This window comes from Oncorhynchus kisutch, linkage group LG13 (assembly GCF_002021735.2).
Source record: "Oncorhynchus kisutch isolate 150728-3 linkage group LG13, Okis_V2, whole genome shotgun sequence".
Classification (NCBI taxonomy): Eukaryota; Metazoa; Chordata; class Actinopteri; order Salmoniformes; family Salmonidae; genus Oncorhynchus; species Oncorhynchus kisutch.
Genome location: NC_034186.2, coordinates 75692198 through 75764286, shown reverse-complemented (window position 1 = coordinate 75764286; position 72089 = coordinate 75692198). Strand labels below are relative to the sequence as shown.

Here is a 72089-nt window from a genome sequence, read left to right as displayed (position 1 = left end):
TCTGCGTCTCTGTTAACTACTCTCTGTCTCGTTTAACTACTCTCTGTTTCTGTTAACTACTCTCTGTCTCTGCGTCTCTGTTAACTACTCTCTGTCTCTGCGTCTCTGTTAACTACTCTCTGTCTCTTAACTACTCTCTGTCTCTGCGTCTCTGTTAACTACTCTCTGTCTCTGCGTCTCTAACTACTCTCGGTCTCTGCGTCTCTGTTAACTACTCTCTGTCTCTGCGTCTCTCCCTCTCCTTCCCTTCCTCCACCTCTCTCTCTGCGTCTCTGTTAACTACTCTCTGTCTCTGCGTCTCTCCCTCTGTTAACTACTCTCTGTCTCTGCGTCTCTGTTAACTACTCTGCGTCTCTGTTAACTACTCTCTGTCTCTGCGTCTCTGTTAACTACTCTCTGTCTCTGCGTCTCTGTTAACTACTCTCTGTCTCTGCGTCTCTCCCTCTGTTAACTACTCTCTGTCTCTGCGTCTCTGTTAACTACTCTGCGTCTCTGTTAACTACTCTCTGTCTCTGCGTCTCTGTTAACTACTCTCTGTCTCTGTTAACTACTCTCTGTCTCTGCGTCTCTCCCTCTGTTAACTACTCTCTGTCTCTGCGTCTCTGTTAACTACTCTGCGTCTCTGTTAACTACTCTCTGTCTCTGCGTCTCTGTTAACTACTCTGCGTCTCTGTTAACTACTCTGCGTCTCTGTTAACTACTCTCTGTCTCTGTTAACTACTCTCTGTCTCTGTTAACTATCTCTGTCTCTGCGTCTCTCCCTCTGTTAACTACTCTCTCCCTCTGCGTCTCTGTTAACTACTCTCTGTCTCTGCATCTCTCCCTCTCCTTCCCTTCCCCCAACCTCTCCCTCTGCGTCCCTGTTAACTACTCTCTCCCTCTGCGTCCCTGTTAACTACTCTCTCCCTCTGCATCCCTGTTAACTACTCTCTGTCTCTGCATCTCTGTTAACTACTCTCTCCCTCTCCTTCCCTTCCTCCACCTCTCCCTCTGCGTCTCTGTTAACTACTCTCTCCCTCTCCTTCCCTTCCTCCACCTCTCCCTCTGCGTCTCTGTTAACTACTCTCTCCCTCTGCATCCCTGTTAACTACTCTCTGTCTCTGCATCTCTCCGTCTCCTTCCCTTCCTCCACCTCTCCCTCTGCGTCTCTGTTAACTACTCTCTGTCTCTGTTAACTACTCTCTGTCTCTGCGTCTCTCCCTCTGTTAACTACTCTCTGTCTCTGCGTCTCTGTTAACTACTCTCTGTCTCTGCGTATCTGTTAACTACTTTCTGTCTCTGCGTCTCTGTTAACTACTCTCTGTCTCTGCGTCTCTGTTAACTACTCTCTGTCTCTGCGTCTCTGTTAACTACTCTCTGTCTCTGCGTCCCTCCCTCTGTTAACTACTCTCTGTCTCTGCGTCTCTGTTAACTACTCTCTGTCTCTGCGTCCCTCCCTCTGTTAACTACTCTCTGTCTCTGCGTCTCTGCTAACTACTCTCTGTCTCTGCGTCCCTCCCTCTGTTAACTACTCTCTGTCTCTGCGTCTCTGTTAACTACTCTCTGTCTCTGCGTCTCTGTTAACTACTCTCTGTCTCTGCGTCTCTGTTAACTACTCTCTCCCTCTGCATCCCTGTTAACTACTCTCTTGTCTCTGCATCTCTCCGTCTCCTTCCCTTCCTCCACCTCTCCCTCTGCGTCTCTGTTAACTACTCTCTGTCTCTGTTAACTACTCTCTGTCTCTGCGTCTCTCCCTCTGTTAACTACTCTCTGTCTCTGCGTCTCTGTTAACTACTCTCTGTCTCTGCGTCCCTCCCTCTGTTAACTACTCTCTGTCTCTGCGTCTATGTTAACTACTCTCTGTCTCTGCGTCTCTCCCTCTTAACTACTTTCTGTCTCTGCGTCTCTGTTAACTACTCTCTGTCTCTGCGTCTCTGTTAACTACTCTCTGTCTCTGCGTCTCTCCCTCTGTTAACTACTCTCTGTCTCTGCGTCTCTGTTAATTACTCTCTGTCTCTGCGTCTCTGTTAATTACTCTCTGTCTCTGCGTCTCTGTTAACTACTCTCTATCACTGCGTCTCTGTTAACTACTCTCTGTCTCTGCGTCTCTGTTAATTAACTACTCTCTGTCTCTGCGTCTCTCCCTCTGTTAACTACTCTCTGTCTCTGCGTCTCTGTTAACTACTCTCTGTCTTCTGCGTCTCTGTTAACTACTCTCTGTCTCTGCGTCTCTGTTAATTACTCTCTGTCTCTGCGTCTCTGTTAATTACTCTCTGTCTCTGCGTCTCTGTTAACTACTCTCTGTCTCTCCCTCTGTTAACTACTCTCTGTCTCTGCGTCTCTGTTAAATACTCTGCGTCTCTGTTAACTACTCTCTGTCTCTGTTAACTACTCTCTGTCTCTGTTAACTACTCTCTGTCTCTGTTAACTACTCTCTGTCTCTGTTAACTACTCTCTGTCTCTGTTAACTACTCTGTCTCTGCGTCTCTGTTAACTACTCTCTGTCTCTGCGTCTCTCCCTCTGTTAACTACTCTCTGTCTCTGCGTCTCTGTTAACTACTCTCTGTCTCTGCGTCTCTCCCTCTCCTTCCCTTCCTCCACCTCTCCCTCTGCGTCTCTGTTAACTACTCTCTGTCTCTGCGTCTCTCCCTCTGTTAACTACTCTCTGTCTCTGCGTCTCTGTTAACTACTCTCTGTCTCGTTTAACTACTCTCTGTTTCTGTTAACTACTCTCTGTCTCTGCGTCTCTGTTAACTACTCTCTGTCTCTGCGTCTCTGTTAACTACTCTCTGTCTCTGTTAACTACTCTCTGTCTCTGTGAACTACTCTCTGTCTCTGTTAACTACTCTCTGTCTCTGCGTCTCTGTTAACTACTCTCTGTCTCTGTTAACTACTCTCTGTCTCTGCGTCTCTGTTAACTACTCTCTGTCTCTGCGTCTCTCCCTCTGTTAACTACTCTCTGTCTCTAACTTCTCTGCGTCTCTGTTAACTACTCTCTGTCTCTGCGTCTCTGTTAACTACTCTCTGTCTCTGCGTCTCTGTTAACTACTCTCTGTCTCTGCGTCTCTCCCTCTGTTAACTACTCTCTGTCTCTGCGTCTCTGTTAACTACTCTGCGTCTCTTAACTACTCTCTGTCTCTGCGTATCTGTTAACTACTCTCTGTCTCTGCGTCTCTCCCTCTTAACTACTTTCTGTCTCTGCGTCTCTGTTAACTACTCTCTGTCTCTGCGTCTCTGTTAACTACTCTCTGTCTCTGCGTCTCTGTTAACTACTCTCTGTCTCTGCGTCTCTGTTAACTACTCTGCGTCTCTGTTAACTACTCTGCATCTCTGTTAACTACTCTCTGTCTCTGCGTCTCTGTTAACTACTCTCTGTCTCTGTGTCTCTGTTAACTACTCTCTGTCTCTGCGTCTCTGTTAACTACTCTCTGTCTCTGCGTCTCTGTTAATTACTCTCTGTCTCTGCGTCTCTCCCTCTGTTAACTACTCTCTGTCTCTGTTAACTACTCTCTGTCTCTGCGTCTCTGTTAACTACTCTCTGTCTCTGCGTCTCTGTTAATTACTCTCTGTCTCTGCGTCTCTCCCTCTGTTAACTACTCTCTGTCTCTGCGTCTCTGTTAATTACTCTCTGTCTCTGCGTCTCTCCCTCTGTTAACTACTCTCTGTCTCTGCGTCTCTGTTAACTACTCTCTGTCTCTGCGTCTCTGTTAATTACTCTCTGTCTCTGTGTCTCTGTTAACTACTCTCTGTCTCTGCGTCTCTGTTAACTACTCTGCGTCTCTGTTAACTACTCTCTGTCTCTGCGTCTCTGTTAATTACTCTCTGTCTCTGCGTGTCTCCCTCTGTTAACTACTCTCTGTCTCTGCGTCTCTGTTAACTACTCTCTGTCTCTGCGTCTCTGTTAATTACTCTGTCTCTGCGTCTCTCCCTCTGTTAACTACTCTATGTCTCTGCGTCTCTGTTAACTACTCTCTGTCTCTGCGTCTCTGTTAATTACTCTCTGTCTCTGCGTCTCTCCCTCTGTTAACTACTCTCTGTCTCTGTTAACTACTCTCTGTCTCTGTTAACTACTCTCTGTCTCTGTTAACTACTCTCTGTCTCTGTTAACTACTCTCTGTCTCTGCGTCTCTGTTAACTACTCTCTGTCTCTGCGTCTCTCCCTCTCCTTCCCTTCCTCCACCTCTCCCTCTGCGTCTCTGTTAACTACTCTCTGTCTCTGCGTCTCTCCCTCTGTTAACTACTCTCTGTCTCTGCGTCTCTGTTAACTACTCTCTGTCTCGTTTAACTACTCTCTGTTTCTGTTAACTACTCTCTGTCTCTGCGTCTCTGTTAACTACTCTCTGTCTCTGCGTCTCTGTTAACTACTCTCTGTCTCTGTTAACTACTCTCTGTCCTCTGTGAACTACTCTCTGTCTCTGTTAACTACTCTCTGTCTCTGCGTCTCTGTTAACTACTCTCTGTCTCTGCGTCTCTGTTAACTACTCTCTGTCTCTGCGTCTCTCCCTCTGTTAACTACTCTCTGTCTCTGCGTCTCTGTTAACTACTCTGCGTCTCTTAACTACTCTCTGTCTCTGCGTATCTGTTAACTACTCTCTGTCTCTGCGTCTCTCCCTCTTAACTACTTTCTGTCTCTGCGTCTCTGTTAACTACTCTCTGTCTCTGCGTCTCTGTTAACTACTCTCTGTCTCTGCGTCTCTGTTAACTACTCTCTGTCTCTGCGTCTCTGTTAACTACTCTGCGTCTCTGTTAACTACTCTGCATCTCTGTTAACTACTCTCTGTCTCTGCGTCTCTGTTAACTACTCTCTGTCTCTGTGTCTCTGTTAACTACTCTCTGTCTCTGCGTCTCTGTTAACTACTCTCTGTCTCTGCGTCTCTGTTAACTACTCTCCCTCTGCGTCTCTGTTAACTACTCTCTGTCTATGCGTCTCTCCCTCTGTTAACTACTCTCTGTCCTCTGCGTCTCTGTTAACTACTCTCTGTCTCGTTTAACTACTCTCTGTTTCTGTTAACTACTCTCTGTCTCTGCGTCTCTGTTAACTACTCTCTGTCTCTGCGTCTCTGTTAACTACTCTCTGTCTCTGTTAACTACTCTCTGTCTCTGTTAACTACTCTCTGTCTCTGTTAACTACTCTCTGTCTCTGCGTCTCTGTTAACTACTCTCTGTCTCTGCGTCTCTCCCTCTGTTAACTACTCTCTGTCTCTAACTTCTCTGCGTCTCTGTTAACTACTCTCTGTCTCTGCGTCTCTGTTAACTACTCTCTGTCTCTGCGTCTCTGTTAACTACTCTCTGTCTCTGCGTCTCTCCCTCTGTTAACTACTCTCTGTCTCTGCGTCTCTGTTAACTACTCTGCGTCTCTTAACTACTCTCTGTCTCTGCGTATCTGTTAACTACTCTCTGTCTCTGCGTCTCTCCCTCTTAACTACTTTCTGTCTCTGCGTCTCTGTTAACTACTCTCTGTCTCTGCGTCTCTGTTAACTACTCTCTGTCTCTGCGTCTCTGTTAACTACTCTGCGTCTCTGTTAACTACTCTGCATCTCTGTTAACTACTCTCTGTCTCTGCGTCTCTGTTAACTACTCTCTGTCTCTGTGTCTCTGTTAACTACTCTCTGTCTCTGCGTCTCTGTTAACTACTCTCTGTCTCTGCGTCTCTGTTAATTACTCTCTGTCTCTGCGTCTCTCCCTCTGTTAACTACTCTCTGTCTCTGTTAACTACTCTCTGTCTCTGCGTCTCTGTTAACTACTCTCTGTCTCTGCGTCTCTCCCTCTGTTAACTACTCTCTGTCTCTGCGTCTCTGTTAATTACTCTCTGTCTCTGCGTCTCTCCCTCTGTTAACTACTCTCTGTCTCTGCGTCTCTGTTAACTACTCTCTGTCTCTGCGTCTCTGTTAATTACTCTCTGTCTCTGTGTCTCTATTAACTACTCTCTGTCTCTGCGTCTCTGTTAACTACTCTGCGTCTCTGTTAACTACTCTCTGTCTCTGCCGTCTCTGTTAATTACTCTCTGTCTCTGCGTGTCTCCCTCTGTTAACTACTCTCTGTCTCTGCGTCTCTGTTAACTACTCTCTGTCTCTGCGTCTCTGTTAATTACTCTGTCTCTGCGTCTCTCCCTCTGTTAACTACTCTATGTCTCTGCGTCTCTGTTAACTACTCTCTGTCTCTGCGTCTCTGTTAATTACTCTCTGTCTCTGCGTCTCTCCCTCTGTTAACTACTCTCTGTCTCTGTTAACTACTCTCTGTCTCTGTTAACTACTCTCTGTCTCTGTTAACTACTCTCTGTCTCTGCGTCTATGTTAACTACTCTCTGTCTCTGCGTCTCTCCCTCTGTTAACTACTCTCTGTCTCTGCGTCTCTGTTAACTACTCTCTGTCTCTGCGTCTCTCCCTCTCCTTCCCTTCCTCCACCTCTCCCTCTGCGTCTCTGTTAACTACTCTCTGTCTCTGCGTCTCTCCCTCTGTTAACTACTCTCTGTCTCTGCGTCTCTGTTAACTACTCTCTGTCTCGTTTAACTACTCTCTGTTTCTGTTAACTACTCTCTGTCTCTGCGTCTCTGTTAACTACTCTCTGTCTCTGCGTCTCTGTTAACTACTCTCTGTCTCTGTTAACTACTCTCTGTCTCTGTGAACTACTCTCTGTCTCTGTTAACTACTCTCTGTCTCTGCGTCTCTGTTAACTACTCTCTGTCTCTGTTAACTACTCTCTGTCTCTGCGTCTCTGTTAACTACTCTCTGTCTCTGCGTCTCTCCCTCTGTTAACTACTCTCTGTCTCTAACTTCTCTGCGTCTCTGTTAACTACTCTCTGTCTCTGCGTCTCTGTTAACTACTCTCTGTCTCTGCGTCTCTGTTAACTACTCTCTGTCTCTGCGTCTCTCCCTCTGTTAACTACTCTCTGTCTCTGCGTCTCTGTTAACTACTCTGCGTCTCTTAACTACTCTCTGTCTCTGCGTATCTGTTAACTACTCTCTGTCTCTGCGTCTCTCCCTCTTAACTACTTTCTGTCTCTGTTAACTACTCTCTGTCTCTGCGTCTCTGTTAACTACTCTCTGTCTCTGCGTCTCTGTTAACTACTCTCTGTCTCTGCGTCTCTGTTAACTACTCTGCGTCTCTGTTAACTACTCTGCATCTCTGTTAACTACTCTCTGTCTCTGCGTCTCTGTTAACTACTCTCTGTCTCTGTGTCTCTGTTAACTACTCTCTGTCTCTGCGTCTCTGTTAACTACTCTCTGTCTCTGCGTCTCTGTTAATTACTCTCTGTCTCTGCGTCTCTCCCTCTGTTAACTACTCTCTGTCTCTGTTAACTACTCTCTGTCTCTGCGTCTCTGTTAACTACTCTGTCTCTGCGTCTCTGTTAATTACTCTCTGTCTCTGCGTCTCTCCCTCTGTTAACTACTCTCTGTCTCTGCGTCTCTGTTAATTACTCTCTGTCTCTGCGTCTCTCCCTCTGTTAACTACTCTCTGTCTCTGCGTCTCTGTTAACTACTCTCTGTCTCTGCGTCTCTGTTAATTACTCTCTGTCTCTGTGTCTCTGTTAACTACTCTCTGTCTCTGCGTCTCTGTTAACTACTCTGCGTCTCTGTTAACTACTCTCTGTCTCTGCGTCTCTGTTAATTACTCTCTGTCTCTGCGTGTCTCCCTCTGTTAACTACTCTCTGTCTCTGCGTCTCTGTTAACTACTCTCTGTCTCTGCGTCTCTGTTAATTACTCTGTCTCTGCGTCTCTCCCTCTGTTAACTACTCTATGTCTCTGCGTCTCTGTTAACTACTCTCTGTCTCTGCGTCTCTGTTAATTACTCTCTGTCTCTGCGTCTCTCCCTCTGTTAACTACTCTCTGTCTCTGTTAACTACTCTCTGTCTCTGTTAACTACTCTTTGTCTCTGTTAACTACTCTCTGTCTCTGCGTCTATGTTAACTACTCTCTGTCTCTGTTAACTACTCTCTGTCTCTGCGTCTCTGTTAACTACTCTCTGTCTCTGTTAACTACTCTCTGTCTCTGTTAACTACTCTCTGTCTCTGCGTCTTCGATCGGAGGGAGACTGTCCAGAAAAGACATAGAAAAGTAGAAAATAAGATTATTTATTTTGAGATGCAAAACGTAGACTGACACCTATTGTAGTTCCTCCAGACAGTCTCTCAACAACCAGTTATGTTTTATTTATTAAAAGTATTATTTGAAAGTGACAGTGAGCGAGAGAGAGAGAACAGAGAAAGTTTCTCTTGCCAGAATCAGGTGCCAAAATCAACATGTTTTTTTGTGAATAATTCACACGTTTGTGAGTGGGTCTTTTGGCTGCAGCAGTGCTGAGCTGAGGCCTGCCCAGTTTGAGCTCGGATCACTCTGTCCAATTCCCACCATCATATCACATTTATTAACACATGGCCAAAGGACAATAACATCATCATCAGTGAAGGATTGGACACATAACTCCCTACATTAGCCAAACTGGGCATGAAGACCCAGAAGACAGAAGAATTGCACAGTAAGCACTTTGAATTTGGGCAGGCCACATATCTGATTTATACTGACGTTTTAATCATTAAGGTGACACTCTTATCCATAGCCACAAAGTTCAGATGAACAGCAGTATTTAAAACAGTTCCACCATGTAGAATCACAAGTTCACTTTTTGTAACATGATGAGGTGACAAGAAACTCAAGTGACTGTCCAGTTTCCACATGGTAAGTCTGTACAGCCATAGTCCATTAAGATAGCAACGGTCCTCTCCTCCCTCCTCTTCCCCCTCCCTCCTCCTCCCGCTCTCTCTTCTTCCCCTTCTCTCCTCTTCCCCTTCTCTCCTCTTCCCCCTCTCTCCTCCTCCCCCTCTCTCTTCTTCCCCTTCTCTCCTCTTCCCCCTCCCTCCTCTTCCCCCTCTCTCCTCTTCCCCCTCTCTCCTCCTCTTCCCCTCTCTCTTCTTCCCCTTCTCTCCTCTTCCCCTTCTCTCCTCTTCCCCTCTCTCCTCTTCCCCCTCTCTTCTCTTCCCCTTCTCTCCTCTTCCCCCTCTCTCCTCTTCCCCCTCTCTCCTCTTCCCCCTCTCTCTTCTTCCCCCTCTCTCTTCTTCCCCTTCTCTCCTCTTCCCCTTCTCTCCTCTTCCCCTTCTCTCCTCTTCCCCCTCTCTACTCTTCCCCCTCTCTCCTCTTCCCCTTCTCTCCTCTTCCCCCTCTCTCCTCTTCCCCCTCTCTCCTCTTCCCCTCTCTCCTCTTCCCCTCTCTCTTCTTCCCCCTCTCTCTTCTTCCCCTTCTCTCCTCTTCCCCATCTATCCTCTCCCCCTTTCTCCTCGTCCCCCTCTCTCCTCCTCCCCCTCTCTCCTCCCCCTCTTTCCTCTTCCCCTTCTCCCCCTCTCCTCTTCCCTCTCTCCCCCTCTCCTCCTCCCCCTCTCTCTTCTTCCCCTTCTCTCCTCTTCCCCCTCCCTCCTCTTCCCCCTCTCTCCTCCTCTTCCCCCTCTCTCCTCTTCCCCTTCTCTCCTCTTCCCCTTCTCTCCTCTTCCCCCTCTCTCCTCTTCCCCCTCTCTCCTCCTCTCCCTCTCTCTTCTTCCCCCTCTCTCTTCTTCCCCTTCTCTCCTCTTCCCCCTCTATCCTCCCCCTCTCTCTTCCCCCTCTATACTCTTCCCCATCTATCCTCTCCCCCCTTTCTCCTCTTCCCCTCTCCCCCCCTCTCCTCCTCCCCCTCTCTCCTTCTCAGAAGAAGTCCTTGGAGGCGGCCTCCACAAAGTTGGGTGCGGCCATGAGGATGGTGATGGTACAAATGATGTTGAACACACTGAACCCCACCAGACACAGACGGTCGATGACCGCCGCTGCAAACTGCCACTTCTCCGCCACGCTCACCCTGCGGTCCTGCTCACGGAAACGATTGGCCAGGAACTGCACTTCCTCCAGCAGAGCCTGGAGCTGGGCCTCCACTAACCCAGCCTGGAACACCCTGGCCTGGGCATGGCAAGTACCCGCTTCGACTGCTCCAGCCCCAGCCTCCACACAGCTGGAGCCTGAGGGGTCAGGGTCCAGAGATGTGGGGGGTTGTGGAGGGGGGCTACCAAACATTGTGGAGGAGGGTGGGTGGTGGTGGAGGATTGGGGTGTCAGAACCCCTTCCTCCTCCTCCTCTCCAGGTGACAGCAGGGTCTGGTTCAATAGGATTCTGGAAGCCAATGTAGGGCCGGTGTCCATTTGGCTGAGGGTGGGGGTGAGGGTGGGGGTGGGGGTGGGGGTGGGGGGTGGAGGGGAGATTTGGGGTAGGGTGGATATTAGGCTGGAGGTTTGGGTTATGGTTGGGATAGGACTGGAGGGTTGGGTTGGACGGTGGGTGTGGTAGGGGCTGACTGAGCTGGCTTAGACTGGCCTGCAGAGAGGTGAGGCTCTGGGGGAGGGTGGAGGGGGCTGGGGTGGTGGTGGTGGTGGTGGTGGTGGTGGTGGTGGTGGTAGGGGGAAAGAAGCAGGTCTTGGTCTGGGGGTTGGAGGGGCTGTGGTGGGGTGTGAGCTCACCCCACTCTCCTGGACGCTTCATCCTCAGAAACCAGGGAACCCACTGGAGTAGAACCAACTCAACCTGAGAGACACACACAGAGAGAGAGTAGGCAAGAGGATCCAGAGACCCATTGTGGCAGAAGAAACAGAGATAGGGAGAGGACACACACACATAGATAAGAGGAACCAGGGAATGTACTGCAGCAGAACAAACTGCACCTGATAGAAAAGGACAGGACACACACAAGGTCCAGACATTCACATATATGAGATGAACACACACACAGACAGTCACAGACACACGTCATAATCAGTAGACAGACAGAGAGCCTCACCCATTGAGGCATGTCTCCACTGTTGGGGTCGTGGTGATGGTACTGAAGTACAACTACAGTCGCCACCACTGACATCCCTACGGTAACCATGGTACTCACAAAATACTGACCTAGGATGGAGACACAGTATTATACACACTGTAATGGAATAGGTTCCGTAGATTAGGTCTTAGGAGCATGATTAGGCACTACCACTTCCACACTCCATCCCCAGGGGGAAGCACCAACAGGGTCAGGGCTGCGCTCTGCCAGGAAGCCTTCATAAGTCCACAGGTGCGAGCAATTAGGAGTGGCTTTAGGGCAAGTCTCTGAATGTCCTTGAGTGGCCCAGCCAGAGCCCGGACTTGATCCCGATCGAACATCTCTGGAGAGACCTGGAAATAGCTGTGCAACAACGCTCCCCATCCAACCTGACAGAGCTTGAGATGATCTGCAGAGAAGAATGGGAGAAACTCCCCAAATACAGCTGTGCCAAGCTCGTAGTGTCATACCCAAGACTCAATGTAGAATCGCTGCCAAAGGTGCTTCAACAAAGTACTGAGTAAAGGGTCTGAATACTTATGTAAATTTGATATTTATAAATTAGCAAACATTTCTAAAAACCTGTTTTAGCTTTGTCATTGTGTGTAAATTGATGAGTGGAAAAAACTATTTCATACTTTCGTGGAAAAATTCAAGGGGTCTGAATACTTTCCGAAGTCACTGTATATATTAGCAGGCTAGTTAAATGCGTAAGCACACCAGGCATGCGCACACACTTGCATACACACACACAGTTACTTACCTATCAGTGGTATGGAGTCTGAGGTAGCTGGCATAATCTCAGCCACCAGCAACATGAAGACAGTCAGAGAGAGAAGAACTGTAATGCCTGAAGAGAGAGATGGGGAAAATGATATTATTACACTGGGAAATACAGCAATACTTGTCGGTTGTCAACTTCCGGCGCCGACAGAGATGGTGTTATTTCTTACATTAGTACCCCAGGTCATCTTAGGTTTCATTACATACAGTCGAGAATAACTACTGAATATAAGAGCAGCGTCAACTCACCATCAGTACGACCAAGAATATGACTTTCGCGAAGCGGATCCTGTGTACTGCCTTTCACCCAGGACAACGGAATGGATCCCAGCCGGCGACCCAAAAAAACGACTTCGTAAAAGGGGGAAACGGAGCGGTCTTCTGGTCCGACTCCGGAGACGGGCACATCGTGCACCACTCCCTAGCATTCTTCTCGCCAATGTCCAGTCTATTGACAACAAGGTTGATGAAATCCGAGCAAGGGTAGCATTCCAGAGGGACATCAGAGACTGTAACGTTCTTTGCTTCACGGAAACATGGCTCACTGGAGAGACGCTATCGGAATCGGTGCAGCCAGCGGGTTTCTCCACGCATCGCGCCGACAGAAACAAACATCTTTCTGGTAAGAAGAGGGGCGGGGGCGTATGCTTTATGGTTAACGTGACGTGGTGTGATCATAACAACATACAGGTACTCAAGTCCTTCTGTTCACCTGATTTAGAATTCCTCACAATCAAATGTCGACCACATTATCTTCCAAGGGAATTCTCTTCGATTATAATCACAGCCGTATATATTCCCCCCCCCCCCCCCCCCCCCCCCCCCAAGCAGACACATCGATGGCTCTGAACGAACTTTATTTGACTCTTTGCAAACTGGAATCCATTTATCCGGAGGCTGCATTCATTGTAGCTGGGGATTTTAACAAGGCTAATCTGAAAACAAGACTCCCTAAATTTTATCACCATATCGATTGTGCAACCAGGGCTGGAAAAACCTTGGATCACTGCTATTCTAACTTCCGCGATGCATATAAGGCCCTGCCCCGCCCTCCTTTCGGAAAAGCTGACCACGACTCCATTTTGTTGATCCCTGCCTACAGATAGAAACTAAAACAAGAAGCTCCCGCGCTGAGGTCTGTTCAACGCTGGTCCGACCAATCTGATTCCACACTCCAAGACTGCTTCCATCACGTGGACTGGGATATGTTTCGTATTGCGTCAGACAACAACATTGACGAATACGCTGATTCGGTGAGAGAGTTCATTAGAACGTGCGTTGAAGATGGCATTCCCATAGCAACGATTAAAACATTCCCAAACCAGAAACCGTGGATTGATGGCAGCATTCGCTTGAAACTGAAAGCCCGAACCACTGCTTTTAATCAGGGCAAGGTGACCGGAAACATGACCGAATACAAACTATTCCCTCCGCAAGGCAATCAAACAAGCTAAGCGTCAGTATAGAGACAAAGTAGAATCTCAATTCAACGGCTCAGACACAAGAGGTATGTGGCAGGGTCTACAGTCAATCACGGATTACAAAAAGAAAACCAGCCCAGTCACGGACCAGGATGTCTTGCTCCCAGGCAGACTAAATCACTTTTTTGCCCGCTTTGAGGACAATACAGTGCCACTGACACGGCCCGCAACTAAAACATGCGGACTCTCCTTCACTGCAGCCGACGTGAGGAAAATATTTAAACTGTCAACCACGGCATCCCCAGCCGCGCCCTCAGAGCATGCGCAGACCAGCTGGCTGGTGTGTTTACGGACATATTCAATCAATCCCTATCCCAGTCTGTTGTTCCCACATGCTTCAAGAGGGCCACCATTGTTCCTGTTCCCAAGAAAGCTAAGGTAACTGAGTAGCACTCACTTCCATCATCATGAAGTGCTTTGAGAGACTAGTCAAGGACCATATCACCTCCACCCTACCTGACACCCTAGACCCACTCCAATTTGCTTACCGCCCAAATAGGTCCATAGACGATGCAATCTCAACCACACTGCACACTGCCCTAACCCATCTGGACAAGAGGAATACCTATGTGAGAATGCTGTTCATCGACTACAGCTCGGCATTTAACACCATAGTGCCCTCCAAGCTCGTCATCAAGCTCGAGACCCTGGGTCTCGACCCCGCCCTGTGCAACTGGGTACTGGACTTCCTGACGGGTCGCCCCCAGGTGGTGAGGGTAGGCAACAACATCTCCACCCCGCTGATCCTCAACACTGGGGCCCCACAAGGGTGCGTTCTGAGCCCTCTCCTGTAGTCCCTGTTCACCCACGACTGCGTGGCCACGCACGCCTCCAACTCAATCATCAAGTTTGCGGACGACACAACAGTGGTAGGCTTGATTACCAACAACGACGAGACGGCCTACAGGGAGGAGGTGAGGGCCCTCGGAGTGGGGTGTCAGGAAAATAACCTCACACGCAACGTCAACAAAACTAAGGAGATGATTGTGGACTTCAGGAAACAGCAGAGGGAACACCCCCCTATCCACATTGATGGGACAGTAGTGGAGAGGGTAGTAAGTTTTAAGTTCCTCGGCGTACACATCACAGACAAACTGAATTGGTCCACCCACACAGACAGCATTGTGAAGAAGGCGCAGCAGCGCCTCTTCAACCTCAGGAGGCTGAAGAAATTCGGCTTGTCACCAAAAGCACTCACAAACTTCTACAGATGCACAATCGAGAGCATCCTGTCGGGCTGTATCACCGCCTGGTACGGCAACTGCTCCGCCCACAACCGTAAGGCTCTCCAGAGGGTAGTGAGGTCTGCACAACGCATCACCGGGGGCAAACTACCTGCCCTCCAGGACACCTACACCACCCGATGTCACAGGAAGGCCATAAAGATCATCAAGGACAACAACCACCCGAGCCACTGCCTGTTCACCCCGCTATCATCCAGAAGACGAGGTCAGTACAGGTGCATCAAAGCTGGGACCGAGAGACTGAAAAACAGCTTCTATCTCAAGGCCATCAGACTGTTAAACAGCCACCACTAACATGGAGTGGCTGCTGCCAACACACTGACTCAACTCCAGCCACTTTAATAATGGGAATTGATGGGAAATTATGTAAAATATATCACTAGCCACTTTAAACAATGCTACCTAATATAATGTTTACATACCCTACATTATTCATCTCATATGTATATGTATATACTGTACTCTATATCATCTACTGCATGTATCACTAGCCACTAACTATGCCACTTTGTTGACATACTCATCTCATATGTATATACTGCACTCAATACCATCTACTGTATCTTGCCTGTGCCGCTCTGTACCATCACTCACTCATATATCTTTATGTACATATTCTTATCCCCTTACACTTGTGTCTATAAGGTAGTAGTTTTGGAATTGTTAGCTAGATTACTTGTTGGTTATTACTGCATTGTCGGAACTAGAAGCACAAGCATTTCGCTACACTCGCATTAACATCTGCTAACCATGTGTATGTGACAAAGAAAATGTGATTTGATTTGATTTAGTACAATTCTCCATCTCTCTGCCAACTCACCCCACCCATCCATCTCTCCCCCATCTCTGTCCTTCCCCTCCACACTCTCCTTCTCTCTCCCTCTATCACTGTCCTCCATCTCCCCACCCTCTTCTCTCCCTCTATCACTGTCCCTCAGATCCCCGCCCCTTCTCTCCCTCTATCACTGTCCCTCAGATCCCCGCCCCTTCTTTCCCTCTATCACTGTCCTCCATCTCCCCACCCCTCTACTTTCCCTCTATCACTGTCCCTCCCCTACCCATACCCCTTCTCTCCCTCTCACTGTCCCTCACCTCCCCACCCCTTCTCTCCCTCTATCTCTGTCCCTCCCCTACCCACACCCGTTCTCTCCCTCCATCTCTGTCCCTCCCCTACCCACACCCCTTCTCTCCCTCCATCTCTGTCCCTCCCCTACCCACACCCCTTCTCTCCCTCCATCTCTGTCCCTCCCCTACCCACACCCCTTCTCTCCCTCCATCTCTGTCCCTCCCCTACCCACACCCCTTCTCTCCCTCTATCTCTGTCCCTCCCCTACCCACACCCCTTCTCTCCCTCTATCACGGTCCCTCCCCTACCCACACCCATTCTCTCCCTCTATCACTGTCCCTCCCCTCCCCTACCCACACCCCTTCTTTCCCTCTATCACTGTCCCTCCCCTACCCACACCCGTTCTCTCCCTCTATCACTGTCCCTCACCTCCCTGCCCCCTTCTCTCCCTCTATCACTGTGCCTCCCCTACCCATACCCCTTCTCTCCCTCTCACTGTCCCTCACCTCCCCACCCCTTCTCTCCCTCCATCTCTGTCCCTCCCCTACACATACCCCTTCTCTCCCTCTCACTGTCCCTCACCTCCCCACCCCTTCTCTCCGTCTATCACTGTCCCTCCCCTACCCATACCCCTTCTCTCCCTCTCACTGTCCCTCACCTCCCCACCCCTTCTCTCCCTCTATCTCTGTCCCTCCCCTACCCACACCTGTTCTCTCCCTCCATCTCTGTCCCTCCCCTACCCACACCCCTTCTCTCCCTCCATCTCTGTCCCTCCCCTACCCACACCCCTTCTCTCCCTCCATCTCTGTCCCTCCCCTACCCACACCCCTTCTCTCCCTCCATCTCTGTCCCTCCCCTACCCACACCCCTTCTCTCCCTCCATCTCTGTCCCTCCCCTACCCACACCCCTTCTCTCCCTCCATCTCTGTCCCTCCCCTACCCACACCCCTTCTCTCCCTCTATCTCTGTCCCTCCCCTACCCACACCCCTTCTCTCCCTCTATCACGGTCCCTCCCCTACCCACACCCATTCTCTCCCTCTATCACTGTCCCTCCCCTCCCCTACCCACACCCCTTCTTTCCCTCTATCACTGTCCCTCCCCTACCCACACCCGTTCTCTCCCTCTATCACTGTCCCTCACCTCCCTGCCCCCTTCTCTCCCTCTATCACTGTGCCTCCCCTACCCATACCCCTTCTCTCCCTCTCACTGTCCCTCACCTCCCCACCCCTTCTCTCCCTCCATCTCTGTCCCTCCCCTACACATACCCCTTCTCTCCCTCTCACTGTCCCTCACCTCCCCACCCCTTCTCTCCGTCTATCACTGTCCCTCCCCTACCCATACCCCTTCTCTCCCTCTCACTGTCCCTCACCTCCCCACCCCTTCTCTCCCTCTATCTCTGTCCCTCCCCTACCCACACCTGTTCTCTCCCTCCATCTCTGTCCCTCCCCTACCCACACCCCTTCTCTCCCTCCATCTCTGTCCCTCCCCTACCCACACCCCTTCTCTCCCTCCATCTCTGTCCCTCCCCTACCCACACCCCTTCTCTCCCTCCATCTCTGTCCCTCCCCTACCCACACCCCTTCTCTCCCTCTATCTCTGTCCCTCCCCTACCCACACCCCTTCTCTCCCTCTATCACGGTCCCTCCCCTACCCACACCCATTCTCTCCCTCTATCACTGTCCCTCCCCTCCCCTACCCACACCCCTTCTTTCCCTCTATCACTGTCCCTCCCCTACCCACACCCGTTCTCTCCCTCTATCACTGTCCCTCACCTCCCTGCCCCTTCTCTCCCTCTATCACTGTGCCTCCCCTACCCATACCCCTTCTCTCCCTCTCACTGTCCCTCACCTCCCCACCCCTTCTCTCCCTCCATCTCTGTCCCTCCCCTACACATACCCCTTCTCTCCCTCTCACTGTCCCTCACCTCCCCACCCCTTCTCTCCGTCTATCACTGTCCCTCCCCTACCCACACCCGTTCTCTCCCTCCATCTCTGTCCCTCCCCTACCCACACCCGTTCTCTCCCTCCATCTCTGTCCCTCCCCTACCCACACCCCTTCTCTCCCTCCATCTCTGTCCCTCCCCTACCCACACCCCTTCTCTCCCTCCATCTCTGTCCCTCCCCTACCCACACCCCTTCTCTCCCTCCATCTCTGTCCCTCCCCTACCCACACCCCTTCTCTCCCTCTATCTCTGTCCCTCCCCTACCCACACCCCTTCTCTCCCTCTATCACGGTCCCTCCCCTACCCACACCCATTCTCTCCCTCTATCACGGTCCCTCCCCTACCCACACCCATTCTCTCCCTCTATCACTGTCCCTCCCCTCCCCTACCCACACCCCTTCTTTCCCTCTATCACTGTCCCTCCCCTACCCACACCCGTTCTCTCCCTCTATCACGGTCCCTCCCCTACCCACACCCATTCTCTCCCTCTATCACGGTCCCTCCCCTACCCACACCCATTCTCTCCCTCTATCACTGTCCCTCCCCTCCCCTACCCACACCCCTTCTTTCCCTCTATCACTGTCCCTCCCCTACCCACACCCATTCTCTCCCTCTATCACGGTCCCTCCCCTACCCACACCCATTCTCTCCCTCTATCACTGTCCCTCCCCTCCCCTACCCACACCCCTTCTTTCCCTCTATCACTGTCCCTCCCCTACCCACACCCGTTCTCTCCCTCTATCACTGTCCCTCACCTCCCTGCCCCCTTCTCTCCCTCTATCACTGTCCCTCACCTCCCTGCCCCCTTCTCTCCCTCTATCACTGTCCCTCACCTCCCTGCCCCCTTCTCTCCATCTATCACTGTCCCTCATCTCCCTGCCCCCTTTTCTCCCTCTATCACTGTCCCTCACCTCCCTGCCCCCTTCTCTCCCTCTATCACTGTCCCTCACCTCCCCACCCCTCTACTTTCCCTCTATCGCTGTCCCTCACCTCCCTGCCCCCTTTTCTCCCTCTATCACTGTCCCTCACCTCCCTGCCCCCTTCTCTCCCTCTATCACTGTCCCTCACCTCCTTGCCCCCCTTCTCTCCCTCTATCACTGTCCCTCACCTCCCTGCCCCCCTTCTCTCCCTCTATCACTGTCCCTCACCTCCCTGCCCCCTTCTCTCCCTCTATCACTGTCCCTCACCTCCTTGCCCCCCTTCTCTCCCTCTATCACTGTCCCTCACCTCCCTGCCCCCCTTCTCTCCCTCTATCACTGTCCCTCAGATCCCACCCCTCTTCTCTCCCTCTATCACTGTCCCTCAGATCCCACCCCTCTTCTCTCCCTCTATCACTGTCCCTCACGTCCCCACCCCTCTTCTTTCCCTCCATCTCTGTCGCTCCCCTCTACTCTCTGTCTTTCTGATTGTAGACATTTAATAGAGTTTTTCTTGGAACACTGCAGAATTACTGACACAGAAACAGTAAAAGAGAGAGGTCAGGTACGGAGACAAGAGCGGAAAGGAGAGAGTAGAGAAAGAGAGGGAGAGAGCGCCTCAGCCCTCCCCTTTTCACCGCCACATCTCTCCTGTCTCCATCCCTGCTCCCTTATACCCCCCCCCTGTCCTCCATCTCCCCTCTTATCCTCCTCCCCCTTTCCTCACCCAGACCGATCTTCTCCCCCGATCGGGCTGGCAGTATGAACAACAGCAGTGTCAAGGAGGAGATGAGAACACAGGGGACGAGGAGGTTGAGAGCGTAGAACAGAGTTCTCCGTCGTAGGGTCACAACAAAGGTCACGTCAGAGTAGGGCTCTGTACAGCACTCATAAAATATCTCATGACGATCACCTGGTACACCTACAAGAGGGGGTAGGAAAGAGGGAGTGAGAGATTAGAAAGTAATATGGAGGAGAGAGAGATACAAGAGGGTCATGGGCAGACAGAACTCTCTCACCCAGCAGGTCCCACTCTCCATTGGACATGTATCCTGACAGGTCAGCCTCCTGCATCTGGAGGTCCAGCAGCCAGCCGTCAAACGTCCACGAGCCAAACTTCAGCTCACACCGTTGGATGTCAAATGGAAACCAACGCACGTCCACATTACACGCACTGCTGAAAATACCTGGGACAGAGAGGGGGAAGGTGAGAGAGTAGGAGAGAGGGAGTGAGAGAAGGGAGAAGATGAAACAGACATTGAGAGAGAAGTGCATTACTGGTATGTCTATGTGAAACTATGAATATCCCTAAAATGAGAGAGGGGAAGGTTGATCTATAGACTTACCTGGAGGTAGGTACTCACAGAATCCACTGGAGTTGACCAGCACATAGCTCTTAAAGGTGGCATCAAACTTATCATGAGCACTGAGAAGGACAAAAAAGAAAGATCAGCAGGTATACAGTGGGGAGAATAAGTATTTGAAACACTGCCGATTTTGCAGGTTTTCCTACTTACAAAGCATGTAGAGGTCTGTAATTTTTATCATAGGTACACTTCAACTGTGAGAGACGGAATCTAAAACAAAAATCCAGAAAATCACATTGTATGATTTTTAAGTAATTAATTAGCATTTTATTGCTAGTTGAAGTGTACCTATGATAAAAATTACAGACCTCTACATGCTTTGTAAGTAGGAAAACCTGCAAAATCGGCAATGTATCAAATACTTGTTCTCCCCACTGTGTGTGTGTGTGTGTGTGTGTGTGTGTGTGTGTGTGTGTGTGTGTGTGTGTGTGTGTGTGTGTGTGTGTGTGTGTGTGTGTGTGTGTCCTACACACCTGTTGTACAGTAGTATATCAGGTATCCAGACCTGGTCAGTAGTGAAGCGAAGGGTTTTCACTCCAGGGTACTCTGACTGGTTCCACTGAAGGTAGTGGTCAAACCATTGCTATACAAATCCAGTCAATAAATTATTAAGGTTACAGGGGCTGGTTAGACAAGGAGAAACACAAATGCGAGCGCACACACATAAACATGGACACACACATAAACATGGACACACACATAAACATGGACACACACATAAACATGGACACACACATAAACATGGACACACACACACACACACACAAACATGGACACACAAACATGGACACACAGACATGGACACACACAAACATGGACACACACAAACATGGACACACATAAACATGGACACACAGACATGGACACACACATAAACATGGACACACAGACATGGACACACAGACATGGACACACACATAAACATGGACACACAGACATGGACACACAGACATGGACACACACAAACATGGACACACATAAACATGGACACACAGACATGGACACACACATAAACATGGACACACAGACATGGACACACAGACATGGACACACACATAAACATGGACACACAGACATGGACACACACATAAACATGGACACACAGACATGGACACACAGACATGGACATACACATAAACATGGACACACAGACATGCAGGGTCATCCTCACCATCTGAAGCCAGGCATTAGTGGTGAGGATCTGGTTTTTCTCATCCTGGAATAAGATGAAGACAGTTCAATTAGTGTGTGTGTGTGTGTGTGTGTGTGTGTGTGTGTGTGTGTGTGTGTGTGTGTGTGTGTGTGTGTGTGTGTGTGTGTGTGTGTGTGTGTGTGTGTGTGTGTGTGTGTGTGCGTGTGTGTTTATATGAATGTATAAGAGAACATGGTAGCGTACCACATTCATGACTTGTAAGAGAGTGTAGGAGAATCGGACAGTGAGTGGTAGAGAGTCGTTGGCAACAGGTCTCTCCATACGGTTATAGTCCCTCAGTAGCTCCCTCAATAGATTACGCTGGTGGGGACCCTGCTCAGATACTGAGAGAGGGGGAGTTGGAGAGAGGGGGATAAGGAGTAGAAAGGAGGGAAAAGGATGAGGAGTAGGGAGGGGAGAGAGAGGGGGGGATAAGGAGTAGAAAGGAGGGAAAAGGATGAGGAGGGAGGGGAGAGAGAGAGGGGGGGATAAGGAGTAGAAAGGAGGGAAAAGGAGGAGGAGGAGGAGGAGGGAGGGGAGAGAGGGGGGGGATAAGGATGAGGAGGGAGGGGAGAGAGAGGGGGGGGGATAAGGAGTAGAAAGGAGGGAAAAGGATGAGGAGGGAGGGGAGAGAGGGGGGGGATAAGGATGAGGAGGGAGGGGAGAGAGAGGGGGGGGGATAAGGAGTAGAAAGGAGGGAAAAGGATGAGGAGGGAGGGGAGAGAGGGGGGGGATAAGGATGAGGAGGGAGGGGAGAGAGAGGGGGGGGGATAAGGAGTAGAAAGGAGGGAAAAGGATGAGGAGGGAGGGGAGAGAGGGGGGGGATAAGGAGTAGAAAGGAGGGAAAAGGATGAGGAGGGAGGGGAGAGAGAGAGGGCAATGGGGGGGTTGGAAGACAGTGGAACAGAGGAGAGAAAACTGACAGTTACAAAGAGACAGATACATTCCAGAAGACAGAAGGAAAATGAGAGAGAAATATATAGAAAAGGAGGAGAGTGGGAGATGTGAATGCACTGATAGATGAAGAATATGTAAAACAGGGGGAAGAGAGGAGCTGTAGGAGAAGAAAAGATGAATACAGAAGCGAGTGAGAGATGAAACATGATTAAAACAAATGCATCAAAAAAAGAAGAGCATCTGAATGGAACAATTTCAAATAGTTTTGAACAAAGCTGCTTTGAAAACGAGTACAGAGATTTATAGATGACTGGAAGGCAGGGAGCGGGACATGAAGAGAGGGTGAAAGAGGAGAATCAAGAGGAGAGAGTGAAGAGAGGGAGAAAGAGGAGAATCAAGAGGAGAGAGTGAAGAGAGGGTGAAAGAGGAGAATCGAGAGTGAAGAGAGGGAGAAAGAGGAGAATCAAGAGGAGAGAGTGAAGAGAGGGTGAAAGAGGAGAATCAAGAGGAGAGAGTGAAGAGAGGGAGAAAGAGGAGAATCAAGAGGAGAGAGGGAAAAAGAGGAGAATCAAGAGGAGAGAGTGAAGAGAGGGAGAAAGAGGAGAATCAAGAGGAGAGAGTGAAGAGAGGGAGAAAAATGAGGCGAGAGAAGAAGAATGAGGAGAATCAAGAAGAGAGAGACTGAAGAGAGGGAGAAAAATGAGGCGAGAGAAGAAGAATGAGGAGAATCAAGAGCAGAGAGTGAAGAGAGGGAGAAAAATGAGGCGAGAGAAGAAGAATGAGGAGAATCAAGAGGAGAGAGTGAAGAGAGGGAGAAAGAGGAGAATCAAGAGGAGAGAGACTGAAGAGAGGGAGAAAGAGAGGGAGAAATAGGAGAATTAAGTGGAGAGAGTGAAGAGAGGGAGAAAGTATCCAGACAGGCCAGTTAATTGTTAAGTGACTCGATCAGTAACAGACAAGAGTCTTTTCTGTGGCCGTTAAAACGTCTGCTCGAGTCCTTCAAATAGAGACACATTAAACACTAACACACTCCACACAGACAGGAGGACAGACAGGAGGACGGACAGGAGGACAGACAGACAGACAGACAGACAGACAGACAGACAGACAGACAGACAGACAGACAGACAGACAGACAGACAGACAGACAGACAGACAGACAGACAGACAGACAGACAGACAGACAGACAGACAGACAGACAGACAGACAGACGGACAGACGGACGGACAGACGGACAGACGGACAGGAGGACAGACAGGAGGACAGACAGACGGACAGGAGGACGGACGGACGGACAGACAGACAGACAGGAGGATAGAGAGGAGGACAGACAGGAGGACAGACAGGAGGACAGACAGATGGACAGGAGGACTAGGAACCTCACTTCTAGCAGCTCCATCGTGGACTGACTTCACTCACTCCTGTTTCACAACTGTATCAGACTTAATGTATCTGTGCAGTTGATTCAATTCTGTAGCAATGTCTAACAAGGTTATTGTAGGCCGACATACAGTACAGTATACAGTGCATTCGGGAAGTATTCAGACCCCTTGACTTTTTCCATATTTTGTTATGTTACAGCCTTATTCTAAAATGTATTAAATTATTTTTCCCCCTCATCAATCTATACACAACTCCCAATAATGACAAAGCAAAAACATAAGCTTTCAGACCCTTTACTCAGCACTTAGTTGGAGAACCTTTGGCAGCGATTACAGCCTCTATTCTTCTTGGGTATGATGGTACAAGTTTGGCACACCTCTATTTGGGGAGTTTCTGCAGAGCCTCTCAAGCGGTGTCAGGTTGGATGGGGAGTGTCGCAGCAGAGATATTTTCAGGTCTCTCCAGAGATGTTCGATCGGGTTCAAGTCCAGGCTCTGGCTGGGCCACTCAAGGACATTCAGAGACTTGTCCTGTAGCCACTCCTGCATTGTCTTGGCTCTGTGCTGCAATCTGAGGTCCTGAGCACTCTGGAGTAGGTTTTCATCAAGGATATCTCTGTACTTTGCTCTGTTCATCTTTCTCTCCATTCTGACTAGTCTCTCAGTCCCTGCCACTGAAAAACATCCCCACAGCATGATGCTGCCACCACCATGCTTCACCGTAGGGATGGTGCCAGGTTTCCTCCAGACATGACGCTTGGCATTCAGGCCAAACAATTCAATCTTGGTTTCATCAGACCAGATAATCTTGTTTCTCATGGTCTGAGAGTCCTTTAGGTGCCTTTTGGCAAACTCCAAGTGGGCTGTCATGTGCCTTTTACTGAGGAATGGCTTCAGTCTGGCCACTCTACTGTAAAGGAATGATTGGTGGAGTATTGCAGAGATGGTTGTCCTTCTGGAAAGTTCTCCCATCTCCACATAGGGACTAAGGCCCTTCTCCCCTAAGGACTAAGGCCCTTCTCCCCCAAATGCTCGGTTTGGCCAAGTGGCCAACTCTAGGAAGAGTCTTGGTGATTCCAAACTTCTTCCATTTAAGAATGATGGAGGCCACTGTGCTCTTGGGGACCTTCAATGCTGCAGAAATGTTTTGGTACCCTTCCCCAGATCTGTGCCTCAACACAATCCTGTCTCAGAGCTCTATGGACAATAACTTTGACCTCATGGCTTGGTTTTTGCTCTGACATGCACTGTCAACTGTGGGACATTATATAGACAGGTGTGTGCCTTTACAAATCAGGTCCAACTAATTGAATTTACCACAGGTGGATTCCAATCAAGTTGTTGAAACATCTCAAGGATGGAAACAGGATCAATGGAAACAGGATGCACCTGAGCTCACCTGAGTCTCATAGGAAAGGGTCTGAATACTTATGGAAATGTTTTATACATTTGAAAACCTGTTTTTGCTTTGTCATTATGGGGTATTGTGTGCAGATTGTTGAGGATTTTTATTTATTTAATCCATTTTCTAATAAGCCTGTAACGTAACAAAATGTGGAAATAGCCAAGGGGTCTGAATACTTTCTGAAGGCACTGTATGTTCTTAACTTCTCAAAAATATTGACTATTAGCTTTTGATGTGCTCTCCATCATGAGCTTTACATGGGGCATGGAGATGCCCATATCAGTATACAGTTAGTCATCTAAGATACTGCTGCTGGTGCAGAGAGGAACACATCAACCAACAATGGATTAAAACAGACAGGAGAGTTGGATTTTACAACTGTGATGAACAACATCCTAACCTGTAAGCTCTGTGATCATTCCTCTCCCTTGTCTCTCTTTATTCCTTCTCGTCTTCTCTCCTCCCTCTCTGTTCATTTCCCTCTCCTCTCTTCTCTCTCTGCTATACAGCTGGAACTGTACGGTTGAGTTATCTCATATATCAATGGCCGTGCACCCAGACATACAAACTGTGTGTCCCTGTCTATAGAAAGTTGTGTAAATTCACTGTCACTGCAGTGACACTATGCATACAGTGATCTCTCTCTCACACACACATACACACAGCAAACACACACACACACACACACATTCACACACTGTACATTCACGGACAGACACATACCTGCAGACACAGACACACAAACACACACAACAAATACATACACACACATACAGAGAGAGAGAGGGAATGAAAGTCACTCACCGTGGAGCAGAGCTGAGAGTCCAAACAGACAGATAGCCACAGACTGCCTCATGTTGCACCACTGAACATAGAGAGCAGAGAACGAGATGGGGAACAACAGAGGGAAGAGAGAGAGAGGCAGGGTAGAGTGGAATAGAGAGGGAGGGAGGACAAGTCAGGAGCAAGTCGGGCAGCAACAGACGGAGGGAGGGGATGAGGAGGAGGAGGGGGAGAGGGGGGAGAGGGGAGAGAGAGAGAGAAACAAGGAGAGTGGGGCAGGGAGGGAGGTTGGGGTGGTAGAGAGGAAGAGAAGCTGGCAGCAACAGAGGGAGAGAGGTAAAAAGAGGGGAAGAGGCAGCAGAGTGGTAGCCTGGCAGTGGAAACAGAGGGAGAGGGGAAGAGAGGGGAAGAGGCAGCAGAGGGAGAGGGGAAGAGAGGGGAAGAGGCAGCAGAGGGAGAAGGGAAGAGAGGGGAAGAGGCAGCAGAGTGGTAGCCAGGCAGTGGCAGAAACAGAGGGAGAGGGGAAGAGAGGGGAAGAGGCAGCAGAGTGGTAGCCCGGCAGTGGCAGAAACAGAGGGAGAGGGGAAGAGGCAGCAGAGTGGTAGCCCGGCAGTGGCAGAAACAGAGGGAGAGGGGAAGAGGCAGCAGAGTGGTAGCCCGGCAGTGGCAGAAACAAGGGGGGGGGGAAGAGGCAGCAGGGTGGTAGCCCGGCAGTGGCAGAAACAGAGGGAGAGGGGAAGAGGCAGCAGAGTGGTAGCCCGGCAGTGGCAGAAACAGAGGGAGAGGGGAAGAGGCAGCAGAGTGGTAGCCCGGCAGTGGCAGAAACAGAGGGAGAGGGGAAGAGGCAGCAGAGTGGTAGCCCGGCAGTGGCAGAAACAGAGGGAGAGGGGAAGAGGCAGCAGAGTGGTAGCCCGGCAGTGGCAGAAACAGAGGGAGAGGGGAAGAGGCAGCAGAGTGGTAGCCCGGCAGTGGCAGAAACAGAGGGAGAGGGGAAGAGGCAGCAGAGTGGTAGCCTGGCAGTGGCAGAAACAGAGGGAGAGGGGAAGAGAGTGAGGAAAGGAATGAGCAGTTCTGATCAAAATGGAGAGAGGTTGAGACTGAGAGGCAGGATCACCCCAATAACCAATACCTTCCCAATACACTACTCATCTCTCTCCACCCCTACCCAACCCCTAACCTCGCTCTCTGCTCAGAAAGACTTTCTCACTGCCTTTCCCCATATATCCCCCTTCCCTATATCCCCCTATATCCCCCTATATCTCCCTATATCCCCCTATATCCCCCTCCCCTATATCCCCCTATATCCCCCTCCCCTATATCCCCCTATATCCCCCTCCCCTATATCCCCCTATATCCCCCTATATCCCCCTCCCCTATATCCCCCTATATCCCCCTATATCCCCCTCCCCTATATCCCCCTCCCCTATATCCCCCTCCCCTATATCCCCCTATATCCCCCTATATCCACCTCCCCTATATCCCCCTCACCTATATCCCCCTCCCCTATATCCCCCTATATCCCCCTATATCCCCCTCCCCTATATCCCCCTATATCCCCCTCCCCTATATCCACCTCCCCTATATCCCCCTATATCCCCCTCCCCTATATCCCTCTATATCCCCCTATATCCCCCTCCCCTATATCCCCCTATATCCCCCTCCCCTATATCCACCTCCCCTATATCCCCCTATATCCCCCTCCCCTATATCCCCCTATATCCCCCTATATCCCCCTCCCCTATATCCCCCTATATCCCCCTCCCCTATATCCCCTTATATCCCCCTATATCCCCTCCCCTATATCCCCCTCCCCTATATCCCCCTCCCCTATATCCCCCTATATCCCCCTATATCCACCTCCCCTATATCCCCCTCCCCTATATCCCCCTATATCCCCCTCCCCTATATCCCCCTCCCCTATATCCCCCTATATCCTCCTATATCCCCCTCCCCTATATCCCCCTATATCCCCCTCCCCTATATCCACCTCCCCTATATCCCCCTATATCCCCCTCCCCTATATCCCTCTATATCCCCCTATATCCCCCTCCCCTATATCCCCCTATATCCCCCTCCCCTATATCCACCTCCCCTATATCCCCCTATATCCCCCTCCCCTATATCCCCCTATATCCCCCTATATCCCCCTCCCCTATTTCTCCTCTTCAGTCTCCGTGAGAGGGGATTAATGAAGTGTGGAGGCTAGGATGAGTGGGGAGAGGGGATTCAAATGTAACACATGGAACATAGTTAGTGAAGGACGTTAATAAGAGAAAGAGAGAGGGATAGAAATGATGCAGCAGTAATGAACACTGCTCTGGTGAAGGTTGGCAGAGCCACACATTACAATTTCAAATTACAGTAAGGAAGTGACACTGAACGTAAGCAGTATACTGTACCATAGCTTCTACTTTAGAATATCATTATACACCCCAACACATCTGCTAGAGACTCAGTTTGTTAATATATAACTCAACCAGTATCACAAAACACATGCATATATACAGTAGTTATATCATGAACAAGCACCAAACAACAACTGGATTGTCCATGACCAAACCCCCAGTAGGCATGTGCCCAGGGGTAGAGTTGGGTTTGTTTGAAAATGGCCATTTGTTTCTATACTTGACTGAAAGACTTATGATAATATGATGCACTGACTGTAGCCTACTGGACATTACAGCGATGTATTTCAGTTTGATCCGCTGTGACTGAGCAGGACTGAGCAGGACAGAGGACACAATGGAGTGGTGCTGACACCTACTGGGGGATGTAATAAGTGCAATTTGCAGGAAACCGTTTGAACATGTATCCAGTCTGATCCATTGATTGGTGGATAGTATAGCAGCCTATAGCTCTATGGGTTGGTGAGCGTCCAGGCACTGCAGTAGGCTGTGCTGCTGTAATGTGATGTGCTGATCTGCTCCCACTGCCTCTGTGTATGTTTGTTTTGAATAGTTAGTTAAATAGTTCACTAGTGTTCATTACAAGATGAAGGTGTTATTTACCCCTGAAAGGGGGGAAATAAGAGAAATGATTCAACACACACGGCTAAGAAGGATGGCCCCGGCAGTCCTCCAGAGGTGCTGGTGGTCGTCCTCGGCCGTCTGTCCCAGGCCCAAATGGGAAAATGGGAGAGGCAGGTGGAGTCTCCCTGGGTACTGAGCACAGTCCTGGAGGGATACAAACTCCAGCTCCGATGCCGACCGTCGTCCTACAGGGGTCAGGGGTCAGGCATCTGTGTCACCTCGTTAGCAGATGGGGTGAGGAAGGAGGTGCTCCGGTTGGAGATAGGAAGATAGAGCCGCTAGAACGGTTAAGTGGGTTCCACTCCACGTATTCAACAAATGTTTAAAGGAGCTCAAGCTGGACATGCTCTCGCCATATTTTTAAGAAATTGAGCTTGCATAACTATTCACCCCCCCAAAGTCAATACTTTGTAGAGCCACCTTTTACAGCAATTACAGCTGCAAGTCTCTGGGGGTATGTGTCTATAAGCTTGGCACATCTAGCCACTGGGATCTTTGCCCATTCTTCAAGGCAAAACTGTTCCAGCTCCTTCAAGTTGGATGGGTTCTGCTGGTGTACAACAATCTTTAAGTCATGGCTAACAGCCTGCTGCCTGGCCTGCACCCTATCTCATTGTAGAGCTAGAGGAGTTAGAGCTCTGTCTATGTTAGTAGATAAGATGAGAGCACCCCTCCAGCCAGGATGGATTCCATCACTCCTCAGCAAGCCAGGCTTGGCCCTGTTTGTGGGTGAGTCCCAGAAAGATGGCCAATTATCTACAAATTCTATCTTTTGGGAGGGGCAGAAAACAGTTTTCAACCATTGATTGAGTTGTGAGACTCTGCTGTAGAGTAAGTACGGGGTGGCAGGCAGCCTAGTGGTTAGAGCATTGGGCCAGTAACCAAAAGGTTGTTAAATCAACTCCCCAAGCTTACAAGGTATAAATCTGTCATTCTGCCCCTGAACAAGGCAATTAACCCACTGTTCCTAGGCTGTCGTTGTTAAGAATTTGTTCTTAACTGACTTGTCTAGTTAAATAAAAATATATTAAGGTCCGTCTATTTCGCCAAATATCAAGTAAGATGCCATCTATCACTCGACCAGAAATAGTTTTCATTTTTCCCTGCCTTCTCATTACTCAGACATAAGCATAGTTGACAGCATCAAGGGGCTGATGTTTACTTTCTACACAAGTTGTTTTTTTCCAGTTTCGTCCGACGAACAGACTGTACTGGTAAAATAAAAAGGGATACATGTTTTTTGTGCTATTTAAGCTAAATGGAATTCTAAGCATCACTCCAGTTAAAACAGGTTCTGCGAACGTTCGATTCCATTCATTTGCTATGGGCTCGTGCTCATAGTGTTCCAGCTTAGACAACGTTCTTTTACTGTTTTTCAGCCTTGGCTGAGTTTTGACTCGTTCTATTGTCCAGCCTACTAACGATAGATAAAGCATCTTGTTAATGTTACTACTTAGCTTCGGCTGGTGGAGGTCCTGTAGAAACATGTCTAGATAAAGCATCATGGTAATGTTACTACTTAGCTTCGGCTGGTGGAGGTCCTGTAGAAACATGTCTAGATAAAGCATCATGTTAATGTTACTACTTAGCTTCGGCTGGTGGAGGTCCTGTAGAAACATGTCTAGATAAAGCATCATGTTAATGTTACTACTTAGCTTCGGCTGGTGGAGGTCCTGTAGAAACATGTCTAGATAAAGCATCATGTTAATGTTACTACTTAGCTTCGGCTGGTGGAGGTCCTGTAGAAACATGTCTAGATAAAGCATCATGTTAATGTTACTACTTAGCTTCGGCTGGTGGAGGTCCTGTAGAAACATGTCTAGATAAAGCATCATGTTAATGTTACTACTTAGCTTCGGCTGGTGGAGGTCCTGTAGAAACATGTCTAGATAAAGCATCATGTTAATGTTACTACTTAGCTTCGGCTGGTGGAGGTCCTGTAGAAACATGTCTAGATAAAGCATCATGGTAATGTTACTACTTAGCTTCGGCTGGTGGAGGTCCTGTAGAAACATGTCTAGATAAAGCATCATGTTAATGTTACTACTTAGCTTCGGCTGGTGGAGGTCCTGTAGAAACATGTCTAGATAAAGCATCATGTTAATGTTACTACTTAGCTTCGGCTGGTGGAGGTCCTGTAGAAACATGTCTAGATAAAGCATCATGTTAATGTTACTACTTAGCTTCGGCTGGTGGAGGTCCTGTAGAAACATGTCTAGATAAAGCATCATGTTAATGTTACTACTTAGCTTCGGCTGGTGGAGGTCCTGTAGAAACATGTCTTTATAAAGCATCATGTTAATGTTACTACTTAGCTTCGGCTGGTGGAGGTCCTGTAGAAACATGTCTAGATAAAGCATCATGTTAATGTTACTACTTAGCTTTGGCTGGTGGAGGTCCTGTAGAAACATGTCTAGATAAAGCATCATGTTAATGTTACTACTTAGCTTCGGCTGGTGGAGGTCCTGTAGAAACATGTCTAGATAAAGCATCATGTTAATGTTACTACTTAGCTTCGGCTGGTGGAGGTCCTGTAGAAACATGTCTAGATAAAGCATCATGTTAATGTTACTACTTAGCTTCGGCTGGTGGAGGTCCTGTAGAAACATGTCTAGATAAAGCATCATGTTAATGTTACTACTTAGCTTCGGCTGGTGGAGGTCCTGTAGAAACATGTCTAGATAAAGCATCATGTTAATGTTACTACTTAGCTTCGGCTGGTGGAGGTCCTGTAGAAACATGTCTAGATAAAGCGTCCGGGGTGAAAAAGTGGAACTGGAATCTACACCCTCAGGTGGTGTTACAGCTGTGGGAAAGGTTTGGGAGAGCACAGGTGCACCTGTTTGCATCTCAGGAGAACACTCATTGTCCCAGCTGGTTCTCGATATCGAACCCTACAGGCCCTCTGGGTTTGGATGCCCTTGCTCACGATTGGTCGGCAACGACACTTTATGCATTCCCACCATTTCCGCTGATCACAGCTACACTAGACAGGGTCAGTTTGAAGGGCCACTGGCTGCTCCTGATAGTCACATACTGGCCTAGACGACCATGGTCCAGCCTCCTGTTGTCCCTCCTCTGTGGGACCCAATGGCAACTGCCGCTGAGACCCGACCTGCTCTCTCAGGCTCGGGGATCCAGACCCATGCCGCCTCCAGTATTGGGCTTGGCCCCTGAGAGGCGTAAATGGGCAAGTCTAGGCATTCAGGACAATGTGGTGAGCACAGTGCAGAACACCAGAGCCTCCTCCACCAATGCGTCATATAACATGCGGTGGGGCATATTCTTTTCTTGGTGTCATAATGTTGCCCCCGAGTCATGTGATGTACAAACAGTTTTACACTTTTTACAATCACTGCTTGATGCGGGCTAAACTGCATTTACAGTGAGGGGGGAAAGTATTTGATCCCCTATGTTTCCCCACTGACAGCGAAATGATCAGTCTATAATTTTAATGGTAGGTTTATTTGAACAGTGAGAGACAGAATAACAACCAAAAAATCCAGAAAAACTCATGTCAAAAATGTTATAAATTGATTTGCATTTTAATGAGGGAAATAAGTATTTGACCCCTCTGCAAAACATGACTTAGTACTTGGTGGCAAAACCCTTGTTGGCAATCACAGAGGTCAGACGTTTCTTGTAGTTGGCCACCAGGTTTGCACACATCTCAGGAGGGATTTTGTCCCACTCCTCTTTGCAGATCTTCACCAAGTCATTAAGGTTTTGAGGCTGACGTTTGGCAACTCGAACATTCAGCTGCCTCCACAGATTTTCTATGGGATTAAAGTCTGGAGACTGGCTAGGCCACTTCAGGACCTCAATGTGCTTCTTCTTGAGCCACTCCTTTCTTGCTTTGGCCGTGTGTTTTGGGTCATTGTCATGCTGGAATACCCATCCACGACCCATTTTCAATGCCCTGGCTGAGGGAAAGAGGTTCTCACCCAAGATTTGACGGTACATATCGTCCCTTTGATGCGGTGAAGTTGTCCTGTCCCCTTAGCAGAAAAACACCCTCAAAGCATAATGTTTCCACCTTCATGTTTGACGGTGGGGATGGTGTTCTTGGGGTCATAGGCAGTATTCCTCATCCTCCAAACATGGCCAGTTGAGTTGATGCCAAAGAGCTCAATTTTGGTCTCATCTGACCACAACACTTTCACCCAGTTGTCCTCTGAATCATTCAGATGTTCATTGGTAAACTTCAGACGGGCATGTATATGTGCTTTCTTGAGCAGGTGGACCTTACGGGCGCTGCAGGACATCAGTCCTTCACGGCGTAGTGTGTTACCAATTGTTTTCTTGGTGACTATGGTCCCAGCTGCCTTGAGATCATTGACAACATCTTCCTGTGTAGTTCTGGGCTGATTCCTCACTGTTCTCATGATCATTGCAACTCTACGAGGTGAGATCTTGCATGGAGCCCCAGGCCGAGGGAGATTGACAGTTGTTTTGTGTTTCTTCCATTTGCGAATAATCGCACCAACTGTTGTCACCTTCTCACCAAGCTGCTTGACAATGGTTTTGTAGCCCATTCCAGCCTTGTGTAGGTCTACAATCGTGTCCCTGACATCCTTGGAGAGCTCTTTGGTCTTGGCCATGGTAGAGAGTTTGGAATCTGATTGATTGATTGCTTCTGTGGACAGGTGTCTTTTATACAGGCAACAACTGTACCTCTCTGAGGTCATTAAAGATCCCATGGCACTTATCGTAAGAGTAGGGGTGTTAACCCCGGTGTCCTGGCTAAATTCCCAATCTGGCCCTCAAACCATCACGGTCACCTAATAATCCCCAGTCTACAATTGGCTCATTAATCTCCCTCCTCTCCCCTGTAACTATTCCCCAGGTCATTGCTGCAAATGAGAACGTGTTCTTAGTCAACTTACCTGGTAAAATAACGGATAAATAAATAAAAACAAACTGAGATTAGGACACTCCCTTTAAGAGTGTGCTCCTAATCTCAGCTCGTTACCTGTATAAAAGACACCTGGGAGCCAGAAATCTTTCTGATTGAGGGGTCAAATAGTTATATCCCTCATTAAAATGCAAATCAATTTATAACATTTGACAAGCGTTTCTCTGGATTTTGTTGTTATTCTGTCTCTCACTGTTCATATAAACCTATCATTACAATTATAGACTGATCATTTCTTTGTCAGTGGGCAAACGTACAAAATCAGCAGGGGATCAAATACTTTTTTTCCCTCACTGTACTTTGAGAATGTATTTGGCCACAATACAAGGTCCTGTCTTCTAGCCGAAGGTCCTGTCTGTGGAGCGGCCCTTACATTTGTCTGCATACGCACCTCCCATGGCTGTGAGTGGGCTGGGATTTTTCCCAAGTGTGCTGTGCCCGGTGAGGGCACTAGACACTTACGTTACACTGACTAAGACAATACGACAGTTGGATCAGCTGTTTGTGTGTTGTGGTCAGAGAGTTCTGGAGAAGAACCTATCGAAACAGACTCTCACATTGAATTGTAGACACTATTACTACAGCATACCAGTTGGCCGGCCGGCCTTTCCCGTCCGCTGTGGTGAAGCATTCTACTAGAGGTGTAGTGGCTTCCTTTCCTCTTTACCATAGCCACTGCCCTAGCCTGAAGCCGGGTTGTTTCGTATACAGTCCACACTCATTCAATGGCCAAATCATTCAATGAGATCCAGGGATATGGTGCAACAAAAAGGTTTATTCTTCTTATATCTAACAAAAAAAATGGGCAAAAACGAAGTTACTCTAACAACAAATGAATACATCTCAATCAGGTAAATATAAATCATTAAGGTACCTAATATTTCATCATATACATTCATATTTAATATATTACACAAACGTACATGGAGCTCTGTATGTTCTGTCTTTTATACAAATATGTCCAAATCGGCTCTAACAAGAGGGGTAGCTACATCGTGGGCCCTGCTCCGAGGAGTTCCCCTTGATGAAATTTGCGCCTCGGCCAGTTGGGCGTGTGGAGGAAATGAATATTCATTCCATACTATATTGTTTAATTAGATATACTATGCTGTTTTTTTCTTAAAGATTGTCCATTGTTATATGCTAGTGTTTTTTACTGATACAAACTTGTCTTGTGTGACTGGGCGTACAGATTTATGAGCCGTTTGGGTGTGACCGCAATGTGTGACCTCCTGTGTTTATGACCAGCAGGAATGTTGTTGGATTTATTATGAATAAATGCAAAAACAATATCCCCATTTTAAATAGAATTGTAACTAAGTAAACTTATACTCTGTTTTATAAGTGATTAACAATATGAGTTCATAAGAAGGGATTGTGTGACACGGACAAGGAGTAATTAAAGTTAATGAACACCATCCCAACTAGGAATGAAACGAATGGGTTGGGGACTGTGAAAACAGATACGGTCGTTAGCCTATGGTTGACCCTACAGAAACTTAGCTCTGGGGTTTTTAGATAAGGCAGTGAGTGCATTCCTAGGTTTTCTGTTAATTAAAACTGTCAGTTCAGTGGTGATCGATAATGTTGAGGGGTCAAAAGTTATCTGGGAGTATGTTAGTAAGTTAGAATGAACTTTTCACCTCACTTTGTCCCGGTCAAGAGGAGAGGATTCTGTTAAAGCAATGAAATGACGTCATGATCTGTATATAAACTGCTGCACGTGGTTAAGTGTCAGCGCACTCCGAGAATAAATTCTGTTACCTATTATTGAAAGACTGGTCTGCGTCTATTTTATGCAAACAAGAAATCTTAGAAATTCTCATAAAATAGATTAAGGGCTTTCAGTTGAATCCTACAGATGAAGAACCATTTATGTGACAATTTTTCCATTTTAAGATAATCAGTTATTTGTATATTATTAATTGTGTGTACCACATTAGGTGTTTTATGGTTGACAAATAATTCACCCATCTCTTCCAACAACTATTGATATGTTTTTGTTATTTCAAAAAATACTTTTTTTATTGCCGTTTTAAGTTTTAGAATGTGGAAGAACAGTATATCTCCAGTGATGATCTCAGTTTGTGGAAGAACAGTATATCTCCAGTGATGATCTCAGTTTGTGGAAGAACAGTATATCTCCAGTGATGATTTCAGTTTGTGGAAGAACAGTATATCTCCAGTGATGATTTCAGTTTGTGGAAGAACAGTATATCTCCAGTGATGATCTCAGTTTGTGGAAGAACAGTATATCTCCAGTGATGATTTCAGTTTGTGGAAGAACAGTATATCTCCAGTGATGATCTCAGTTTGTGGAAGAATAGTATATCTCCAGTGATGATCTCAGTTTGTGGAAGAACAGTATATCTCCAGTGATGATTTCAGTTTGTGGAAGAACAGTATATCTCCAGTGATGATCTCAGTTTGTGGAAGAACAGTATATCTCCAGTGATGATCTCAGTTTGTGGAAGAACAGTATATCTCCAGTGATGATCTCAGTTTGTGGAAGAACAGTATATCTCCAGTGATGATTTCAGTTTGTGGAAGAACAGTATATGTGACATTTTGCATGACTCTTGTAAGACATTATTTTTTAACACCTGATATGATGTTTTAAGTACTTTCAAGTACAGATGCCCTTCATGTAAATAACTTAAATGCAACATGTAGTTAATTAATTTGTATGGAGGTTCATTTAAAGGTGGTCTATCAACTTTAGCACTGATGAATTTTTTCTCAAAAGTTGAGTCATGAAATCTTAGTCTCATTTAAAATGAAGCCCTCAATGTGAACATACCATAGAATAACTACAAAAATAGAATACAATTAAATGAATTCAATCAAAACAAGCACAACTTGTAAATATCAAATATGGATCAATGTGATGTGCCAATATGCAGGTCCCGAAGGTCAATATTACAAAACGTTCAGAAAACCACTTCAATATGCAGCTTGCCACCTCAATGGACCCTCAGTGTGCAATCCCCTCATGCCAAACACACATGTATGCAGGATCTTCTTTTCAAAGTTCCTGGATGCAAAAGTTAAAATGTGACAGCTGCCGCTGGTAGTAGACATTGGAGTGGGTTAGATTAGGGGTGTACATCACCCCCTGTAGATCCACAGAAATGACATGGCAGTCAGCATTGACTTTAGCCCACTCAGTGTCACTTTGAAGCTGTGTGTAGGCTTTTACGGCTTTTTGATGGTGCAACTCACTTTCAACTGCAATCTTCTTCTTCTCCTCTTCAGATGTTGCTGCTGACATCTTAGTGAAGAATGCGTCACATTTGCCACAGGTGTCACTCCTGGGTTGGCCGAAATTGAGACTCTGCTGTTTGAAAATGTCCCTATCAACCCAGAATTTTGCAGATGTGGTATTCTTCTCTTTGTAGAGTCGGTACATTTGCAACAAATTCAGATCAGGGCTGAGGTATTCTCTGTGTGCATCCCCCCCATTCTGGGTTCTTGGGAAAGATAGAATGTGCTCCTTGATGCCCTCTTTCACTGTAGCACGTATCCGATGTGGCCTGTAAGGAGACAATATGTTATTAAAGTTGTATTCTCTCAATGGTCTAGGGACCTGCCTTAGAGTGCAACTGTGTTGCTATAACCGGGGTACAAATCCCGGTCACGCCATTGCCGTTTGTGGCCGGGGGGTCCTGTAGGGCGGCGAGAATTAGGCCAGTGCTGTCCGGTGGGAGAGGGAAGGTAATCGGCACTCAGTCCTCAATGCTCAGGTGGTAGTTGGACAGCTTAGTTACCATCATTTTGTTTAAAAGTAATAAACATTTTTATATTTTTGTTTCAGAATTCGCTATTCATCCATTTGATACTCTATGTTAATGTTTAGAAGATTGTTTAGAGCACTGCTATAGTGAAATAATCCAGGCTGGAATCCATAGCACATTACCTATTGCTATGCTTCCCTCTTCCATCTTCTAAAGGAGACCTAGCCTCAGTAACCTGATCTGGAGACCCTGCAACCTCACCTGCCTCAGCTAACTTTTCCTGAATAACCTGACCAAAACAATTACATTTCAATTAGCAGGTTATTAAAAACTAGTACAGAGAATACAATATGTTTGTAATTGATATTCATATAGACATTAATTCATATTTTCACTTGCCTGAAGATGGCTGTTGGTTAGCTGGAACACAGACATGAAAGTAACCTTGCACACATTCAATCTCTGGCCTGCTTGCTGTACATGGTATTTGAAGGTTTGTTTCCGTCGTTTGTTCTCCTTTGTATCCTCAGGTTTACGTCTCCGTTTCACCTCATGCTGCAATAAAAATTGACAATGATGAATTCAGAATTTAATATACTGTAGCACATTCAGGATATTGCTTGATCAGGACATCCATCTTTCACACACTCCCAACCTATACACAGAATGAGTTTGTATTGCACCATTGTGTAACACTGCACTATTAGAGTTAACGTTAATGTACGTATCATTACTGTCAAAGTTAAACTATGCAAGTGTTCAATATAGCTATTATAATAATAGGTGTTTTGTCTTATTTCTAACCTGTTCTAAGCCGGAGAGAATCAACGCTTGTTGTTTCTCGTATGGGACAGTGTAGAAACTGTTGAACAGATGTAGCTTGCGTTCATCAGTCAACTTTCCACAATCCTTTCTGCACGTCGTGGAACACGCTCTTCCCTGCAGGATACAGTGTAACTAGCTACTGTAGCCATGTCGAATCATCCGGTGGATGGAGAAAAAGTAGCTAGCTATGTTTCTTCTATAATCTAGAAATAACATTTGTAACGATAATGTATGAGTCAGCTAATATGTTTTCTCTATAGTTACAAATTAGACAACCCAGAACATACATGTTAGTTACTGTACTCTATAGCTAGCTAGCTTGATTGTTTGATATACGGTTCTTCCACATACCTCTTTTGGACAGCTTTTCACAGTTTTTTCTTGACCCTTACGATTTGTATAGGGTTTTCTTGACCCTTACGATTTGTATAGGGTTTTCTTGACCCTTACGATTTGTATAGGGTTTTCTTGACCCTTACGATTTGTATAGGGTTTTCTTGACCCTTACTATTTGTATAGGGTTTTCTTAACCCTTACTATTTGTATAGGGTTTTCTTAACCCTTACGATTTGTATAGGGTTTTCTTGACCCTTATGATTTGTATAGGGTTTTCTTGACCCTTATGATTTGTATAGGGTTTTCCTGCATCCCGTAAGATCTTCCTTTGCCTGTCTTTCCATTCTTTTAGTTTTGTTTTAAGTTTCTTTCCCACATTTCTGAGATTTTCATCAGCAACAGAAAGGTTGTGCGCTTGTCCGTCCATTCTGAGTGGTGCACATAAACGGTTATTCCACGAGAGCCTATCTTTAAATTTAAGATGATTGTTAATCAGCACGTGGAAAGCTTGTGAAACCGGTTCACAATAGAAAAAGGGTGTCCAATGTTTTTTCAAGTATATCTCTTTTTTTAAATGTCACATATATGGTTCTTCGTCTGTAGGATTCAATTGATGAAAGCACATTGGCATAATTAAATTACAGTAACAAATGTAGCTATGTGGGAATTGCAGGGAGGAACAAAGAATCGTAAACTCTGTTCCCAGGCCCTGTTTATGCAATCTGCTAACTGTCACATAGATAAGAGGATGTACTTTCTGTAAAAGGAGAACACCAACTCTGTTCATTGGGCTTTTTAACTGTGCACTGTGAGTGGATTGTTGAACTGCTCAATTTTTGCAAATCTTATAATAAAGTTGTTGTTTGGAAGTATCTGCAGTCTCTCTTCCTATATAATTTCTACCACAGGGTGTCAGGTGGCGCAGCACAGGGGAACCCAAGAGCAGACTCAGACCTGGAAACAGGGATGAATGAACCAAGATATTTATTGTACACAGGGAGAAATGAAGTGCAGATCCAGGGAAGCTCGGATGAGTTGTAGGAAACCAGAAGTGTAGGCTGAGATTGGAGTGAGCTGGGTTGGGACAGAGGAAACAGGTCTGGATGGGAATCCAAGGGAGAGGTGGTGTGGTGAGTCCAGAACAAGGTAGGAGGGTGGTGAGATGTGGAACAGGAGACAGAGTCAGGGCGGCAAAACTACAGTGAGAGGATAAACAGCGTCAGGCAGGGAAACAGGTACAGTAGGGAAACAGTTACAGCAGGGAAACAGGTACAGCAGAGTAACAGGTACAGCAGAGTAACAGGTACAGTAGAGTAACAGGTACAGTAGGGAAACAGGTACAGCAGGGAAACAGGTACAGTAGAGTAACAGGTACAGTAGAGTAACAGGTACAGCAGGGAAACAGGTACAGCAGGGAAACAGGTACAGTAGAGTAACAGGTACAGTAGGGAAACAGGTACAGTAGAGTAACAGGTACAGTAGAGTAACAGGTACAGCAGGGAAACAGGTACAGTAGAGTAACAGGTACAGTAGGGAAACAGGTACAGCAGGGAAACAGGTACAGTAGAGTAACAGGTACAGTAGAGTAACAGGTACAGCAGGGAAACAGGTACAGTAGAGTAACAGGTACAGTAGGGAACAGGTACAGTAGAGTAACAGGTACAGTAGAGTAACAGGTACAGCAGGGAAACAGGTACAGTAGAGTAACAGGTACAGTAGGGAAACAGGTACAGCAGGGAAACAGGTACAGTAGAGTAGCAGGTACAGTAGAGTAACAGGTACAGCAGGGAAACAGGTACAGCAGGGAAACAGGTACAGTAGGGAAACAGGTACAGCAGGGAAACAGGTACAGCAGGGAAACAGGTACAGCAGGGAAACAGGTACAGTAGGGAAACAGGTACAGCAGGGAAACAGGTACAGTAGGGAAACAGGTACAGCAGGGAAACAGGTACAGTAGGGAAACAGGTACAGCAGGGAAACAGGTACAGCAGGGAAACAGGTACAGCAGGGAAACAGGTACAGTAGAGTAACAGGTACAGTAGGGAAACAGGTACAGTAGAGTAACAGGTACAGCAGGGAAACAGGTACAGCAGGGAAACAGGTACAGTAGGGAAACAGGTACAGTAGAGTAACAGGTACAGTAGAGTAACAGGTACAGTAGGGAAACAGGATCTTGACTAATAATGATGGCTAGAATCATGAACTGACTGAGCAGAGATTACGATCTGGCAGAATGGAAGTGGGAGGACTGAGTATTTGTAGAGGTCTTGATAATGGAACGAGTTTCAGCTGGTAGGGATCTGCTCTGAATCCAGCACACCTGTCTCCAACCACACAATCACACAAACAGAAAGGGAGGGGGAAAGAGAGAGAAAGGGTGTTCTGGGGAATGGCTGCAGGTCAAGCAGACACCGGATGACCACTAGGGGGTGTGGCAGGAGCACATGTGACACAGGCGTCGTCTAGCACTTTTCCTAGGTACTATCGAGTCAATGTTGCTGCCGCCAACCAGGTCGGGACGGCCTTGTTGGGTGTTGACCCCACTTCCCTGGAAGGGGATGAAGGGACACAGCAACAATGACTGCCCTGAGCTCAGTCCTACGGGATTTTGCTCTTGTCTGGCCTGGCCTAGTTCACAGATTTATCTGGTATTGTGATACCATATTGGAGTGATCAATATATTGCTACATAATGATGGTTACGTATGTAACCACGGTTATGTGAGCTATTGGATCACTCCAATTCTCTTGTCGGTGATCTACGGCAGCCCGAAAAGGACACAAGGTGGGAGTATCGTGTGGAAGCTATTTAAGGGGGTCAGCCGCAGCACTACCTGGTACACGGGACTAATCCGAAATTCTTACTCAGAATGTATCCTGCTGAGCGGAAGGACACCATATTGGAGGGATCGGATCACTCACGTAACCCGTGGTTACATACGTAACCTTAGTTATTTTCGATGATTTTGATTTGATCACAGCCTGAATGATGTAGAATGCACAGTTTAAAAACACAAGATACTACATTCAATTAAAAAGGTACTAGCTAACAAGGAATTACAGTTTAAAAGTCACATTTGGTTATGAAAAAAAAGACTGACAGCGGTAGTTATGTTCAAATTTTTCAGTTCATTTGTCCTTGCATTGATGCTGGACAGTTCATTCTGCTCACGGAGGACTCTGCCAGGGCTGTCTCTCCCTGTAGGACATCCTACAGTAGAGGGTGGTCAGTTCATTCTGCTCACGGAGGACTCTGCCAGGGCTGTCTCTCCCTGTAGGACATCCTACAGTAGAGGGTGGTCAGTTCATTCTGCTCACGGAGGACTCTGCCAGGGCTGTCTCTCCCTGTAGGACATCCTACAGTAGAGGGTGGTCAGTTCATTCTGCTCACGGAGGACTCTGCCAGGGCTGTCTCTCCCTGTAGGACATCCTACAGTAGAGGGTGGTCAGTTCATTCTGCTCACGGAGGACTCTGCCAGGGCTGTCTCTCCCTGTAGGACATCCTACAGTAGAGGGTGGTCAGTTCATTCTGCTCACGGAGGACTCTGCCAGGGCTGTCTCTCCCTGTAGGACATCCTACAGTAGAGGGTGGTCAGTTTGAGGCATGTCAGTGACCAATCTCACTGCTGCTTGCTCTCTGTCTATGGTGTTGGTATGTATTCAGGAATGGAAATTGAGCTAGTATAGTAGAAAACGTGCCAAACTAGCACTCTAATCTTTGCCTTTTCTAATATCCCATAGCAAAGACTTTGGAACTGGGCTAGTTAAAATTGCTGTTCACTAGCTTGGCTGACCAGCGCCCAGATCCTTAAATTCCATCCCTGTATATATTGATATATGTATGGTGTTAGTTTAGATGTGTGTCTGGTTCAGTTGCTACACTGGTCCATGTGTCTGAAGAAGCTGCAGTGCTTACAACGACCTGCAGGGGTCTCTCTTTCACTGAGAAACACTAGATCAGTTCCTATAGAACAGGACTGGCCAGTATTCTAACAGAGGGCCGGTGTGGGTGCAGGCATTTGCTCCAGCCAAGCAGTAACACACCTGATTCAATATCCTCTGGTGGATGTTGTGGCAACACCACACCAATTTTTAAATACAATGGGGTTTTCCTGGGGCGGCAGGTAGCCTAGTGGTTGCTGGATCGAATCCCCGAGCTGACAAGGTAAAAATCTGTCGTTCTGCCCCTGAGCAAGGCAGTTAACCCACTGTTCCCCGGGCGCCGAAGACGTGGATGTTAATTATGGCAGCCCCCCGCACCTCTCTGATTCAAACGGGCTAAATGCGGAAGACACATTTCAGTTGAATGCATTGAGTTGTACAACTGATTAGGTATCCCCCTTTCATGTATCTGTGACATGGAATTGTGATTCAATTATTGAATTGGGAACCGAATCTCCAACATGCTTACTTTTGATGTCTGTTTACTCAATGGATCATCCTGCCTCATACGCTGCTCCCATAGGCTGCTTCACTTGTCAATCATGTCCCTACTATCTCTCCCTCTAATCTGCGATATCTCTCTCACGCACTCTTTCTCTGTTTCTCTCGCATCTTAAATCAGAATGGACATATCACAACCCCCAGCTGCTCTCACTCTCTCTCTATCTCTCTCTCGCTCCCAATCCCTTTGATGAGAGTGGATGAGACAATCATCCATTAGACAGTCAGATGGTGGCTCCTTATTGACCAAAGATTCAGTGTGTGTGTGTGTGTGTGTGTGTGTGTGTGTGTGTGTGTGTGTGTGTGTGTGTGTGTGTGTGTGTGTGTGTCAGTCAAAGGAGGCTTGTGTGAGGAGCTATAGGATGACAGGCTCATTTAAATGGCTGGAAAGGAATCAATGGAACAGTATCAAACACATCAAATATATGGACACCACGTTTGACTCCATTCCATTACTCCATTCCAGACATTACAACGAACCCGTCCCCAACTAATTCCTCCCACCAGCCTCCACTGGTGTGTGTGTGTGCGCATGCGTTTGTATGTGCATATTTGAGAGCACATCCTTGTGTATGTATCTCTCCCATTACTCTACAGTGAAGCCGTTTAGTCCAGCCGTCAGAGAGAGAACTATCCACCAATCAGCCTCCTCCAGTAATGACAAATCAGATTAAACCCTGTGTCTTTACCGTTTCCTTTGTCAGCACTTTTATCTACCCCCCCCTTCCTTAACTCTCTCTGCATGTCTCCCCTCCTCCCCCTCTCTCTTCTTTCCATCTCACCAGACATCACTCAATCTCTATCCCATATCTCTCTCTGCCTCTCCTTCCCTTCCTCCACCTCTCCCTCTGCGTCCCTGTTAACTACTCTCTGTCTCTGCATCTCTCCCTCTGCGTCCCTGTTAACTACTCTCTGTCTCTGCACCTCTCCCTCTGCTTCCCTGTTAACTACTCTCTGTCTCTGCATCTCTCCCTCTCCTTCCCTTCCTCCATCTCTCCCTCTGCGTCCCTGTTAACTACTCTCTGTCTCTGCATCTCTCCCTCTCCTTCCCTTCCTCCATCTCTCCCTCTGTGTCCCTGTTAACTACTCTCTGTCTCTGCACCTCTCCCTCTGCTTCCCTGTTAACTACTCTCTGTCTCTGCATCTCTCCCTCTCCTTCCCTTCCTCCATCTCTCCCTCTGCGTCCCTGTTAACTACTCTCTGTCTCTGCATCTCTCCCTCTGCGTCCCTGTTAACTACTCTCTGTCTCTGCATCTCTCCCTCTGCATCCCTGTTATCTACTCTCTCCCTCTGCGTCCCTGTTAACTACTCTCTCCCTCTGCGTCCCTGTTAACTACTCTCTCCCTCTGCGTCCCTGTTAACTACTCTCTCCCTCTGCGTCCCTGTTAACTACTCTCTCCCTCTGCGTCCCTGTTATCTACTCTCTGTCTCTGCATCTCTCCCTCTCCTTCCCTTCCTCCACCTCTCCCTCTGCGTCCCTGTTAACTACTCTCTGTCTCTGTTAACTACTCTCTCCCTCTGCGTCTCTGTTAACTACTCTCTGTCTCTGCGTCTCTGTTAACTACGCTCTGTCTCTGCGTCTCTGTTATCTACTCTCTGTCTCTGCGTCTCTGTTAACTACTCTCTGTCTCTGCATCTCTGTTAACTACTCTCTGTCTCTGCGTCTCTGTTAACTACTCTCTGTCTCTGCGTCTCTGTTAACTACGCTCTGTCTCTGCGTCCCTGTTAACTACTCTCTGTCTCTGCGTCTCTGTTAACTACTCTCTGTCTCTGTTAACTACTCTCTGTCTCTGCATCTCTCCCTCTCCTTCCCTTCCTCCACCTCTCCCTCTCCCTCTGCGTCTCTGTTATCTACTCTCTGTCTCTGTTAACTACTCTCTGTCTCTGCGTCTCTGTTAACTACTCTCTGTCTCTGCATCTCTGTTAACTACTCTCTGTCTCTGCATCTCTCCCTCTCCTTCCCTTCCTCCATCTCTCCCTCTGCGTCTCTGTTATCTACTCTCTGTCTCTGCGTCTCTGTTAACTACTCTCTCCCTCTGCGTCCCTGTTAACTACTCTCTGTCTCTGTTAACTACTCTCTCCCTCTGCGTCTCTGTTAACTACTCTCTCCCTCTGCATCCCTGTTATCTACTCTCTGTCTCTGTTAACTACTCTCTCCCTCTGCGTCCCTGTTAACTACTCTCTGTCTCTGTTAACTACTCTCTCCCTCTGCGTCTATGTTAACTACTCTCTCCCTCTGCGTCCCTGTTAACTACTCTCTGTCTCTGTTAACTACTCTCTCCCTCTGCGTCCCTGTTAACTACTCTCTGTCTCTGTTAACTACTCTCTCCCTCTGCGTCTCTGTTAACTACTCTCTCCCTCTGCGTCCCTGTTAACTACTCTCTGTCTCTGTTAACTACTCTCTCCCTCTGCGTCCCTGTTAACTACTCTCTGTCTCTGTTAACTACTCTCTCCCTCTGCGTCTCTGTTAACTACTCTCTCCCTCTGCGTCCCTGTTAACTACTCTCTGTCTCTGCGTCTCTGTTAACTACTCTCTGTCTCTGCATCTCTCCCTCTCCTTCCCTTCCTCCATCTCTCCCTCTGCGTCTCTGTTATCTACTCTCTGTCTCTGCGTCTCTGTTAACTACTCTCTCCCTCTGCGTCTGTTAACTACTCTCTCCCTCTGCGTCCCTGTTAACTACTCTCTGTCTCTGCATCTCTCCCTCTCCTTCCCTTCCTCCATCTCTCCCTCTGCGTCTCTGTTATCTACTCTCTGTCTATGCGTCCCTGTTAACTACTCTCTGTCTCTGTGTCTCTGTTAACTACTCTCTGTCTCTGCGTCTCTGTTAACTACTCTCTGTCTCTGCGTCTCTGTTAACTACTCTCTGTCTCTGCGTCTCTGTTAACTACTCTGTCTCTGTTAACTACTCTCTGTCTCTGTTAACTACTCTCTGTCTCTGTTAACTACTCTCTGTCTCTGCGTCTCTGTTAACTACTCTCTGTCTCTGCGTCTCTGTTAACTACTCTCTGTCTCTGCGTCTCTGTTAACTACTCTCTGTCTCTGTTAACTACTCTCTGTCTCTGCGTCTCTGTTAACTACTCTCTGTCTCTGCGTCTCTGTTAACTACTCTCTGTCTCTGAGTCTCTGTTAACTACTCTCTGTCTCTGTTAACTACTCTCTGTCTCTGCGTCTCTGTTAACTACTCTCTGTCTTTGTTAACTACTCTCTGTCTCTGCGTCTTTGTTAACTACTCTCTGTCTCTGTTAACTACTCTCTGTCTCTGCGTCTCTGTTAACTACTCTCTGTCTCTGTTAACTACTCTCTGTCTCTGCATCTCTGTTAACTACTCTGTCTCTGTTAACTACTCTCTGTCTCTGTTAACTACTCTCTGTCTCTGTTAACTACTCTCTGTCTCTGTTAACTACTCTCTGTCTCTGTTAACTACTCTCTGTCTCTGTTAACTACTCTCTGTCTCTGTTAACTACTCTCTGTCTCTGCGTCTTCAATCGGAGGGACACTGTCCAGAAAAGACATAGAAAAGTAGAAAATAAGATTATTTATTTTGAGATGCAAAACGTAGACTGACACCTATTGTAGTTCCTCCAGACAGTCTCTCAACAACCAGTTATGTTTTATTTATTAGTGTGTGTTCGTGTGTGTGTGTGGTTCTTTTGTTTGAAGCAGTGCTGAGCTGAGCTGAAGCCACAGAACCTGGTGCCAGCCCAATATGACTTATGTCCCCTCTCTGTCCAGTTCCCATCATCACACATATCACATTCATTAACACATGGCCAAAGGACAAAAACATCATCATCAGTGAATGATTTGACACATAACTCCCTACATTAGCCAAACTGGGCATGAAGACCCGGAAGAGAAAAGAAAGGCACAGCAATTGCACAGAATTTAAATTCAATATCATAATACATAAATTATGGAATTCAAATACAATTTATGTTCCCACTGAAATTGCTCCATAGTCTCCCACTCCCTTTCTGGGGGGGTCCGGGGGCATGAACCCCCGTGATGTTTTTAAATATATTTTTTAGGACTGTTAAATGGCCACTTCTGGTGACTTTTTAAAAGGATATTCTACAAAATGTCTCTTTAAAAGAATTATAACCTGTAGCCCAACTGATGCAGCATAGCGGCTTTAAATAAGCTTAAGCATGGGTTTGCCAATCTCCATTTACCCCAAATTAAAATCCCCAAAGACTATGAATGCATCAAATGCAAGAAATATACGTTGTAACTTGTCAATCTGATCTTAAAAGCGCATCTTGGCAGAAATATGGATATATGTTTTTTGCATTTTTTTTTTGGAGTGGTGGCAACGATTTAGAAGCAGCGGGGCTCCTTTCTCCTCTCCCCCCCTCTCCTCCTCCCCCTCTCTCCTTCTCAGAAGAAGTCCTTGGAGGCGGCCTCTGCAAAGTTGGGTGCGGCCATGAGGATTGCAATGGTACAAATTATGTTGAACACACTGAACCCCACCAGACACAAACGGTCGATGACCACTGCTGCAAACTGCCACTTCTCTGCCACGCTCACCCTGCGGTCCTGCTCACGGAGACCCTCGGCCAGGAACCGCACCTCCGTCAGCAGGGCCTGGAGCTGGGCCGCTGCTTCCCCAGCCTGGAACACCCTGACCTGGGCATGGCAAGTACCCACTCCACTTTCCCCAGCCCCATCCTCCACACAGCTGGAACCTGAGGATGAGGGGTCAGGGTCTGGAGATGGGGGGGGTTGTGGCAGGGGGCTACCCAACATTGTGGAGGAGGGTGGGTGGTGGTGGAGGATGCGGGTGTCAGAACCCCTTCTTTCTTCTCCTCCTCCTCCTCTTCCTCCTCTCCAGGTGACAGCAGGGTCAGGTTCAGGAGGACTCTGGAAGCCCATGTATGGCAGATGTCCATTGGGCTGAGCGTGGGGGATGGAGGGGAGATTGGGGTGTAGGTTGGGGTGTAGGTTAAGAAGGGGCTGGGGATATCGATTTGGGTTAAGGTGGATATTAGGCTGGAGGTTTGGGTTATGGTTGGGATAGGACTGGAGGGTAGGGTTGGAAGGTGGGTGTGGTAGGGGCTGGCTGAGCTGGCTTAAACTGGCCTGCAGAGAGGTGAGGCTCTGGGGGAAGGTTAAGGGGGCTGGGGTGGTGGTGGTGGGGGCAGAGGAGCAGGTCTTGGTCTGGGGGTTGGAGGGGCTGTGTTGGGGTGTGAGCTCACCCCAATCTTCTGGACACTTCATCCTCAGAAACCAGGGAACCCACTGGAGTAGAACCAACTCAACCTGAGACACACACACAGTAAGTAAGTAAGAGGACCCAGGGACCTTCTGTGCCAGAACCAACTGAGAGAGGGAGAGGACACACACACACAGAATACAATGCATTTGGAAAGTATTCAGACCCCTTTCCTTTTTACACATTTTGTTACATTACAGCCTTATTCTAAAATGGATTAAATAAACATTTTTCCTCATCAATCTACACAAAACACCCCATAATGACAAAGCAAAAACAGGTATGTTTGAAAACAAATGTTTGAAAATGTATGAAATATAAAAAACAGAAATACCTTATTTACATAAGTATTCAGACCTTTTGTTATGAGACTAAAAATTGAGCTCAGGTGCATCCTGTTTCCATTCATCATTCTTGAAATGTTTCTACAACTTGTTTTATCAATGGTAAATTCAATTGATTTGACATGATTTGGAAAGGCACACACCAGTCTATATAAGGTCCAGAGCAAAAACCAAGCCATGAGATCGTAGGAATTGTCCATAGAGCTCTGAGACAGGATTGTGTCAAACACCTGCCAAAAAGCACCCAAAGGACTCTCAGACCATGAGAAACAATATTCTCTGGTCTGATGAAACCAAGTTTGACCTCTTTGACCTGAATGCCAAGCCTCACTCCTGGAGGAAACATGACTGGGAGACTAGTCAGGATCGAGGGAAAGATGAACAGAGCAAAGTACAGAGATGTCCTTGATGAAAACCTGCTCCAGAGCGCTCAGGACTTCAGACTGGGGCAAAGGTTCGCCTTGCAACAGGACAATGACCCTAACCACACAGCCAAGGCAACACAGGAGTGACTTCAGGACAAGTCTCTGAATGTCTTTGAGTGGCCCAGCCAGAGCCCGGATTTGAACCCGATTGAACATCTCTGGAGCCACCTGAAAATAGTTGTGCAGCGACATTCCCCATCCAACCCGACAGAGCTTGAGAGGATCTGCAGAGAAGAATGAGAGAAACTCCCCAAACACAAGTGCGCAAGCTTGTAGCGTCATACCCAAGAAGACCCATAATTACTGATAACGGTGCTTCAACAAAGTACTGAGTAAAGGGTCTGAATACTGATGTAAATGTGATATTTCATTTAAAAAAAATATATATATATATATATATATATACACATTTGCAAACATTTCTAAACACCTGTTTTTGCTTTGTCATTATAGGATATTGTGTGTAGATTGATGGGAAAAACGATTTAATAAATTTTAGAATAAGGCTGTAATGTAACATAATGTGAAAATAGAAAAGGGGTCTGAATACTTTCCGAATGCGCTGTAAAGTAAGTAGATAAGAGGAACCAGGTAATGTACTGCAGCAGAACAAACTGCACCTGATAGAAGAGGACAGGACACACACAAGGTCCAGACATTCACAGATATGAGATGAACACACACACAGACACACGTCATAAGCAGTAGACAGACAGAGAGCCTCACCCATTGAGGCATGTCTCCACTGTTGGGGTCGTGGTGATGGTACTGAAGTACAACTACAGTCGCCACCACTGACATCCCTACGGTAACCATGGTACTCACAAAATACTGACCTAGGATGGAGGCACAGTATTATAGTACACTTATACAGAGACACACACCCACACACACACACACACACCCATTCACTGACCTATCAGTGGTATGCAGTCTGAGGTAGCTGGCATAATCTCAGCCACCAGCAACATGAAAAAGTCTGAGAGAGAAGAATTGTAATGCCTGGAGAGAGAGATGGGGAAAAGGATATTATTACACTGGGAAATACAGCAATACTTGTGGGTAGTACAATTCTCCATCTCTCTGCCAACTCACCCCACCCATCCATCTCTCCCCCATCTCTGGCCCTCCCCTTCTCCCTTTTCTCCCTACATCTCTGTCCTTCCCCTCCCCACCCCCCTTCACTCCCTCTATCACTGTCCCTCACCTCTCTGCCCCCCTCCTCTCCCTCTATCTCAGTCCCACCCCTACCCACACCCCTTCTCTCCCTCCATCTCTGTCCCTCCCCTACCCACACCCCTTCATCTCTGTCCCTCCCCTACCCACACCCCTTCTCTCCCTCCATCTCTGTCCCTCCCCTTCCCACACCCCTTCTCTCCCTCCATTTCTCTCCCTCCCCTACCCACACCCCTTCTCTCCCTCCATCTTTGTCCCTCCCCTTCCCACACCCCTTCTCTCCCTCCATCTCTGTCCCTCCCCTACCCACACCCCTTCTCTCCCTCCATCTCTGTCCCTCCCCTTCCCACACCTGTTCTCTTCCTCTATCTCTGTCCCTCCCCTACCCACACCCCTTCTCTCCCTCCATCTCTGTCCCTCCCCTACCCACACCCCTTCTCTCCCTCCATCTCTGTCCCTCCCCTACCCACACCCCTTCTCTCCCTCCATCTCTGTCCCGCTTTCTGATTGTAAAAATCATTTGAGGTTTTCTTGGACCGCTGCAGAATTACTGAGAGAAACAATAAAAGAGAGGGCAGGTACGGAGAGAGACAGAGACAGAGAGAAAGAGAGAGAGAGAGAGACAGAGACAGAGAGAAAGAGAGAGAGAGACAGAGAGAAAGAGAGAAAGAGAGAAAGAGAGAGACAGAGAGAAAGAGAGAGAGAGAGACAGAGACAGAGAGAAAGAGACAGAGAGAAAGAGAGAGACAGAGACAGAGAGAAAGAGACAGAGAGAAAGAGAGAGAGAGAGAAAGAGAGACAGAGAGAGAGAGAGAGAGAGAGAGAGAGAGACAGAGAGACAGAGAGACAGAGAGACAGAGAGACAGAGAGACAGAGAGACAGAGAGAGAGAGAGAGAGAGAGAGAGAGAGAGAGAGAGAGAGAGAGAGAGAGAGAGAGAGAGAGACAGAGAGAGAGAGAGACAGAGAGAAAGAGAGAGCGAGAGAGACAGAGAGAGAGAAAGAGAGAGAGAGACAGAGAGAAAGAGAGAAAGAGAGAAAGAGTCATACAGCAGGACCATTATCTCATCTCTCCATCTCTAACACCTGATTTATTTTTCATCACTCTGAACTGTAATTTCTTTCTCTTCTATCTTTCCCTTACACCTCATCATCTTCCCTATTTTCATCATATTTTCCAGTGTTCCAGTGGCTCAGACCTCCCCTTTTCACCTCCAACATCTCTCCTGTCTCCATCCCTTCTCCCTTTTATAGTCCTCTTCTCCCTCCCCCTGTCCTACGCCTCTCCCTCTTCCTCATCTTCTCCCTCCCCCTGTCCTACGCCTCTCCCTCTGCCTCTCCCTCTTCCCCCTCTTCTCCCTCCCCCTGTCCTATGCCTCTCCCTCTTCCTCCTCTTCTCCCTCCCCCTGTCCTACGCCTCTCCCTCTTCCTCCTCTTCTCCCTCCCCCTGTCCTACGCCTCTCCCTCTGCCTCTCCCTCTTCCTCCTCTTCTCCCTCCCCCTGTCCTACGCCTCTCCCTCTGCCTCTCCCTCCTCTTCTCCCTCCCCCTGTCCTACGCCTCTCCCTCTGCCTCTCCCTCTTCCTCCTCCTCTCCCTCCCCCTTTCCTCCTCCCCCTTTCCTCACCCAGACCGATCTTCTCCCCCGATTGGGCTGGCAGTAGAAACACCAACAGTGTCAAGGAGGAGATGAGAACACAGGGGACGAGGAGGTTGAGAGCGTAGAACAGAGTTCTCCGTCGTAGGGTCACAACAAAGGTCACGTCAGAGTAGGGCTCTGTACAGCACTCATAAAATATCTCATGACGATCACCTGGTACACCTACAAGAGGGGGTAGGAAAGAGGGAGTGAAAGATTAGAAAGTAATATGGGGGAGAGAGAGATACAAGAGGGTCAGGGGCAGACAGAACTCTCTCACCCAGCAGTTCCCACTCTCCATTGGACATGTATCCTGACAGGTCAGCCTCCTGCATCTGGAGATCCAGCAGCCAGCCGTCAAACGTCCATGAGCCAAACTTCAGCTCACAGTGCTGGACGTCAAAGGGAAACCAACGCACGTCCACTTCACACGCACTGCTAAAAATACCTGGGACAGGAAGTGTTAGGAATTTTATGAATAATAACTAAACAATGTGTAAATTGAAATAGAACTATAACTAATTAAATTCTACCCTGTTTTACAATATCTGATTAATAATGTTAGTTCCTAAGAAAGAGGTTATGTAGCATGGACAAGGGGCATTGGAAATGATAACCATTGTGGAAGAAGGAATGTATGTGTGTCTAAAGTAAGAGAATCCTTAACCTGTTATGGCTGCATCCCTTGTTCTCAATTTCCGCCTGAAGACATACCCTAATCTAACTGCCTGTAGCTCAACCACAGAGGCAAGGATATGCATATTCTTGGTATCATTAGAATGGAAACATTATGAAGTTTGTGGAAATGTTCATTGAATGTAGGAGAATATAACACAGTAGATCTGGTGGAAGAAAAGAGAAAGAAAGAGCATACGTGTTCTGTTTTTTATTGTTGTAGTATCATCTTTCATCATGTACTAGAATAGCCACACAGTCAGATAGGATGCTGGAGATCATTTGTATGGATAACTTCAGGAATGGGTGAGCTACAGGACATTTAGTATGAAGTCACCCAGGTGTCCCACACAAGTTGCCCAAATGTACCCAAGTGGCGGAATTGGTGAAATGACCTATAACTATATACAACAGTGCAAATAACTATATACAACATATCAAAAAGCAATTCTAACACACAAAAAAAATATATACAATTGTTTTTTTAAATATTAAAAAAATTCAGGGGTAGACCGTTTGGAAGTCCTCTACACAATATTTTGCTGCCTGTGCCATAGCAGTCTCTTTCTGATGTAAAGCAGAGGCAAACTGAAAAAGTGGTGTAGGTGATGGGGGACTTCATGCGACACAGAACACAACGACGCCTCCATGCTGTGCCCTTTTGGCCCTGAGGCACAGTCATGCCTGCAGTAATGAACTGTGGCATATGAACACCTCTGGAGGCAGGAGTAGAGGGGGCAGAGGTAGAGTGGGGAGCTTGGCACCGGGGGCTCCCAGTCGGAGTCGCTATCACTGTGAAAGAAAACATGTAAAAAATATTTGTGTTGTATTAGCCTTTTATCATCACATAAAATAAACAGATATGTATTGTATAGAGCAGAGGGAACAGCCACTAAGGTGAAGTGCTGTTCCATTCAAATTCGGCCATTGTTGTGGGCCTGCCCTCCTCTGAACAGCACCCAATGGCTATTCCATATGGAAATGGAGAGGAGTAGCAGGCACAGTGGCCATGTGTGTGTTTGCTGTTCTACTCCATTCCATTTGAATAAAACATGGAATATATATATATATATACAGTGCCTTGCGAAAGTATTCGGCCCCCTTGAACTTTGCGACCTTTTGCCACATTTCAGGCTTCAAACATAAAGATATAAAACTGTATTTTTTTGTGAAGAATCAACAACAAGTGGGACACAATCATGAAGTGGAACGACATTTATTGGATATTTCAAACTTTTTTAACAAATCAAAAACTGAAAAATTGGGTGTGCAAAATTATTCAGCCCCTCAGTGAGGATCTCTGAATGATCCAATGTTGACCTAAATGACTAATGATGATAAATACAATCCACCTGTGTGTAATCAAGTCTCCGTATAAATGCACCTGCACTGTGATAGTCTCAGAGGTCCGTTAAAAGCGCAGAGAGCATCATGAAGAACAAGGAACACACCAGGCAGGTCCGAGATACTGTTGTGAAGAAGTTTAAAGCCGGATTTGGATACAAAAAGATTTCCCAAGCTTTAAACATCCCAAGGAGCACTGTGCAAGCGATAATATTGAAATGGAAGGAGTATCAGACCACTGCAAATCTACCAAGACCTGGCCGTCCTTCTAAACTTTCAGCTCATACAAGGAGAAGACTGATCAGAGATGCAGCCAAGAGGCCCATGATCACTGGATGAACTGCAGAGATCTACAGCTGAGGTGGGAGACTCTGTCCATAGGACAACAATCAGTCGTATATTGCACAAATCTGGCCTTTATGGAAGAGTGGCAAGAAGAAAGCCATTTCTTAAAGATATCCATAAAAAGTGTTGTTGAAAGTTTGCCACAAGCCACCTGGGAGACACACCAAACATGTGGAAGAAGGTGCTCTGGTCAGATGAAACCAAAATTGAACTTTTTGGCAACAATGCAAAACGTTATGTTTGGCGTAAAAGCAACACAGCTCATCACCCTGAACACACCATCCCCACTGTCAAACATGGTGGTGGCAGCATCATGGTTTGGGCCTGCTTTTCTTCAGCAGGGACAGGGAAGATGGTTAAAATTGATGGGAAGATGGATGGAGCCAAATACAGGACCATTCTGGAAGAAAACCTGATGGAGTCTGCAAAAGACCTGAGACTGGGATGGAGATTTGTCTTCCAACAAGACAATGATCCAAAACATAAAGCAAAATCTACAATGGAATGGTTCAAAAATAAACATATCCAGGTGTTAGAATGGCCAAGTCAAAGTCCAGACCTGAATCCAATCGAGAATCTGTGGAAAGAACTGAAAACTGCTGTTCACAAATGCTCTCCATCCAACCTCACTGAGCTCGAGCTGTTTTGCAAGGAGGAATGGGAAAAAAATTCAGTCTCTCGATGTGCAAAACTGATAGAGACATACCCCAAGCGACTTACAGCTGTAATCGCAGCAAAAGGTGGCGTTACAAAGTATTAACTTAAGGGGGCTGAATAATTTTGCACGCCCAATTTTTCAGTTTTTGATTTGTTAAAAAAGTTTGAAATATCCAATAAATGTCGTTCCACTTCATGATTGTGTCCCACTTGTTGTTGATTCTTCACAAAAAAATATGCAGTTTTATATCTTTATGTTTGAAGCCTGAAATGTGGCAAAAGGTCGCAAAGTTCAAGGGGGCCGAATACTTTCACAAGGCACTGTACATATACACACACACACACACACCCAAACAGACAAACAATACACACACAGGTCATGGGTCGTACACATACATACACACACACACACTATAGCCAATGTGGACTTTACACATTTCATCACACATTTCATTGCAAATTGCAAAAATATATATATATATTTTTTTTTGCAAAAACAATATACAGTGGGGCAAAAAAGTATTTAGTCAGCCACCAATTGTGCAGATTCTCCCACTAAAAAAGATGAGAGAGGCCTGTAATATTCATCATAGGTACAATTCAACTATGACAGACAAAATGAGAAATTTGCAAATTTATTTGCAAATTAAGGTGGAAAATAAGTATTTGGTCACCTACAAACAAGCAAGATTTCTGGCTCTCACAGACCTGTAACTTCTTCTTTAAGAGGCTCCACTGTCCTCCACTCGATACCTGTATTAATGGCACCTGTTTGAACTTGTTATCTGTATAAAAGACACCTGTCCACAACCTCAAACAATCACACTCCAAACTCCACTATGGCCAAGACCAAAGAGCTGTCAAAGGACACCAGAAACAAAATTGTAGACCTGCACCAGGCTGGGAAGACTGAATCTGCAATAGGTAAGCAGCTTGGTTTGAAGAAATCAACTGTGGGAGCAATTATTAGGAAATGGAAGACATACAAGACCACTGATAATCTTCCTCGATCTGGGGCTCCACACAAGATCTCACACAGTGGGGTCAAATTGATCGCAAGAACAGTGAGCAAAACTCCCAGAACCACACAGGGGGACCTAGTGAATGACCTGCAGAGAGCTGGGACCAAAGTAACAAAGCCTACCATCAGTAACACACTATGCCGCCAGGGACTCAAATCCTGCAATGCCAGACGTGTCCCCCTGCTTAAGCCAGTACATGTCCAGGCCCGTCTGAAGTTTGCTAGAGAGCATTTGGATGATATAGAAAAGATTGGGAGAATGTCATATGGTCAGATGAAACCAAAATATAACTTTTTGGAAAAAACTCAACTCGTTGTGTTTGGAGGACAAAGAATGCTGAGTTGCATCCAAAGAACACCATACCTACTGTGAAGCATGGGGGTGGAAACATCATGCTTTGGGGCTGTTTTTCTGCAAAGGGACCAGGACGACTGATCCGTGTAAAGGAAAGAATGAATGGGGCCATGTATCGTGAGATTTTGAGTGAAAACCTCCTTCCATCAGCAAGGGCATTGAAGATGAAACGTGGCTGGGTCTTTCAGCATGACAATGATCCCAAACACACCGCCCGGGCAACGAAGGAGTGGCTTCGTAAGAAGCATTTCAAGGTCCTGGAGTGGCCTAGCCAGTCTCCAGATCTCAACAACTAGAAAATCTTTGGAGGGAGTTGAAAGTCCGTGTTGCCCAGCAACAGCCCCAAAACATCACTGCTCTAGAGGAGATCTGCATGGAGGAATGGGCCAAAATACCAGCAACAGTGTGTGAAAACCTTGTGAAGACTTACAGAAAACGTTTGACCTCTGTCATTGCCAACAAAGGGTATATAACAAAGTATTGTGATAAACTTTTGTTATTGACCAAATACTTATTTTTCCACCGTAATTTGCAAATAAATGCATAAAAAATCCTACAATGTGATTTTCTGGATTTTTTTTATCTAATTTTGTCTGTCATAGTTGAAGTGTACCTATGATGAAAATTACAGGCCTCTCTCATCTTTTTAAGTGGGAGAACTTGCACAATTGGTGGCTGACTAAATACTTTTTTGCACCACTGTATATACATATTTATATTTCATAAAACGGCATTAGCACCTACCCGTCCAGAAGTACGTCCTGTCCTTGCAGAAACAGCTCCTCAATGTTTGAATCATAACACTCAAAGATTCATCAAACAAAAAGTCTGTCTCACTTTCCAGATCAATCTCTTCTATAATCTGGTGCAAATCTGTATACTTAGACTTGGATTTAGCTTTTCCTGATTTATTCGCCATGATGTCTTCAATGAAATTGTTGAAAAAACACTTTCCAAAACACAACTTTCCAAAACACCGCTGTGCGTAACAAGCGTGACTGCACCTACTCTGATGGTCAAAGCGAGAATGAAGTTTGTTACGTGTGCGTTTACAAACAAGGGATGGTGGTCCAACCCATAACCATCACATACTGGCGTTTACCTCAGCTCATTGGCTATCTACCCAGTTAGATTTCAAGAACATCAGTGGTCATTGGGCAGAAATACAGTCAATCAACGAAGCTTCGCTGATATTATTGGTGCGCAATGAAGTCATTGCTCGTTGTCTTCAAATAAATTCACTTCAGTCAATACTCCCCGCAAAAAAAACAATCAAGTTTGGCTGTGTTGCAAACATCCAGAAGTTTGCACTGAAACCAACTATGACTAGATAAACTATTGTTTACTGTGTGTAATTACGTCGAATGCTCCATAAAAAGTTGATAGAGATGGAATTCACGACACAAATGGTTTACAAAATGTTTCATTTTAGGCTATAAAAATGGATTTTATCAAAGAAATGTTATTTTATCATTTCATCACTGGGACCCTCAGGAAGAGAAATAAAAGCAAGATATCAGAATGTAAGTCATAATTTTACATTCAGATGTGAATGTGTCAATACTGCCATGGTGGAAAATGTTTTTTTGTTGTTGATCGCTCTTCTCAAACAAAAGCATGGTATTTGTTCTCTGTAATAGCTATTTTAAATGGGAAAACGTAGTTTGATTACCAAGATTCTAATCTTTTGAAGGATGTAAGAACACTTGCATTTTCAAGAATGTTAAATGATCTACCTTGGTTTAGATATAAGCATCATAAAACATCTAACACAATATATTTGTTTGACTTGGTGAAAATACTTTTTTTGGACCTAACTTGCTTACCACTTTTTCGATGTAGTTTCTTCATTTACAGACTCCTTGAAATGACCTCTTCCTAAATATTTGATCAAATTATAAATGTTGTGTATGATTTATTAGAAACCAGTGTGGCTCAACTTACTCCTTGTCTCAACTTACCCCACTCTCCCCTATATCTATGTTAAACTAAAATGAGAGAGGGGAAGGTCAGGGAAGAATAAAAAGAGAGAAAGGTTGATCTATAGACTTACCTGGAGGTAGGTACTCACAGAATCCACTGGAGTTGACCAGCACATAGCTCTTAAAGGTGGCATCAAACTTATCATGAGCACTGAGAAGGACAAAAAAGAAAGATCAGCAAGGTGTGTGTGTGTATGTGTGTGTGTGTGTGTGTGTGTACTTTAACTTAACCAGTTGCTTAATCAGCATTATTCTCTGGGTTGAGTGAACTTCAAAATAGCATTTAAGTTGATTTAAATTAAAATATCAAGGCAACCAGCTGTTTTCTCAACACTAGATTCTAGTTTGCTCAAAGCCATGCCCATCATTAACATATTTCCCAGCATGCTTTATTACAGGATGATTTTTTTTGTTTTAATACCTGTGTTTTTGCATACACATTGTTTGGCTGATTAAGCTTATGCTACACAAAGACAAAAGGCATTTTTCTAAACTAATCCAATCTATTAGTCTGGATATCTTCACTCTGGCTAGATTCTAATAGGAATTACATAATTCTGCAAGCCAGCAATGATGTGACTTGCAGGCTTGATGTGGCCTGTAAACCAGGAGTTTCAGATCACTGTGTTAGGGTGTAACTAGTGATGAGTATTTTTCGGGAAGCCAGATCTTTGTTGCCGTTCACCTAAATGAGCCGTTCATTTGGCTCCCAAACGGCTCTTTATTTAGTAGTGCATAAAAAAATGTGTGAAACATAAAAAATAGCATATTTCTAATATAAAGCCTAAAATGTTTCCTACCATTATGCAGATAGTGAAATGTGAGTTCAAATACATTTTAAATGATGGAATTAGATTGCTTGGCTCTCTCCTCACTACCTACTGTTCCTGCAGTGAGGAATGAATAGCTTCAGAGAATGGTTGTCTGGAGCTCATAAAGCAGTAGTAGCAGGGAGTCAAATGAACGCCTCATTCACAGATACAATATGGTTCCAGATGCTCACCAAAAAGATCTGTTCAAAAAGAGCTGTTCATTTGCGAACAACTCATCACTAATATGTAACTTATTATAATGTAGGTCATAAAGTATTCACAACCTTTTACGTTGTCTAATGATAGGAGACAGGCGCAGGAATACGTAATAGGGTTTTTTATTCTATCCACACAAACATAAGAGCGAGATAGATCCCATAGTGCTGGAGACGTGCGTTTGAAGACCCTCCACGGTTTGAATGGCCAACGGGATCCCATAGTGCTGGAAGACGTGCGTTAAAAGACCCTCTGCGGTTTGAATGGCCGACGGGAGCCCAGGCAGAGGAAGGAGGCGACAAGCTTTGGGAAACCGGTTCACAACGACAAGAACGGTGGTGTTCCCCTGGGAAGGAGGGGGTTCAGTGACAAAGTCCACCGAGAGGTGACACCAGGGTCATTGTGGAACCAGCAGGGGAAGGAGCTTTCTGCAGGGGAGGTGTCTGGGTGTCTTTGACTGAGCAGAGATGGAGTGGTCTGGACTTTCCACGTAGTGGTGTTGACAGACAGAGCGAGACTCTCCCCTGACACTCCTGAGACCAACCCAGCATTCTCTCCTCGAACCAGGAAATAACAGGGTTACGCCAACTCAACCAGGGGAGACCGAAAACAATCAAAAAGGTGATAGGTTCTAAATGAGTCCCATGGGTCAGCAGAGAAAAGGGAACAGTGATGTGATGTACGAGACCTGTCCCTATTGGACGATAATCCAGGGCTCGAACTGGAATGGGTGACTGTAGGGCAACCAAAGGAATGCGTAATGCAGTGGCAAAAGATTGCCGGGCAGCTCCGGAATCAATCAGAGCTAATGGGAGTGAGGGGCTAGGGTATTCAGGGAATTGAATAGGAAAACATACTGGTTGAGTTGACAGAAAAGGAGGGGAGATCTTACATCCTACCTGGGTTGGAGCAGGAGAATTCCCTGGCTTGTCACTTCCTCGCCTATTAGTGGATAGAGGGCAGGGCAGGGAGAAATGACCCCTTTCTCCACAATAGGAGCAGAGGCCCAGATTCCTCCTTCTCCTACACTCTGCCTCGGGCAAACATGCAGAACCCACCTCCATCGGCTCTGGACACGGTGCAGGTGTAGCCATGAGCTCCGGATTCCACGCAGGTCTTCATCGGGACAGCTGGAGGTTGTCCAAACTAATCGCCATGCTGATGAGCTGGTGGAGTGACAGGTTGTCAGTCCGCAGCGGAACACGTTAACCAGAGCCGACTTGTTCCATCCGGTGGAGGCCGCGATGGTCCGGAAATCCAGAGTTAAGTCCTTGATCCTGGCGTAATCGGAGTAGACGTTCATCCCATTTTCGGCCCTCCACAGGATGATCAAACACCGAGCGGAAGAGGGTGAAGGGCTCGTAGGACTCGACCTCGGGTCCGCCCGTTTCCCAGACCGCGAGGTACAGCTCGCATTGCAGAAGGAATCCCTTGCATCTCGCTGGCGCGCCGTCAAAGGGACAGGGGTATTCCGCGGCTCAGATGGGACGGAGGCATGTAGTGGTGTGGGGGCTTGTGTCGGAACCGGTGCTGGAGACTGGAGGGACTGTACATTGCCCTCCAAACGCAGTATGGTATCCATGTCGTTGCTGAGTCTGGAGAGACTTTTTGATGCTGGACTGCCTCTACGATGGTCGACAGCTCGGTCGTTCCTGCTGTCTCCATTTCAGAGGTTGGTTATTCTGTCATGTTGTCTAATGATTGGAGACAGGCGCAATAATACGTAATAGGAATTTTATTTTCTCCACCCAAACAGAAGAGCGAGGTGGAAACCTCTAAATAATACGAGGCCCGCAAAACAAGTGCACAATGACACGTATCATGGAAGCTGAAAGAACAGCACAGGTACTCACAGGACCAAGGGACATGGTAACAGTAACCGACAAGGACAATGGGGAACAGAGGGCACATATATAACATACTAATCAGGGGCAATGGGAACCAGGGGTGCGTAATGAGACAAAACCCCTTGACTTGATCCACATTTTGTTGTGCTACAGCCTGAATTTAAAATGGATTACTTTGAGATTGTGTGTCACTGGACAACACAATGTGAAAGTTGAATTGCGTTTTTTAGAAATGTTTTGAAATTAAATAAAAATGAAAAGCTGATTGTCTTGAGTCAATAACTATTCAACTTTTTTTAAATATATATATATTGCTTGCTCTGTGTGCAATATTAGTGTTTAACATGATTCTTTACCTAATCTCTGTACCCCACACATACAATTATCTGTAAGGTCCCTCAGTCGAGAAGTGAATTTCAAACAGATTCAATCACAAAGACCAGGGATATTTTCCAATTCCTCGCAAAGAAGGGCACCTATTGGTAGAGACGTAAAAAAAAATCAGACATTGAATACCCCTTGGAGCATGGTGTTATTAATTCCATTTTGGATGGTGTATCAAACACCCAGTCACTACAAAGATACAGGTGTCCTTCCAAACTCAGTATATAGTACAACACACGTGTGTAAAGCTCTTGCTATCTATCCTATACAGTTGAGCAAACTATAAATCCTATTGCATCTGGTTGCCTTGATATTTTAATTTTAATAAACAAATACATTTTTAGAGAGAGAGAGAAAGAGAGAGACCCACACCTGTTGTACAGTAGTATATCAGGTATCCAGACCTGGTCAGTAGTGAAGCGAAGGGTTTTCACTCCAGGGTACTCTGACTGGTTCCACTGAAGGTAGTGGTCAAACCATTGCTATACAAATCCAGTCAATAAATGATTAAGGTTACAGGGGCTGGTTAGACAGGCAGACCAATACTGATATCTTTCCACTAATTGATATTTTGACCAATCACATCAGATCTTTTCACATCAGATCTTTTTCAGAGCAAAATACCAATTAGTGAAAGAAATTACAGAATTGGGCTACCTGTCTAAACGCAGCCAGGGAGCCACACACACACACACACACACACACACACACACACACAAGCGGGCATGGACACACATGCAGGGTCATCCTCACCATCTGAAGCCAGGCATTAGTGGTGAGGATCTGGTTTTTCTCATCCTGGAATAAGATGAAGACAGTTAAATGAGTGTATGAGTGTGTGTGTGTCTATGTGTCTGTGTGCGTGTGTGTTTATATGAATGTATAAGAGAACATGGTAGCGTACCACATTCATGACTTGTAAGAGAGTGTAGGAGAATCGGACAGTGAGTGGTAGAGAGTCGTTGGCAACAGGTCTCTCCATACGGTTATAGTCCCTCAGTAGCTCCCTCAATAGATTACGCTGGTGGGGACCCTGCTCAGATACTGGGAGAGGGGGAGGGAGAGAGAGGGGGATAAGGAAAAGGATGAGGATGAGGGAGGAGAGCGGGAGAGAGAGAGGGGGCAATGACGAGAGGGAAAGAATAAGAAGACAGAGGAGACAGAATGGACCGTTACAAAGAGACAACTACATTCCTGTAGACAGAATGGACCGTTACAAAGAGACAACTACATTCCTGTAGACAGAATAGACCGTTACAAAGAGACAACTACATTCCTGTAGACAGAATGGACCGTTACAAAGAGACAACTACATTCCTGTAGACAGAATAGACAGTTACAAAGAGACAACTACATTCCTGTAGACAGAATGGACCGTTACAAAGAGACAACTACATTCCTGTAGACAGAATAGACAGTTACAAAGAGACAACTACATTCCTGTAGACAGAATGGACAGTTACAAAGAGACAACTACATTCCTGTAGACAGAATGGACCGTTACAAAGAGACAACTACATTCCTGTAGACAGAATGGACCGTTACAAAGAGACAACTACATTCCTGTAGACAGAATAGACAGTTACAAAGAGACAACTACATTCCTGTAGACAGAATGGACCGTTACAAAGAGACAACTACATTCCTGTAGACAGAATGGACCGTTACAAAGAGACAACTACATTCCTGTAGACAGAATGGACCGTTACAAAGAGACAACTACATTCCTGTAGACAGAATGGACAGTTACAAAGAGACAACTACATTCCTGTAGACAGAATGGACTGTTACAAAGAGACAACTACATTCCTGTAGACAGAAGGAAAAATGCAGGGGTGCAACTTTGGTGGGGGGGGGGGACTTTGGAATGAGATGTTCAACGAGCAGGTCATTAAAACTTGTTTTTCAACCACTCCACACATTTCTTGTTAACAAACTATAGTTTTGGCAAGTCGGTTAGGACATCTACTTTGTGCATGACAATAGTAATTTTTCCAACAATTGTTTACAGACAGATTATTTCACTTATAATTCATTGTATCACAATTCCAGTGGGTCAGAAGTTTACATACACTAAGTTGACTGTGCCTTTAAACAGCTTGGAAAATTCCATACAATTATGTCATGGCTTTAGAAGCTTCTGATTTGCTAATTGACATAATTTGAGTCAATTGGAGGTGTACCTGTGGATGTATTTCAAGTCCTACCTTGAAAGAAATCAAAATAAATCAGCTAAGACCTCAGAAAAAAATTTTGTAGACCTCCACAAGTCTGATTTATCCTTGGGAGAAATTTCCAAACGCCTGAAGGTACCACGTTCATCTGTACAAACAATAGTACGCAAGTATTAACACCATGGGACCACGCAGCCGTCATACCGCTCAGGAAGAAGAGGCGTTCTGTCTCCTAGAGATGAAAGCACTTTGGTGCGAAAATGCAAATCAATCCCAGAACAACAGCAAAGGACCTTGTGAAGATGCTGGAGGAAACAGGTACAAAAGTATCTATAACCACAGTAAAACGTGTCCTATATCAACATAACCTGAAAGGCCGCTCAGCAAGGAAGAAGCCACTGCTCCAAAACCTCCATAAAAAAGCCAGACTACGGTTTGCAACTACACATGGGGACAAAGATCGTACTTTTTGGAGAAATGTCCTCTGGTCTGATGAAACAAAAATAAAAATTTTGGGCCATAATGATCATCGTTATGTTTGGAGGAAAAAGGTGGAGGCTTGCAAGCCGAAGAACACCATCTAAACTGTGAAGCACGGGGCTGGCAGCATCATGTTGTTGGTGTGCTTTGCTGCAGGAGGGACTGGTGCACTTCACAAAATAGATGGCATCATGAGAAGGGACAATTATGTGGATATATTGAAGATACATCTCAAGACCTCAGTCAGGAAGATAAAGCTTGGTCGCAAATGGGTCTTCCAAATGGACAATGACCCCAAGCATTCTTCCAATGTTGTGGCAAAATGGCCCAAGGACAACAAATTCAAGGTATTGGAGTGGCCATCACAAAGCCCTGACCTCCTTCTATAGAACATTTGTTGGCAGAACTGAAAAGGTGTGTGCGAGCAAGGAGGCCTACAAACCTGACTCAGTTACACCAGCTCTGTCAGGGGGAATGGGCCAAAATTCACCCAACTTATTATGGGAAGCTTGTGGAAGGCTACCCAAAACGTTTGACCGAAGTTTAACAATTTAAAAGCAATGCTACCAAATACTAATTGAGTGTTTGTAAACTTCTGACCCACTGTGAATGTAATGAAAGAAGTCAAATCTGAAATAACTCATTCTCTCTACTATCATTGTCACGCCCTGGTCTTAGTATTTTGTGTTTTCTTTATTTATTTGGTCAGGCCAGGGTGTGACATGGGTTTATTTTGTGTTGTGTTTTGTATGGGTTTTTTTCGTAGGTTTTGGGATTGTGGCTTAGTGGGGTTCTCTAGCATAGTCTATGGTTGCCTGAGGTGGTTCTCAATCAGAGGCAGGTGATTCTCGTTGTCTCTGATTGGGAACCATATTTAGGCAGCCATATTCTTTGAGTGTTTCGTGGGTGATGGTTCCTGTCTCTGTGTTAGTGTTCACCAGATAGGCTGTATAGGTTTTCACATCCCGTTTCTTGTTTTTGTATTATCGTGTTTCATCTTCATTAAAGATGTATCGTATTAAACATGCTGCATTTTGGTCCGACTCTCTTTCGACGGAAGAAAACCGTAACAATCATCCTGACATTTCACATTCTCAAAATAAAGTGGTGATCCTAACTGACCTAAGACAGGGAATTTATTACTAGGATTAAATGTCAGGAATTGTGAAAAAATGAGTTTAAATGTATTTGTATGTATGTAAACTTCTGACTTCAACTGTACATGAGTCAAGAGTAAAGAGTAGCCCGTTTCTGCTCTGCTTGCTTTTACAACTCGGAGAAAGAGCGCAACACATATGGCTGGTCCAGCCAGCCTTTCAGAAGCTTGGTCTTCACACAGCCTGTCCGCCTGCGCTGTGGTGTCCGCGTGGTCCTAAATCCAAACAGACTACCCAACTGCTCTAAGGTGTCCATATAGTCCTAAAGCACACAGATGCTGTTTTTCATATCACAGTGCAATGATAAAACCTGGAGGAGGAAAAAATGCATTTTCAGAATGTGGGAGTTTCATTACCCCTCCGTCCCCAGTGAAAGTTGCACCCCTGGAAAAATGAGAGAGAAATATATAGAGAAAGGAGTGGAACGAAAGTCATATGATTGCACAGATAGAGATTAAGAATATCTAAAACGGGGAAGAGATGAGCTGTAGGAGAATAAAATATGAATCCAGAAGGGAGTGAGTATAATAAAAATGTTGTGTCTTTGGCTGTGCCGTATTAAGTGAGATGACATGCTATTCTATAAAATCCTTTCTCCGTAATTAATATTCCCCGATTGTGCTAATCATGTAAATGTAATTAACTAGAGAGTCGGGGCACCATGAAAGAATATTTATAGAGCTGTTATCTTCCGAATAAACTCTTAAAGACCTAGTAATATTTTACATCAATAGCAGTCAATATTAATCGTCACCTTAATTCAGTCTCATCTGAAAGTTGTAAATTCTTGGTTATTTTCACGAACCCTGGCTAACAAGTTGAATCAGCAATACAAAATTGGGTCTAATTATTTATTTACTAAATACCTAACTAATCACACAGAATGACATATACAAAGAATGAATCATACCTTGATTACAAATTATGTCATAAAGGAAAATGTCCCTAGCGGGCGGAACAGATATGACAGCTGGTTACACAAAAGAAAAGGGGCTGGGTTTGAGTGAAAGAGTGGGAAGACTGAGGGACAAAGGGAGAAAGAAGCTGTGCTATCGTAAATACAGTATCTTATGCATTCTAAATTACCGCACATTTGGAAAAGGAAAATGCAATAAATATTTACTCTGAGCTGCGCTTTGGTAGGTTGGTGGTAGATGGAAGGCCGTGTTGCCAAACCGAGTCCTTTGTCCTTTGAAGAATGTCTCTGGTGGTCAATTGGATACGTTGTAGTAACGTCGTTGTGTGATAGACGGGATACTCTGCCTGTTCTTTCCTAGCCTGCGTTTGCAGCTGCTGTTGCTAACTCAACAGCTAGGAGGTATCACTTCTGTAGCGAATACGAGTTCAAAGTTCATACCATTCGCAACCAAAGCTCACGCTGAGGTTGGCTCAGTTCTGTAGTTGACATGTTAGTCCTTTTACTGCAGAGGCTGCAGACCTCACGTACTTGGAACAGAAGGTTACATTGTCGTCAAGGGCTTATATAGTGGAGGGAGAAGGGCGTGTTTCACAGTCTACAGCCCATGTCTCTTCACAGGGGCGGGCCACTGATTGAGCAGAGCCCTAACCTTATGAAAACCCAAATCTCTCATTTAGAAGCTAAAATTACATTTAATCTCTTCACCAATAATTGTATATTCAAACATCTAAATTGAACAACAATTCCATGTGAATCCGATAACTACAATGTGCAGACTTTCCACTGTAGAGTTTATGTCATCTTATCATTGATGAGAATGTCTCAGATGATAACCGAACTGACATCATATTCATTAAGTACCACCGCATATGTTCAATTGGTCGGATTACCAGAATATAGTTCATTTCCCCCCACCTGATGTTCCCAGAATCTCTATGTTAACCAAGGGGTTTTCAAATTTCACATCAGTAGGGTAGAGAGAGGAAAAAGGGGGGGAAGAGGTATTTATGAGTGTCATAAACCTACCCCTAGGCCAACGTCATGACAAAAACATGATGAGAAGAATTACACCAAAAAAAGAAGAGCATCTGAATGGAACGGTTTCAAATAGTTTTAATGCATATTTCAACCCTGCAGGCACTACACAAAATGCTGAAATAAAATATAAAATATGCATTACCTTTGACGAGCTTCTTTTGTTGGCACTCCATTATGTCCCATAAACATCACAATTGGTCCTTTTGTTCGATTAATTCCGTCCATATATATCCAAAATGTCCATTTATAAAGCGCGTTTGATCCAGAAAAAACAGCTTACAAAAAACGCAATGTCACTACAAAATAAAAAAATGGCCCTTCCTCTGAGGCTGTACTGGGTCAAGATAAGAAGATTTCACCAGTGGTACCCAACCCACTAGCGGCAACTTTTTCCGGCTATCAGGAGGTGCATCCTGCATTACTTAGCTTACTTTGCAGCCTTTTTTCCCCTGTGGTGTCCGCTCGAGGTCGCGCCTGGTTTGGCATGTCCAGGTTTTTGATTTGTTTTCACTGCATTCATCACCATTATTTGGTGTTGGGGTCCTGTCTACAGGCCCCTTTGTACACACATTTGTACTCATCATCTTTATTAGGTGTTGGGGTCCTTAATTTATAGATTTCTTTCTTTTTATATACACGTTTTTATTGCTTGCACGGCCCCATAGCTTGGGCCTTAAACTTGTCTTTGTACTCGTCACCACAATTGGGTGTTGGGGTCCTGTCCAAAGGCCCCTTTGTTCATACATTTCTTGCCCGCTATATATGCATTTTAGTATTTATATTATATTGTGGCCCTCCGGTCGTCTGCCAATTTTATTTAGTTTTTTAGTTCCCATTTCTTGTGTAGTATTGTGTTTGCTTGCCCACACTTCACTATTTTCCAGGGCTTTTCTTTTAAAACAGTCGGATTCCCCTGGTCGGCACCAGTTCTAAGTCAGCTGCTAGGCGCCGGACAAGGCAACCCGCCGGAGACCCCGTGTAAACGAGGCCAACGAGCACCGTAGCTGGGGAGATCCGCGAGAAGGGCCCGGCACGCGTCCAGAGTCGCCGCTGCCAACTACCAACCCAACCACCACCGATCCACCTTCTGCACGCCGACGGACACCACCCCAATGAACCCCCGTAAGCAGCTCCTTGCGAGACCACAAACGAGAGCCCATGAAATGGAGGGAGAAAGAGGAGAATCAAGAGGAGAGAGTGAAGAGAGGGAGAAAGAGGAGAATCAAGAGGAGAGAGTGAAGAGAGGGAGAAAGATGAGGCGAGAGAAGAAGAATGAGGAGAATCAAGAAGAGAGAGACTGAAGAGAGGGAGATAGTCTCCAGACAGGCCCATTAATTGTTAAAGGTAGAGTCAGCAATATAACGTAGCTGAACAAAGTAAACAGGATAGTGGGTCAATTTCTGCAACAACTAAGAATGTTGGAGAGTGAGGTTAAACCCCTCTTTTGGTCCAGTGGCTACCATGTTGTACTAGCGTGAAGCAAACCTGTGCACAAAAGCAGATACTGTGTGTGACTGTGTGAGAGCAAAGTCTTGCATCTTGCTCATCGTAATATCTGCGGTGCTGCTCGTGCAACGTCATTCCGCTGACTCTACCTTTAAGGGGATTGACTAGTCTCTCTGTGGCCGTTAAAACGTCTGATCTATTCCACACTGGAAATAGTGACGCCTTAAACACTAAAACCCTCCACTCAGACAGACAGACAGACAGACAGAACCAGAACCAGGACCAGGAACCTCACTTCTAGCAGCTCCATCGTGGACTGACTTCACTCACTCCTGTTTCACAACTGTATCAGACTTAATGTATCTGTGCAGTTGATGAAATTCGGAAGCAATGTCCAACTAAAAATCTAATCAAATTAAAGGTTATTGGTCACATACACATATTTAGCAGATGTTATTGCAGGTGTAGCGTGTAGTATCTAACAATTCACAACAACACACACAAATTTAAAAGTAAAAGAAAGGAATTAAGAAATATATAAATATATAGAACTAGTGAATGTAATGTAGACCAACATACAGTAGAGTACAGTCTTTATAACAGCATGTTGTGTTTGTATGTAATATGCTATTATGTACCACAAAGCTTGTAAACGGCCTTTGTGGAGATTCATTTGTTGTGTTGTATTGCAATGTATTGCATTGTATTACTCTGGTGAATATCACCCCACAGAAAGAGCATTCCAGGTGGTACCATATCAATATGCAGTCACAAGATGGTACCATATTAATATACAGTCACAAGATGGTACCATATCAATATGCAGTCACAAGATGGTACCATATTAATATACAGTCACAAGATGGTACCATATCAATATACAGTCACAAGATGGTACCATATCAATATGCAGTCACAAGATGGTACCATATCAATATGCAGTCACAAGATGGTACCATATTAATATACAGTCACAAGATGGTACCATATCAATATGCAGTCACAAGATGGTACCATATCAATATACAGTCACAAGATGGTACCATATCAATATGCAGTCACAAGATGGTACCATATCAATATACAGTCACAAGATGGTACCATATCAATATACAGTCACAAGATGGTACCATATCAATATGCAGTCACAAGATGGTACCATATCAATATACAGTCACAAGATGGTACCATATCAATATACAGTCACAATATGGTACCATATTAATATGCAGTCACAAGATGGTACCATATCAATATACAGTCACAAGATGGTACCATATCAATATACAGTCACAAGATGGTACCATATCAATATACAGTCACAAGATGGTACCATATCAATATACAGTCACAAGATGGTACCATATCAATATGCAGTCACACGATGGTACCATATCAATATACAGTCACAAGATGGTACCATATCAATATACAGTCACAAGATGGTACCATATCAATATGCAGTCACAATATGTTAGCCATCTAAGATACTGCTGCTGGTGCAGAGAGGAACACATCAACCAATGATGGATTAAAATTGACAGGAGAGTTGGATTTTTACAACTGTGATAAACAACATTCTAACCTGTAAGCTCTGTGATCATTCCTCTCCCTTGTCTCTCTTTATTCCTGCTCCTCTTCTCTCCTCCCTCTCTGTTCATTTCCCTCTCCTCTCTTCTCTCTCTGCTATACAGCTGGAACTGTAAGGTTGAGTTCTCAAATATCAATGCACATATTGTACGTACACGTGGAAACACATACACAACACTCACACACACATACACACACAGAGAGAGAAAGAACATGAAAGTCACTCACCGTGGAGCAGAGCTGAGAGTCCAAACAGACAGATAGCCACAGACTGCCTCATGTTGCACCACTGAACATAGAGAGCAGAGAAAGAGATGGGGAACAACAGAGATGGAGAGAGAGAGAGGCAGGGTAGAGTGGAATAGAGAGGGAGGGAGGTGGGACATGTCAGGAGAAGGGCAGGCAGCAACGGACAGAGGGAAGAGAGAGAGAGGCAAGGAAGAGAAGGAGGGTAGGGAGGCAGAGGCAAGAAGAAAAACCAGCTGAGTGCACAGGAAGACAGAGAGGGAGAGAAGCTGGCAGCAACACAGGAAGACAGAGAGGGAGAGAAGCTGGCAGCAACACAGGAAGACAGAGAGGGAGAGAAGCTGGCAGCAACACAGGAAGACAGAGAGGGAGAGAAGCTGGCAGCAACACAGGAAGACAGAGAAGGAGAGAAGCTGGCAGCAACACAGGAAGACAGAGAGGGAGAGAAGCTGGCAGCAACACAGGGAGACAGAGAGGGAGAGAAGCTGGCAGCAACACAGGGAGACAGAGAGGGAGAGAAGCTGGCAGCAACACAGGAAGACAGAGAGGGAGAGAAGCTGGCAGCAACACAGGGAGACAGAGAGGGAGAGAAGCTGGCAGCAACACAGGGAGACAGAGAGGGAGAGAAGCTGGCAGCAACACAGGGAGAGAGGTACAGGGAGGGAGAGAGGGAGGGAGAAAGAGGAAAAGAGGCTGTAGTTTCTTAGAAAAAAGGGTTCCAAAAGGGTTCTTTGGGTGTTTCCATAGGAGAACCCATTTTGTTTCCAGGTAGAACTACACTATATAGACAAAGGTATGTGGACACCCCTTCAAATTAGTGGATTCAGCTATTTCAGCCACACCAGTTGCTGACAGGTGTGGAAAATGGAGCACACAGCCATGCACTCTCCATAGACAAGGATTGGCAGTAGAATAGCTTTATACTGACAAGCTGAGTGACTTTCAACGTCATAGGATGCCACCTTTCCAACAAGTTAGTTCGTCACCTGCACACATTTCATTCAACTGTAAGTGCTGTTATTGTGAAGCTGTAACATCTAGGAGCAACAACGGCTCAAACGCGAAGTGGTAGGCCACACAAGCTCACAGAACAGGACCAGTGAGTGCTGAAGCGCATAGAGCATAAAAATGGTCTGTCCTTGGTTCCAAACTGCCTCTGGACGCAACGTCATTACAAGAACTGTTCGTCGGGAGCTTCATGAAATTAGTTTCCATGGCCGAGCAGCCGCACACAAAGATCAGCATGCGCAATGCCAAGCGGCCGGCTGCGACAGAGCCTGGGCGCGAACAAGAAGTCTCTTGAGGCACAGCTAGCATTGCGATGCAGTGCCCTAGACCACTGCGCCACCCGGGAGGCCCACTCAACTGAGATCTTTTATAGAAAAGATACACCCCTCTCAACTTACATGATGAACCACAGATCTTAGGAAAACTTCACAAAGGGCCTTTTACTTGAGAAAGGAGTATCCCAAAGCCAGATAGCATTAGCTATAATTTATCATTCAGTTTGGTCTCTAAGACGAGGTTCTAATCTCGTTCCTGGTACTTCATAGTACAAAAGCATTACCTCATCCAATAGCATATGTCAATTGTCAACAATTATATTCTCCCATCTCAAGTAAACCCCCTCTTCTCCCCACTCCTGGACAAGCTCACTGAGGCGAGTGAGCCTCTAGGTCATATACTATCTCAAGATAATTGCAACATCAGAGGGGTAATACAAGGGTTCCAGACACTGCCATACTCCTCCCCCCAATGGGAAAAGGAGGAGTGACTGGAGTACAGACATAGTGGAGCCAACTAACTGGTTCCCCATTAATCACGCCATCCCTTCACATGATTTAACAGATACATTCACATATGAAGACAATGTTCCATTCTGTCCTCTTCCCTTTCTGATATTCTGCATATTACCAGACATGTAAAAGACAAGCCAGACCTCTCCCCTCTCTGGGCCCCAAGTGACTTTTCCCTAGCTGAGAAGGGAAAAGTGCAACTGCCAACAGTATAGTCCAAAAGGAGACATTCGAATGACAAGTATCTCACCTAAGCATATTATGTATATAAAACATCTT

General features: G+C 46.2%; 1 protein-coding gene and 1 pseudogene across 1 annotated transcript; both read right to left on the bottom strand.

The window, feature by feature from the left end:
- Positions 1–9651: 9651 nt before the first annotated feature.
- Positions 9652–25370, bottom strand: LOC116376729 (neuronal acetylcholine receptor subunit alpha-7). Its single transcript, XM_031838116.1, has 11 exons — positions 25275–25370; positions 20990–21129; positions 20765–20809; positions 20067–20176; positions 19573–19652; positions 19246–19413; positions 18954–19148; positions 11556–11642; positions 10772–10881; positions 10378–10518; positions 9652–10143 (listed from the first exon to the last, which is right to left on the bottom strand). The coding sequence occupies exons 1-11, from the start codon at positions 25324–25326 to the stop codon at positions 9652–9654; spliced, it is 1620 nt and encodes a 539-aa protein (XP_031693976.1). The 5' UTR covers positions 25327–25370.
- Positions 25371–46055: 20685 nt separating this feature from the next.
- Positions 46056–70147, bottom strand: LOC116353151 (neuronal acetylcholine receptor subunit alpha-7-like; annotated as a pseudogene).
- Positions 70148–72089: the final 1942 nt, after the last annotated feature.

What these genes read in the sequence shown, in the direction of transcription:
- LOC116376729 (XM_031838116.1), bottom strand. Translation starts at nt 25,326, where the DNA reads ATGAGGCAGTCTGTGGCTATCTGTCTGTTTGGACTCTCAGCTCTGCTC. An exon ending in CTGTGAGTACCTACCTCCAG is followed by an intron (nt 19,414 to 19,572) that starts GTAAGTCTATAG and finishes TCTCTGTCCCAG; the next exon opens with GTATTTTCAGCAGTGCGTGT. An exon ending in AGACTCCATACCACTGATAG is followed by an intron (nt 10,882 to 11,555) that starts GTAAGTAACTGT and finishes TCTCCATCCTAG; the next exon opens with GTCAGTATTTTGTGAGTACC.